This window comes from Hylobates moloch, unplaced genomic scaffold, assembly GCF_009828535.3.
Source record: "Hylobates moloch isolate HMO894 unplaced genomic scaffold, HMol_V3 SCAFFOLD_14, whole genome shotgun sequence".
In the NCBI taxonomy this organism is placed as follows: Eukaryota; Metazoa; Chordata; class Mammalia; order Primates; family Hylobatidae; genus Hylobates; species Hylobates moloch.
Window position 1 is genome coordinate 63,903,471 of NW_026652289.1, and position 64,002 is coordinate 63,967,472.

At 48.4% G+C, this 64,002-nt stretch overlaps 1 protein-coding gene across 7 annotated transcripts; it reads right to left on the bottom strand.

Annotated features, from left to right (window-relative positions):
* Positions 1–1,338: 1,338 nt before the first annotated feature.
* On the bottom strand, positions 1,339–48,817 carry ANKDD1A (ankyrin repeat and death domain containing 1A). Of its 7 annotated transcripts, XM_058427239.1 has the most exons (17): positions 41,844–41,903; positions 39,859–39,979; positions 38,076–38,179; positions 36,488–36,586; positions 32,007–32,105; positions 27,514–27,618; positions 26,685–26,783; positions 22,540–22,638; positions 21,877–21,975; positions 20,255–20,329; positions 19,199–19,297; positions 10,630–10,728; positions 9,607–9,705; positions 8,441–8,536; positions 5,602–5,791; positions 2,653–2,784; positions 1,339–1,679 (listed from the first exon to the last, which is right to left on the bottom strand). In XM_058427239.1, exons 3-17 carry the CDS (start codon positions 38,121–38,123, stop codon positions 1,618–1,620), a joined length of 1,500 nt encoding a protein of 499 aa, XP_058283222.1. In that variant the 5' UTR covers positions 38,124–38,179; positions 39,859–39,979; positions 41,844–41,903; the 3' UTR covers positions 1,339–1,617. The 7 variants fall into 7 exon arrangements, with proteins under 7 accessions (XP_058283222.1, XP_032032064.1, XP_032032066.1 ...); XM_032176173.2 differs by lacking the exons at positions 39,859–39,979; positions 41,844–41,903 and adding an exon at positions 48,437–48,816; XM_032176175.2 differs by lacking the exons at positions 39,859–39,979; positions 41,844–41,903 and adding an exon at positions 42,056–42,180.
* Between the last annotated feature and the right edge of the window lie 15,185 nt (positions 48,818–64,002).

Genomic DNA, 64,002 nt, shown 5'->3' on the forward strand with positions numbered 1-64,002 from the left:
GTATTCTTAGTAGAGATGGGGTTTCACCGTGTTAGCCAGGATGGTCTCGATCTCCTGACCTCGTGATCTGCCTGCCTTGGCCTCCCAAAGTGCTGGGATTACAGGCATGAGCCACCGCGCCTGGCCAAGCTAAACTGTTTCAAAAAAAAAAAAAAAAAAAAAAAAAAAAGGAATCCAAAGAAAAAAATACATCACCTGCAAAAGGTGAAGAGAGAAAGGAAGCTTTTTCTCTAAAAATAGTGCACATATCCTCTGAACCAATTTCCTTCGGTTTAATGTACCTGTATCTTGGGGTTTTTTTCCACTTAAGTTATCCTGGAGCTCTTTCCATAACAACACTTGGAAAGCACCCTCATCCTTTTTTCACTGCTGAACAGAATTCCATTGTGTGGATGAAACATACTCTATTTCACCAGTCCCCTGTAGCCAGTCACTTGGTTTGTTTCCAATCTTTTGCTTTTTCAAAGTAATAACCTTGTATATCTGTCATTTTATATGCATACAGGTTTATATGTAGGAAAAATTCCTAGAAGTAGGATTGCTGGACCAATGGATAAAAGTATATTGTGGACAGACAATGCCAAATTGCCTTTCAGAGACTGTGGCCCTGTGCACCCCATCAGGCATGTGTGACTGCCAAAGCTCCTGTCAGCTGTTTTATTTTATCTCCTTTCCAGTCTCAGGCTTAATGCAGAACTTTGAGGTAAGCTTTTCTAAAATGTAGGCTCCTAAACTGGTCACAGCCAGCTCTGCCACATGAAAGAGAGCTCAAATGAGACAGAAACAGCCTCTGGGCAGGATTTCTATCCTGCACAGATACATTTTCCACATTCTGGGAAACCGTGAAGCTTCCAGAGCCACATTTCCCCAGAAACACATCCCCCTGCTGGTACAGCCAAGCCCCACAACAAGCTGTGCTTGCCTGGCACCTCAAAGCCAAGCACCATGGATGCCACTTGCTATGGGTGCCTGCAATTTCAAATAACGAGAAATAAGAAATTTCAGCTTCTCAGTCCCTCTAGCCAACATTTCAGGTGCACGACAGCCTCGGGTGGCAAGCGGCTACTCTGCCGGACAGGGCAGAAGATGGAATGCCCCATCCCTGGGGAAGATCACGAGGTCAGGTGATTGAGACCATCCTGGCTAACACAGTGAAACCCCATCTCTACTGAAAATACAAAACATTAGCTGGGTGTGGTGGAGGGCACCTGTAGTCCCAGCTACTCAGGAGGCTGAGGCAGGAGAATGGCGTGAACCTGGGAGGTGGAGGTTGCAGTGAGCCGAGATTGCGCCACTGCACTCCAGCCTGGCGACAGAGTGAGAATCTGTACCAAAAAAAAAAAAAGAAGAAGAAAGTGTGCTAAGAGCTCCAAAGGACCATACCTGTGGGACGGGATTACCCATAAAACTTGAAACAGGCCCTTGGACCCATCCTCATGAAAAAGATCACTGTAGAAACATTTGCCTCCTGGGCTCTGCATGACTGTGCATTTCAGTAGAATCAGCTGGAGGTCTGTTAACAGTGATTTTTTTAAAAGCCCTTAAATGATGGTCATCTTCTGTTCAGGTGGCTCCACACGCTGAGGTCCCACGTGCCTGAAGGTCTGGCCCCTCCGGTTACATGGCTGTGCACCTCCTGGGGGCACTCGGGGCTGCGTTTGCTTTCTTCCTGATATTTTCTGTTAAAAACAAGAATCTTACTTCCTCTGTTGCCTAAGCTCTGCCTCACAGGACTGGTTTTATGTTTTAATTGCCTGCCACAGTTTGTGTTAAAAGAAGATGCAACAACTATACTTAAGAACATTTTGGGGAAAGAAAGGTAGCGTCCCTAATCCCTCTACCCTGAAATGACTCTTAGCTTTTCCACCTTGCCTATAGGAGCTATGAGGGGGAGTTCTTTCCTTTTTTCCCTCAATAATATGCTAGAAACATTTCCCTCAGCAATATACTAGAAATATGTCAGTAGTTTTCTTTGTTGCCTCATAACTAATGGAGCCTTCACAACTATCAGTGACTGCCTAGTGCCCCATTCTGTGGTTGCCCCATTATGTACCACGTCAGTGGGTATCACAGCGTTTAAGGCTTTTTCATCATGAGCTGATTTTGTTTTTAATGAGGGTTTAATACTAGAACCTTCTATCCTGCTTGTCTGATGATTCCACAGAACACTCTGAATCCCAAATCAGGCTTTTGAGATTGGCATACTCAAGTAAGTTGTGATGACCTCAGAAGGTTTATTTGACCAGACTTGACTGGTTCAACTCATATTAAGTCAGTTTTGGCTCCTATGTCTTAATGTTTGTGAAAAAAGAAGTCTGAAGGTGGTTCCAGGCTTATTCCAAAATGGAAAAAAATGTCAAGGTATAGAGGGCTGGTAAGGAAGAGATTATGGACAGCATCACTGGCTCTGGGGCTGTGAAGGTCACAGGGTTCAGTTTGGGCCAACACCCTCATTGCACAGATGGGGAAACCAGGGCTAGGAGGCACTGTAGTTTGCCCAAGGGAAAAGAGGGCAGGGCTAGGGGTAGGAATCTGGAAGGCCTAGAGCCAGCATCACAGCATTCTTGTCTGAGCAGCCCTTGGAGAGCCCTGCTGCATTCCAGTGGGGGCCACCCAGCTCCTGAGAAGAAGTCCAGCAGAATACGCTCTTACCAGCCAGGTCCCTCCTGCCAATGGCCACGAGGCCCTCGAACAACGCTTTGCTGGGGTTCTCACCAGCCGTGGCCACGCCATGCAGCCAAATAAGCAGCATTCGGTGGCCGTGCTCCTGATAGCTCCTGGTGCCTGAGAACAGTGAGGGAGGAGAGAGAGAGGGAGAAGGAACCAATGGGGCCACTTGACCAGAGCGCCTGGCTATGCCACCCTGCACCGCCTCCTGAACATGCCCAGGTGGGAAAGAGGCCAAAAGCCTCCAAGGCCCTTCATGCTCCAGCCAAGCTCAGCCTGGAGATAGGTAAGGGGAGTGGAGGAGCAGCCTCTCAGATGGGGTGGGAAGGGTTTGTGTCTTGGTCTCTAGAACCTCCCCAGCCCCAGGCCTTCTCCTGAACACCCACCATGCACTCTGTTGGTGTCACTCTGAATGGAGAAAGAATTGACATTCATCGTTGTGGTACCATGATGCACAAATTGTACACTTCACCTCTCTGGCTGCTCAAAATAATCTGTGTCTTGCATGATAGTGGTCCTAATTTACAGATGAGAACACAGCTTAGTCAGAGACGGAGCTGGCCATGCTCTTTCCCCTGCGCCAGTGGTTCTGAGACTCAGCTGCTCCTTGGAAACACCTAGGGCCCATGTCACCCCCAGAAATTCTCATGTACCTGGGACTGGGTGCAGCCTAGGCATTTAACGGTTTCAAAGTTTCCCAGGTGGTTCCAACATACAACCATGTTTGGAAAATAATTGCCCACACGGCACGGGGTTAACATGTTATTTAGCTGGCTGTGATTCAGCTGGCTCTCCTGTGCTGTGGAAACAGATCGATGCTGGACCACGCCCATCAGGTCCAGGTCACTCCATTCGCCCCTCTGACCTTCCGTGCCCCTCTTGGGGCCCTCAGCAGGCATGTCCTCACGGTGCTGCCCTTGGTGTGGTGGCACTTCCGCTTGACCCAGCGGTCTCAACACCATTTATTAACTATCTCTGCCCCTGCCACTGTAATGTACAAGTGCTTCTTTATCATATATGAAAGTTCTTATCCGTAGCAGCGTTTACTTTTGAACTCTGCTCTATCCCAAATTGATATGCAAATATCAATTTGCATATTTTTGTGTCAGGAATCTTTTTTTTTTCCTTTGGGAGACAGAGTCTCACTCTGTCCCCCAGGCTGGAGTGTAGTGGTGGGATCTCAGCTCACTGCAAACTCTGCCTCCCGGGTTCAAGCGATTTTTTTTTTTTTTTTTTGAGACGGTGTCTTGCTGTCGCCCAGGCTGGAGTGCAGTGGCGCGATCTCGGCTCACTGCACGCTCCGTCCCCCGGGGGATCATACCATTCTCCCGCCTCAGCCTCCCGCGTAGCTGGGACTACAGGCGCCCGCCACCTCGCCCGGCTAATTTTTTGTATTTTTAGTAGAGACGGGGTTTCACCGTGTTAGCCAGGATAGTCTCGATCTCCTGACCTCGTGATCTGCCCGCCTCGGCCATTCTTGCGCCTCAGCCTCTCGAGTAGCTGGGATTACAGGAGCCCACCATCACGCCCGGCTAATTTTTGTATTTTTAGTAGAGACAGGGGCTTCACCATGTTGGCCGGGCTGGTCTCAAACTCCTAACCTCAGGTGATCTGCCCACCTCGGCCTCCCAAAGTGCTGAGATTACAGGTAGGAGCCACCATGCCTGATCCAGGTGTCTCTTTATGTTAATTTTATTTTGGCTTTATAAAAGGCTGAGTCTGGGCCGGGCACGGTGGCTCATGCCTGTAATCCCAGCACTTTGGGAGGCTGAGGCGGGTGGATCACGAGGTCAGGAGACCAAGACCATCTTGGCTAACACGGTGAAACCCCATCTCTACTAAAAAAAAAAAAAATACAAAAAATTAGCCGGGCGCAGTGGCAGGCACCTGTAGTCCCAGCTACTTGGGAGGCTGAGGCAGGAGAATGGCGTCAACCCGGGAGGCGGAGCTTGCAATGAGCCGAGATCGTGCCACTGCAGTCCGGCCTGGGCGAAAGAGGGAGACTCCGTCTCAAAAAAAAAAAAAAGGCTGAGTCTGCTTGGGTTAGATCCCCTTTATTGTTTATCCCAGAATGTTCACTTTTATATCCCTGTTTATTCTTCCAGACAAATTATAGAATACTTCAGTTAAGTTTCAAAAACCTCCTATTTTGATTAAAATTAGGTCAAAGTTTTAATCTAATTGGGGAAAAACATATCTATATGATACTTTTTCTTGCCACAAATACAGAATGTCATTCCGTTTACACAAGTCGTCTTTTATAGTTGAACCATTATTGTTTTATTCATATGTGTCATCTATATTTGTCTTTTAGGTTTTCCAGATGAAACACACACACAATTGTAAATGGAATCTCTTTTAAAAGATTCTCTCTATATATTTTTTGCCCATTTAGCAGTGGTTCATAGGAGTTCTGTGGTGTTAGTATATTTTCTATATTTAGCCATTTCATTGAATTATTTGATTAATTCTAAGATTTCTTTTTAGTTGATTCCTCTGGATGTCCTATGTATGTTAAGTATTCCATCTGAATAATAAGTCTGTCTTCCTTTACAATATTTACACTCCTTATTTCTATTTCCTTTTCACACCTTAGAACCAGGGCCAAAATTTCCATATAGATGTTGAATAATAGTGACAACAGCAGGCCCTCTTCTTTTTACCAAGAATGGTTTTAGTTTAGGTGTAAACGTGGGTATCGGTTTGGGCTGATTGGTGAAGAATGTAAAATTCACAATGAATGGGGAGAGGCAGAGTGTGCACCCTGTGCAGAGGCCTGGAGGAGGGACAGAGCACCAGGTGTGTTGGACGGTGTGGGACCAGGCTGTGGGTTGCACAGGCTCTTTCACCAGAAGCACAGAAAACTGAACACATTTCAGGTGCCCCACCCCTCTGCCCACTGGTTGCTTGCGGCAAGGAGAAGCAAGGTGGTACCTGTCCACTGTTGCTCGATGGCATAGACATGCGCCTCCGTGAACTCCCAGGAATATGCCAGCTTCTTCCACTCACGGGGCTGCAGATACCTGGAGGCCAGCCGCCACAGCACAGAACGGAGCTGCTGTGTTTCGTGCCGATGGTCCTGCTTAAAGGACAAGCTCTTCCCAGAGAGGTCACTGGGGTGGTCCTGTGGGGCAGATCCCAAAAGTGCAGAAGCTCTCCCTCATGATCCCAGACAGGGGCAATGCCGAGCCGAGGCCCCTATGACCCTCCTACGACCTCTGCTGGGGTTCCTGGGAGCTGCAGTTAGCAATGGCCAGGGACTTAATGTCCTCTCTTCTGGTTTCTCGCTCCATGCCTTGCTCTTGACCTCTGGAACCCGTTGCTCCCACTGTTCTTCCACCTGGAATTCCTCTGCTCACCTTCCTGCCCCTCAACCTCATTGTCATAGTCAAAAGACCACCCATGTGCTACTTCCAGGGAGCCTTTCCAGATTCCTGCGGTCACCTGCCTCTCTTTCCTGTGTTCTTATAGCATGGGTGTCAGAAGAAGTACTCCAAAGCTTTGGCCAAACCAGGCAGGGCAAGAATCGGATTTGCTGAATCACAAGGAGTAGTAAAGGGTGGGATTACAAAATCCTTTCTAGCAAAGCAGGCAATGAAATTAGAGGTTACTAAAGAATTCTGTTATAGCATAAATGAAGCCCACAGAAGCCTAAGGCCCTCTAAAGGGAATGGATGCAGAGTTCTGGTTAAGTTCGGGGTGAAAAAAATCATCCTGGTGTCTGCAATTCCAAAGCTTATGTCATGGTCAACAGTCTCTGGCAATCACTGTGAGGTGAAGCTTGGTTCTCACCTGGGGTATTAAAAACTGGTCCCCTGGGGCAGTGTTTTCAGCCCCATCTGCACATTGAGACCATCTGGGAACTTTAAGAACCACCGATGTCTGGCCCCCACCTCAGAGATTCTACCTGAATTGGCCTGGGGGTCCAGGAGGGATTTGTGATTCTGACATGCAGCCACTGCCTTAGTGGTGAGGACCTGTAAAGCCTGAAGTGGCTTAGTACTCAGCACAGAGATGAATCGGTTAGTCCAACCCTCAGTATTAACACTTTGGGATTATATTTAGGAATAATCTGTTGTGTGTAAAAGGGTTGTAATGTTTAAGGGAATCTAGCATATCAGTGGGAGAACATCTTATGATTCCTACTGAAATTTATCTACCAATTGATTCTGAAACAGTGATTTTTATTTGAAAGGGATAAGAAGTTTACTAAGTTTGTAAACCACATTGGAATGTTTAAGATATTTGAGATTATTTATAGGTTTAAGTTAATGGTCTTATTAGGATAATTTAAGAATTTAAGAAGCATTTGAAGTGCTTAAAAAGAAAATCTGTTATATTAAGTTTATTTATTCAGTTTCAATGTTTAAGGTAGTTTAAGTTTAAACATGGGACCCAACATTACTCAAAAGACTTCCTTGAAACTGACTGGAAAAATGTATTAGTTGTATAAATAGAATAATAAGATTTATAAAATGAATTTTAAAGTTTAAGAAAAACTAGGTTTTTAAATTTGTAATTTAGCAGATTCGATACAGATGCCCCTCAACTTATGATGGGGTTATGTCTTGATAAAAATATCATAATTTGGCCAGGCATGGTGGCTCACACCTGTAATCCCAGCACTTTGGGAGGCTGAGGTGGGCGGATCACAAGGTCAGAAGATTGAGACCATCCTGGCCAACATAGTGAAACCCCGTCTCTACTGAAAATACAAAAAATTAGCTGGGCGTGGTGGCACACACCTGTAGTCCCAGCTACTTGGGAGGCTAAGACAGGAGAATCGCTTGAACCCAGTAGGCAGCGGTTGCGGCAAGCCGAGATTGCACCACTACACTCCAGCCTGGGTGACAGAGTGAGACTCCGTCTCAAAAAAAAAAAAAAAAAAATATGTATATATATAAAATAAAAGTTGAAAATGCATTTAATCCCCCTAACCTACAGACCATCATAGTTTAGCTTAGCCTACCTTACATGTGCTTAATACACTTACATTAGTTTATAGTGGAGCAAATCATCTAACACAAAGCCAGTTTTATAATAAAGTGCTGAATATCTCATGTCATTTATTGAATACTATATTGAAGTGAAAAACAGCATGGCTGTACAGGTACTCGAAGTATGGTTTCTACTTAATGTGTATCACTTTTGCGCCATCATAAAGTAAAAAAATCATAAGCTGAACCATTGTAATTGGGGACCATCTGTATTAACTTTGAAAACTGAAGTAAATGCAAAATTATCTTCTGTATATAAAAACAAGCCCCAAGGACACCAAAAAAACTCCCTACCTCCATTTGCTAACTGGAATAGCAAACATTCTGCCACTCTTCTGTCCCAAGTCCACAGGAGACACTACTAATCAATCCTAGCACACTTACTTCTGGCTCAGAAAGTTGCCTGAGCATAGCATCCCAAGCAGCAGTTCAATCACTTGGAGATGGCGTGAGATGGAACCACCTGCCCTCTCTTTTTCACACATGTCTGTATGCATTCATGCATGCATGCATTCATCGGCTGGAAGCTACAGCAGTATCCAGCAGTATCTCCACGCTGGCATGGACCTCAGTCTGCCTTGTTTCAGCCTGTTTGGACACTTGCCCTTCACCAGATCCTCACAAACAACTGTGGTAACATACAAGGTGATGATTATCACCCGCTTGGAGACGGAGGGACCCAGAATTGGTCAGGCCTGGGGTTCAAAGCCAGCTCCATCTGGAGCCAAAATCACTCCCTTTCCAATGAGGAAAGATCAAGTGTGAGGCCTCCGTACCTTCTCCCATCTGTAGAAACGATCAGCTTTTATGATCATGTCCACCAGGCTGACATGGTTGCTGCGGGCGGCCACTGCCAGGGCGGTTTTTCCCTGCTGCAATTAAGAGGCAAGAAGAGAAGCCAGAGTTTCTACAGGAGGGGTACGCAAGGGCTTCTAGCACTGAGGAAAAACCCTCCTGCCCACAGGAAGTGCTTTCCAGCAGTCTACGGTGAGAGCAGAAAGGTTTTCTGGTTTTCTGGGCATGATGGGGATATGGAAAAGTCACAAATAGAATAAAACAATAGCAATACATAATTCTAGTGACCACCTCTTGTGTTTCTTTAGAAATTAGGAAGCTTTAGAGCTTATGAAACTCAGCCCTAATTAACTTTTCAATATCCCCTGTGAAATAGGGGTTCCCACCCACTTTTCAGATGAAGAAACAAGAGCCCAGAGATGGGGGCTTGGGTTTATCATGTCACTTTTGCCTTTTGCCCACCTCCCATCAGGCCTCCTTTTCTCCAGGCCTCCCAGACCGTTAGCTCCACAGACCTGCAGTGAGATGGGAAGCTCCCCTTCACATCTGGCCAGCTGCCCTGGGGCCTAGCTCAAAGCAGGGGGCCCCCTCCTAGGTCCAGCTTCAGGATCTGATCCTGGCCCCCAGCTCTACCCCACACCATCCTAGGCTGGCCTCGCTGAGTCACATGTGCAGGTGCCCCTCCCCTCATACGCCTGTGACCTCCCAGCCTCATACCAAGTCTTCGGCTCTTCTGAGACCACTAGCACCTGCGGATGTAGCTGTCACAATGAGCTGGGAAGCTTCCCCAAACCCTGTCCCACATATGGGGGTTGTTGGGCAGTACTGTGGTATTCGTCTACTGCCCAACCCTACCAGGTGACTCAGGAGGTCACAGTCTGATGGGGGCCATAAAAGAGAAAGCAATCATTTTACAGGCCTATACCAGAGGGGAGTGGGCCAAGGCTGAGGGACCTTAGTAGAGAGAGGGGAAGGTGGTGGAAGGTCAGGAAGGCTTCCTGGAGGAGGTTGCATTTGAGCTGGTATAGAAAGGATGACAGTCCTTGAACACCCTGAGAGGGAGGAGGGAGGGGGCATTCGTAGCAGGGTCTCTGGCAAAGGGGGAGCCATGAAAACCTGAAGTGAGGTGGGTTATAAGCAGAGGTACCTTATCTCTCAGGTTTAAGTCAACCCCAGCAATGAGGAGCATCTCTGCTATGTCCTGCCAGGCGTGCTCTGCAGCCAGGTGAAGGGGCGTCTGCTGCCTCTAGGGGAGAAGCCAAGGGAACAGGTGAGTGAAAAGCACGTAGGGGTGGCCCACTACCCTAAGTCAACCCCCACAATGATCCTAGTATATTTCTTCTAGTCTTTTCTTTAATGCAGAATGTTTTTAGTTTGTTGGTTTTACATACATGAGATCATCCTATATGTACATTTTACATCTTATTTTTTTTACCCCAACATGACACTTTTTGTGTACTATAAACTCTGATAAACGCCATTTTTGATAACTCCATAATAGCCTATTTTTGTCTGTGCCATAATTTACCTAACCACTTCCCTATTATTAAATATTTAGGCCATTTTCAAATTGAAGACTGATAAATAATACTGCAGTAAATATCTCTGTGCATGAGCTTTTAATATGTTTCTCAAGGCTCAGTTCCCAGCAATGCTCATACATATCATTTAAAGGTATATGATATATTCTGCCAAATTGCATTCAACTCCCAGTGGCTCTGTGAGCCATGCCCTTGCTAGTACTGAGAATTATATGGTTGGTGGGTAGATTGTGGGGACAGCATTTAAAAGGGCTCTTTACTATCACAGCTTCAGGACTCAGAGGCCTCTTGTTACACAAGACTGCCTCAGTCACCCCTGCCCTGGGAATGTTCCCTAAGGAAAAAAAGCAATGAAAGGAAAAGGTTGAATGTAAAAAGATGTTCAGTGCAATGTTTATAGACCATGGCCGAAACTTGGGAACACCCAAAATGTTCAAAAGAGGGGAATGATGAACAAAATGATATTCCCTTCAACAACTATTTAAATTACCTTCTAAAAGCTAAAAAAAAAAAAAAAAAAAAAGCAATTCCTCAACTCTGGGCCATGCTAGGAGACACAGCCAAGCCTCCCAGCCTGGGAGGGTTTCCAGAAGCTCCCTGGGGCCCGGAAGGTCTCTGTAGCCACTTACATTGTCCATGGTATTCAAGTCACTGTCAGAGTTGATGAGGAGCCGGACCAAGGCAGGGAAGTTGTGCCTCACAGCGAGGTGCAGAGGAGAGGCACCCTGCTGTGGGAGGAGATACACGGATCAATCGACGAGTCCCTGCCAGGGCTGCCCAGCTGCAGGCTGGTGCTGGGGACAGAAGGAGGGAAGGGTATAGTGCTTCTGGGTTTGGCCCTTTTAGCTTCTTGGATGACATGGGTGGCCTTAGGCAATTATGGTCCCAAAGCTTGAATTCCTGGAGCCCCAAACGGATCTTCTAGATGGGTGAGGGTCTGAAGACCCAAGGGTAAGACCCTGCTATGTCAGGAACTCACTATGTGACCTTGGGCAAGTCATTTCCCTTCTCTGCCACTCTTCATCTGGCAAGTGATATTTACCATGGTCCCTCCTAGCAACAATACCTTAAGATTCTCTGACATCTCATTTAATCTACACAACAACCTAGGAAGTATATAGGGATGGTGTTCTTATTAGTATCTTCACCTTACAAACAGAAACACTGAAGTTCAGAAAACTTAAGTGACTTACCCAAGGATACATAGCTAATAGGAACTATGTCTTATTGGACTTTCTACTCCCACCATGTCCCCACCCCCAGTACCTAGGTACCTAGTACGTGATAACTATTTGTGTAGAAAATGAATGAATGAGAGAGCCAGCTGGGACCAGAAAAGATACCTCACTCCAAGTCCAACTCTCCTTCAACAGTGGAAGACACCATGCCCAATAGTCTCCTGTGGCCCCCTGAGTAAATGACAAGGAGGGGATACTCCCCCTCTCTAGGTGATATGGTGACACACATACTGTGGAATAGTACAAGGCCAATAAAATTGATATTAGAAACTAATACTTATAGTAGAAAACATCCTCATGTATTGAGCTATAAAAGGGTTACAGAACAGAATACACACACACATACAACAAAAATGCCCATTATTGCCATAACTAGTTTAGGCCAGTGGGTATGGAGTGTTATCAATATTAGAAAAGAAGATTTGAACAAAAAATTATTTGTAGACATGTAATTGTATAGTTACACAGAGCTAGCACAGTTGCTCTGTCTTACCATGTGATGCCTCCCGTCATGTCACAACACAGCAGGAAGGCCCTTACAAGATGCTGGTACCATGCTCTAGGACTTCCCAGCCTCTAGAACTATGAGCTAAATAAATCTCTATTCTTTATAAGTCACCCAGTCTATGGTATTCAGTTATAGCAACACAAAATGGACTAGGACACCTCTCCCACAAAAATCCTACTAGAATAAAGTCATATAGAAGACGAAAATACCATTCAGTAGCATTCTTGTATTGAATGCTTACAAGAAATGACACATAATTTTAAAAAAGATATTCTAGTCACAGTGACAGCCAAAAAATATAAACTAACTATGAAGGCTATAATTAGAAATGAATAAGACAAAGGTAAACCAAAGCTATATAACATCACTGAGGGATATAAAAGAAGACAAAGAAATAGCAAGACCAGGTGTGGTAGCTCACACCTGTAATCCCAGTACTTTGGGAGGCTAAGGTGGGAGGACCACTTGAGCCCAGGAGTTCAAGATCAGCCTGGACAACATAGTGGGACCCTGTCTCTACAAAAAATTTAAAACAAAATTAGCTGAGCATAGTGGTGCACACCTGTAGTCCCAGCTACCTGGGAGGCTGAGGCAGGAGGATTGCTTGAGCCCAAGAGGACACGAGGCTGCAGTAAGCCATGATCCTACCACTGCACTCCAACCTGGACGATAGAGTGAGACCTTGTCTCTAAAAAATCTATCTATCTAGGCCAGGCACAGTGGCTCATGCCTGTAATCCCAGCACTTTGGGAGGCCAAGGTGGGCGGATCACGAGGTCAGGAGATGGAGACCATCCTGGCTAACACGGTGAAACCCCGTCTCTGCTAAAAATACAAAAAAAACTAGCTGGGCGTGGTGGCGGGCGCCTGTAGTCCCAGCTACTCAGGAGGCTGAGGCAGGAGAATGGCATGAACCTGGGAGGCGGAGGTTGCAGTGAGCGGAGATCACGCCACTGCACTCCAGCCTAGGCGACAGAGCAAGACTCCATCTCAAAAAAAAAAATCTATCTATCTGTCAATCAATCAATCAATCAATCATCCTATCCCCACCATGGATGGTGGAGAGGATCCTCTTACCTAAAGCTCTCTCTCCCATCTGTCAAATATTTTTGTCATAATTTGTTAATTTTAACCATTCTGAAAAGTAGTATATCATGGTGGTGTTAACTTACACTTCCCTAATAGCTAATGAAGTTAAACATCTTTTCATGTGCTTATTTGCCATCTGTATATCCTCTTCAGTGAAATGTCTATTCTTGTCTTTTGCCCATTTTTTTTTTACTGTTGAGTTTTGAGAGCTCTTTATGTACTCTAGACACTAGCCTTTATAAGATATGTTTTTTGCAAATCTCTTCTCTTGGTCCGTAGCTTGTTTTTTCATCCTCTTAACAGATCCTTTGCAGAGCAGAATTTTTTAATTTTGATGAGGTCCAATTAATCAAATTTTTGCTTCTATGGATCATGTTTTTAGTGTCAAGTCTAAGAACTCTTTGGCCTTACCCTAGATCCAAAAATTTTCCTCCTTATATTTTTTCTAAAAGCTTTATAGTTTTACATTTAAGTCTGTGATCCATTTTGAGTTAATTCTGTATAAGGTGTGAGGTTTTGGTTGAGGCTCATTTTTTTGCCTGTGGATGTACAGTTGCTTCAGTACCATTTGTTGAAAAGGCTATCAAACCTTCCTCCACTGAATTGCTTTTGCATCTTCAATAAAAATCAGCTGGGCATATTTTCATGGTCTTTCCACCCTTCTTTTTGAAGCATATTACACTGTTCTGCAGCTTTATTTTTTTTGCTTTTTATTTTTTAGAGCCAAGGTCTTGATCTGTCATGCAGGTTGGAGCGCAGTGTGTGATCACAGTTGACTGCAACTTCAAACCCTTGGGCTCACATGATCTTCCTGCCTCAGCCTCTGGAGTAGCAGGGACTACAGGCATGTGCCTCCAGCCCAGCTAATTTTAAAGTTTTTTTGTAGAGACAGTCTCGCTTTGTTGCCCAGGCTGGTCTTGAACTCCTAGCCTCAAGCGATCCTCCCATCTCAGCTTCTCAAAGTGCTGGAATTACAAGTGTGAGCCACCATTTCTGGCCTATTCTGCAGTTTTTAATAAACTTTTTCTGTCTTTTTTGTTTGTTTTGAGACAGGATCTTGCTCTGTCATCCAGGATGGAGTGCAGTGGCGAGATCATGGCTCACTGCTGCCTTGACCTCCTGGGCCCAAGCAATCCTTCCACTTCAGCCTCCCAAAGTGCTAGGATTACAGGTGCAAGCTACCATGCCTAGCCTAAACTTTTATCTTAGAACATATTTAGTTTCACGTGAAAGTTGCAAAGATAACAGAGTTCCCACATACCCCACATCCAGTTTCCTCTACTACTAACATCTTAATTAGTATGATGTTTTTGTCATAATTAATGAGACAATGTCAATTGATTATTAGAACTTAAAATCCATACTCTATTCAGAGTCTTCAGTTTCTTTTTTTTTTTTTTCTTTTGAGACGGAGTCTCTCTCTGTTGCCCAGGCTGGAGTGCAGTGGCACGATCTCAGCTCACTGCAACCTCCACCTCCTGAGTTCAAGTGATTCTCCTGCCTCAGCCTCCCAAATAGCTGGGATTACAGGCACCCGCCACCACACCCGGCTAATTTTTAATTTTGAGTAAAGATGGGGTTTCACCATGTTGGCCAGGCTGGTCTCAAACTTCTGACCTCAAGTGATCCACCCAACTCAGCCTCCCAAAGTGCCGGGATTACAGGCGTGAGCCACTGCGCCTGGCCCTTAGTTTCTACCTAATATCCTTTCTGTTCCAGGATCCCATCCAGGATACCACATTATATTTAGTTGCCATGTCTCCGAATGCTCCTCTTGGCTGTGCTGGTTTCTCAGACTTTCATTATTTTTGATGACCTTGACATTTTGAGAATTACTTGTCAAGTATTTCGTAGAATGTCTCTTAACCAGGATTTGTCTGCTGTTGTTCTCGGAATTAGACTGGGGTTAGGAGTTTGGGGGAGGATTACAGAGATAAAGTATCATTTTCATCACACCATTATCAAGGGTAAATACTGCCAACATGACTCATCACTGTTGATGTTGGCCTTGACCGCCTGGCTGAGGTAGTGTTTGTCAGATTTCCCCACAGTAAGGTGACTCTTTTCTCCTTCCCGTACTGCACTTTCTGGCAGGAAGTCACTATGCACAGCCTGTACTTAAGGTGTCGGGAGGTTCTGCTTCACCTCCTTGAGAGCATGGTATCTACCTAAATTATTTGAAATTCTTCTGCATGGGATATTTGTTTATTCTCCTCCATTTACTTATTCAATCATTTATTTATATCAGTATGGACGCACAGTTTTTTTATACTTTGGATTACAATCCAATACTACTTTATTTTATTGCTTAAGTAGTTTCAGAGTTGACCATTGGGAGCTCTCTCTGGTGGCCCCTGTGTCCTTTTGACACAGCCTAATCATCGTTTTTTTAATGGAGTGCTCCTTTACTTTCTGGCACTACAAGATGCTCCAGACTCACCCTATATATTAGTATTTCCTGCCCTAGTCCTAGACTTAGCCATTTTCCCAAAGAATCTTGGTTCCTAGTAGTAGAGAATTTGCACCTGCTTTGTTCACATAACTATATCTTTAAGGTCTTTCCATATAAGTACATTTTTTTGAAAACTGTCCTCATTCTTATTTATTTTTATTTTTATTTATTTTTTTGAGATGGAGTCTCACAGTCCCCCAGGCTGGAGTATAGTGGCACAATCTCGGCTCACTGCAACCTCTGCTTCCTGAGTTCAAGCGATTCTTCTGCCTCAGCCTCCTGAGTAGCTGGGACTACAGGCGTGTGCCACCACACCCGGCTAATTTTTTGTACTTTTAGTAGAGACGGGGTTTCAGTATGTTGGCCAGGCTGGTCTCGAACTCCTGACCTCATGATCCGCCTGCCTCAGCCTCCCAAAGTGCTGGGATTACAGGCCTGAGCCACTGCGCCTGGCCCGGCCGTCCTCATTCTTTTTTATAGTTACATAGTATTCCATTGCATGGATGGGCCATAATTTATTACATTGTCTCCTAGTTAAACATAGGTTTCAATATTTTGCTATTACAAATGATACTGCAGCAAAAACCTTGTACATATTATCATTCCATACATGTGGAAGTATATCTGTAGAATAAATTCCTAGATTTGTTGAGTCAAAGGGCACATGTATTTGTATGTTTTATACATATTGATAAATTACCTTCTGAACAGACTGTACCAACTTCTACTCCTTCCAGTAATATATGAAGGTGCCTATTTCCCTACAGCTTTGTCAACCCACTTGGCAAAACTCTTGGATTTTTGCCAACCTAATGAGTGAAGAATTATATCTCCATGTAGTATTAATTTGCATTTCTCTTAAGAATCCTCTGTGTTTCCTTTTCTACCAAATGTCTCTTCATAACCTTTAGCCATTTTTCTCGTGTTGTTTGTTTTTTAACTTTGAAATGATTTGTGGGAATTTTTTTTATTTTAATTTTTTTTAGAGATAAGGTCTCATTCTGTTACCCAGGCTGGAGTGCAGTTGTGTGATCACAGCTCACTGCAGCCTCAACCTCCTCGGCTCAAGTGATCCTTCAACTTCAGCCTCCAGAGGATCTGGGACTATAGGAAGGTACCCACCACCATACCCAGCTGATTTTTAAATTTTTTGTAGAGGCCGGGCGCGGTGGCTCACGCTTGTAATCCCAGCACTTTGGGAGGCCGAGGCTGGTGGATCACGAGGTCAGGAGATCGAGACCACGGTGAAACCCCGTCTCTACTAAAAATACAAAAAATTAGCCGGGCGTGGTGGCGGGCGCCTGTAGTCCCAGCTACTCGGAGAGGCTGAGGCAGGAGAATGGCGTGAACCTGGGAGGTGGAGCTTGCAGTGAGCCGAGATTGCGCCACTGCACTCCGGCCTGGGCCACAGAGCGAGACTCCATCTCAAAAAAAAAAAAAAAAAAAATTTTTTTTTGTAGACATGGGGGCTCACTATGCTGCCCAGGCTGGTCTCGAACTCCTGGACTCAAGCAATCCTCCCACCTCAGCCTTCCAAAGTGTTGGGATTACAGGTGTGAGCCACTGCACCTGGCAACACCTTCACTTTTTATGAATGTGTCTTTTGACACTGTTACTACCAGCAAGTTACTTTTGGTATTAAAAACAATGCAAATACAACAAATAAAAGTGACACAATTTAAATAAATAAATAAATAAATAGGCAGCAAAAACAGCTAAAATGAATAGGAAAACAACATACTAAATGAGGGTAACAGGAAAACTTCATAGTTTGACCACTGGGCTGGCATCAGGATTCTGGTGTCTTGATTAGCAGAAACATGTAAGCATTTAGCCTGAATTCTTTCTAGCTGGAGGTGATACTATTTACATGGGGAAAAATGGGAGGGCATTAAAAAAAAGTCCTTGCTTTTCTAGGGCTTTGGACTCAAGGATGACTTTCTTCTCTATATTCCAATGAATTGTGTAATGTTGTTTTTATAATAAGTTTAAATACAGTACTTGTTTTAGTTGTAAGAAATGACCCCTTTCTGATTTAAACCATAGATGTTTCCTTGTTTATGTAATGGGAATAATAATAACAGTACTTATAGGTAAGGAAACAGGCCCAAATAGGTCAAAGCAGCTTGCCCAGGGTTATTCAGTTTGTAGTACCAGCATACAAAGCCAGGCCTAACACCAAAGCCTGTTGTTTTCAAATTTTAATTGTTTAATTCAGCTTGATAGTTATTGTCAACTTGCCTTCTAGAAAGATAGTTACCATTTGAAACTCCCACTACTTTTTTTTTTTTTCTTTTTGAGACAGTCTTACTCTGTTGCCCAGGCTGGAGTGCAGTGGAGCGATCTCGGCTCATTGCAACTTCTGCCTCCTGGGTTCAAGTGACTCTCGTGCCTCAGCCTCCCAAGTAGCTGGGATTACAGGGATATACCACCACGCCTGACTAATTTTTTTTTTTTTTTGAGGCGGAGTCTTGCTCTGTCGCCCAGGGTGGAGTGCAGTGGTGCAATCTCGGCTCACTGCAAGCTCTGCCTCCCGGGTTCACGCCATCCTCCTGCCTCAGCCTCCTGAGTAGCTGGGACTACAGGTGCCTGACACCAAGCTGGCTAATTTTTTGTATTTTTAGTAGAGACGGGGTTTCACCATGTTATCCAGGATGGTCTTGATCTCCTGACCTCGTGATCCGCCCGCCTCAGCCTCCCAAAGTGCTGGGATTACAGGTGTGAGCCACTGCACCCGGCCACGCCTGGCTACTTTTCTATATTTTTTGTAGAGATGGGGTTTTGCCATGTTGCCCAGGCTGGTCTCGAACGCCTAGCCTCAAGCAATCTGCTCACCTTGGCCTCCCAAAGTGCTGGGATTACAGGCTCATGCCACAATGCCCAGCCCAATTTTTTTTTTTTTTTTTTTTTTTTGAGACAGAGTCTCGCTCTTGCCCAGGCTGGAGTGCAGTGGTGTGATCATGGCTCACTGTGGCCTCAACCTCCTGGGCTCAAGCAGTCCTTTTGCCTCAGCCTCCCAAGTAGCTAGGACTACATGTGTACACCACCATGACCAGCCAGTTTTTCAAAAAACATTTTGTAGAGATGGATCTCCCTGGGTTACCCAGGCTGGTCTTGAAGTCCTGAGATCAAGCAATACTCCAGCCTCGGCCTCCCATAATGCTGAGATTACAGGTGTGAACCACTGCACTCCCAAAGTCTGTGTTTTAACCAAAAGATTATACACTTCCTGTGTGTGGACCAAATGTATAACAGGAAAAAGATTAACAATTAAGTGGACAGATAGGCAACATAAAAGATTAATAGTAAAACCCAATGCCTAGGCTTGGCACAGTGACTCATGCCTATAATCCCAGCACTTTGGGAGGCTGATGCTGGCAAATCACTTGAGTCAGGAGTTCAAGACCAGCCTGGCCAACATGGTGAAACTCCATGTATTTTTCTACCAAAAATACAAAAAAAAAAAAAAAAAAATTAGCCAGGCGTGGTGGTGTGTGCCTCTAGTTCCAGCTATTCAGGAGGCTGAGGCAGGAGAATCACTTGAACCTGGGAGGCAGAGGCTGTAGTGAGCTGAGATTGCACCACTGCACTCCAGCCTGGGCAACAGAGCAAGACTCCGTCTCAAAAAAAAAAAAAAAAAGAAAGAAAAGAAAAAATAAAGCCCCAATGCATAAATGAGCAGAGAACAGGAGCTGATAATTCAGTTCAGAGGAATTGCAAGCAAACTTGGTTTCTAATCCTATTACAGCTGCAACAGTATTTCACTCTCGTAAGTGCTGCCGGCTCCCCTACTCCTGGTCCACACCCCAACCCCAAGGGTCCGATGTGCCTGTTTCTCCCTGTGCTTCATCAGTGTGCTCATGGAAGGCTTTGCAGCGGAGACCCCCCCTTCAACACTCGCACCATACTTACATGATCAACCACATTGGTGCAGCCTCCTGCGTGGATGAGGACCCGAGACACATCCTCCGAGCCACTGAGGGCTGCATAGTGAAGGCAGCTCAGGTTTTTCTAGAAGGAAACAGGCATCAATGCAATATCACAAGGACCCCTCCTACTGAGGTTTGCAAAGCCCTTTGAGATTCATTTTTCCATTTGAGTGTCACAACACCCCGGGAGTATTATCCCCATTTAACTGAGGCTGGAAAAATCAATGACTTTCCCAGGCCTCGTGACCAGTAAAAGGAACTCACTATGGTCTCAGTCTTTTCCTCACCTCCTATCACAAACTCAAGAATGTAGACCAAAGCCTGCCCAATTCTATGGCTGGTAAAGACATGCAGATGATAGACTCTAAGGAGGTGGTTTTCTTTTTTTTTTCCCGAGACAGAGTCTCACTCTGTCACCCAAGCTGGAGTACAGTGGCACAATCTCAGCTCACTGCAACCTCCACCTCCCAGGTTGAAGTAATTCTCCTGCCCCAGCCTCCCGAGTAGCTGGGATTACAGGTGCCTGCCACTACGCCCAGCTAATTTTTGTATTTTTAGTACAGACGGGGTTTCACCATGTTGGCCAGGCTGGTCTTGAACTCCTGATCTTGTGATCCACCTGTCTCGGCCTCCCAAAGTGCTGGGATTACAGGTGTGAGCCACCGCACCTGGCCAGGAGGTGGTTTTTAAAGAGGAAGACAAATAAGATTTGCCAATACAGAGCAAACTCCACCCAGCATGCACTGCCCAGCACAAGCTGGTCTTGGTGCATCCAAACAGGATCCTGGCAGGGCCAGAATGGAGGCTTGATCTTGGTGGGCCTCAAAGGGCTCTTTCAGTCAGAGCCCAACCTGGCCCAATGATCACCTTGCACAAGGCACACACCAGGCAGGCCCCACTAGGGTGACCCACCACTGTCTCAGTTTGCCCAGGATTGAGGAGTTCTTGAGATATGGGACTTTCCATTTTAAAATCAGGACAGTATGGGGCAAACCAGGACTAGCTAGCCACCCTGCTAAAGTCCCAGCTGAGTGAGTACCTGGGGTGTGTGGGACTCAGTCCATCTCCCGGTGGGAAATGCAGTCACCGTGGGCTTGGCACCTCCTCCAAGACCCTGTGGATGACATTCTGAGAGGGGTGGGAGTGTTGAAATGGAACGTGGCCTCTGCCAGAAACTGCAAGCTGAGGCTGGAGCACAAGGCCTGGTGTGATGAGCAGCTCCAGCCCCCACCCAATGGCCACCCAGCTGGGTGCAACCTTCCCAGTCTCTTTTTTTTTTTTTTTTTTTTTCTTGAGACAGGGTCTCACTCTGTCGCCGAGGCTGGAGTACAGTAGTGCAATCATAGCTCACTGCAGCCTCAAACTCCAGGACTCAAGCAATCTTCCAGGTTTGGCCTCCCAAAGTGCTGTGTTACAGGCATAAGCCACCTTGCCCAGCCTACTTTTCTTTTCAAAGCCAGTCAAATTAAGCAGTGGGGAAATAAATATTTTTTAGCATAACGTTTTAATTCTCTGTTTTTGAACTGCCTGTGTATTTTTGCTATTATTATTTATATTGTATTATTTATTATTAATATTTTTGCTATACTATTGACATTTAGAACAAAGCAAGAATTCCAGAACCTGAAGCCATTCAACCAGCCAGAAAGGTTATTTTTCACTGATTCAAAAATAAAAAGCAAAGCAAAAACACAAACTCACTACCTAAAGAAAGGCCATAACCCCACTTTCCAGGTCATAGAGGAGAATTTTTACTGGCGGAATTGATGAGTACAATGAGGGGAGAGAGAAGAGGTTCATCCAGGGTCACACCCCAAGCCCCAGCTCTGTCAGGGAAAAAGCTTCATCAGTGGGTGGGAGCTCTGGAGTCAGGGGAAAAGGCTTTTGAGACTCAGCTTTGCCTCATACTAGCTTGTGACCCTGAGAAAGTGCCCTCAAAGCTCCAGTTTTCTCATCTGCAAAATGGGTGGAATTTTTCTGAGGTAACAGTTATGAAGGGGCTTTGTGAATGATCAAGAGCTCAACAAATAGAAGACACTAACAGGGCCGGGTGCAATGGCTCCTGCCTATAATCCCAACACTTTGGAAGGCTGAGGCAGGTGGATCACTTGAGGTCAGGAGTTCAAGACCAGCCTGGCCAACATGGTGAAACCCCGTCTCTACCCAAAAAATACAAAAATGATCCGGGGGTGGTGGCACACGCCTGTAGTCCCAGCCATTTGGGAAGCTGAGGCAGGAAAACTGCTTGAATCCAGGAGGCGGAGGTTACAGTGAGCCAAGATCACACCATTGCACTTCAGCCTGGGCAACAGAGTAAGACCCATCTCAAAAAAATAAAACAAACAAAAAAAAAACCACTAACAAGTGTTGAGGTGTTGGGCCCTATTATGTCCTGGGCACTGTGTTAGGTATTTAATCCTCACAACAATGTAAAAAAGTAAATGTCATTGCACTTTATAGTTGGGAAACAAGGCTCAGAGAGGTTAAGTAACTTGCTCCAGGTCACAGGGCTCAGCAGTGGAGAAGCCGAGATCAGAACCTGGCCTGCTGCCTCGAAGCCTCTCTTCACTCAGGGTTCAGGAATCACTGTGGCCGTTACTGCCGACACGGCTATGGCTCAGCAGCCAAGAGCAGACCGCAGTCTTGGGAGGGCCTGGCTACCTGGGTGAGGGCGTTCACGGTGCTCCCAGCCCTGAGGAGCAGCTGCACACAGTCAGGGTGGGACCCTTCAGCAGCCGCATGCAGGGCAGTCAGACCTTCCTGCAACACACAAGGAGAGCAATGAGGATGGTGGGGAGGCCCACTCAAGTGACCCCCAATCCCATGGTGAGAGGATGCCCCTTGTGCCTTGGCCCCAGGGCCCCTTGAGCTCTCCACTGCCCTGCCCCTGGGAACAATGAGCTTTCTTGTTTGTGATCCCATGAGCCCCACCCTTGAAGTCCTCACCTTGTGGAGCACACACATGGCATAGTCACTCCTGGCTCCACATCTCTGCTCATGTTCTGCCCCCGTCAGGCTGTCTCAGCCCCTCCCCTCTATTTCCTCCGCCTCCAGCAAGCCCTCCTTCACCATCCTGTCCATGGTGACATCTCCCTTCTTTGAACACACACTCTCTGTCTCACTTCTTTGGTGATGCATCATGCCAAGTGCCACCATTAAGCCTGGAGTTCAGTGCTGCCGCTTGTCTTTCCCTGGTGGGCTCTCAGTTCGAGATCATGCCCTCAGCCTCCTGGCTTTAGACTTCACCATGGACTGGTGAAGGTTCCTCGAAGGCAGAGAGCAAGCAAGGGTCACGCATCTCGCCATCCCCGGGCGGTGACTCACCGCATTCTGCTCCTCCAGGTCCAGCCCGATGTCCACAAGTCGCTGCAGCACAGCCATATGGCCCCGACCAGCAGCCAGATGAAGAGCCGTGTTCCCCTCCTGCAGGAAAAAGGGCTCCTGAGAGGCCAGCAGACCAGAGAGTCCCAGAATCACAGACCTGTGATGAGCTGCAGCCATGCACACTGGGTCAGTGCCACCCTGCTCCTGACAACTGGGCCAAATACTATAACCAGGGGCAGATTCAAGGGCCAAGCCCTGGTCTTTCTTTCCTTATACTTCAAGGCAGGCACATTGCTTAAAAATTAAACAAATCCAATTCTACTTTCCACGTGCCCATCTGAAGCCAGTCCCTCCTCGGTTCCCCCAGATCTATCTCTTCTCACTGCTCAAGGCCCCAGCAACTCTCCCCCGAGCTCAGGCTGTTCCAGGCAGCTGCTTGGCTCAGTCACCTGCCTCCCTCAAATCTTTGCTTGAGACGTTAGTTTCTCATTGAGTAGCATGGCCTGCCCGGGCCACACTGAAACTACAAACACCACCTCCGTCCTCCCGAGCCTATTTTCGGGCCCTGCTTTTCCTTTCCCCACTGCACGGATCGCCTGCTAACACATTCTGTCACTGGCTGAGTGCTTAGTGTTTATTGTCTGACTCTTTTTTTTTTTTTTTTAATTTTACTTTAAGTTCTGGGATACATGTGCAGAACGTGCAGGTTTGTTACATAGGTAAACGTGTGCACTGGTGCTTTGCTGCACCCATCAACCTGTCACCTAGGTATTAAGCACTGCATGCATTAGCTATTTGTCCTGATGCTCTCCCTCCCTTTGCCCCCCCCCCCCAACAGGCCCTGGTGTGTGTTGTCCCCCTCCCTGTGTCCATGTGGTTCTCATTATTCAGCTCCCACTTATGAGGGAGACCATGCAGTGTTTGTTTTTCTGTTCCTGTGATAGTTTGCTGAGGATGATGGTTCCCAGCTTCAGCCATGTCCCTGCAAAGGACACGATCTCATTCCTTTTTATGGCTGCATAGTATTCCATGGTGTATATGTGCCACATTTTCTTTATCTATCGGTCTATCACTGATGGGCATTTGGGTTGGTTCCATGTGTCTGACCCTTCTTGCTGGAACATAAGCACCACAGGGGCATCTATTTTGTTCTCTGAAGTTTCCTTAAGTGCCTAGAATAGGGCCTGGGGCACATGGCCAACACTCAGTAGATATTTGTTCAATGAGTCAATAATGTAGGAGGGTCTTCAGGTGATCATGTGGAAAGCTTGACATGTGTCCCTGGAACTTGAGGGCCAGAGGACTGGTAGTTGCTTTGCACTTGGAAAGTCTAAAGGTGACAGTGACATAGCCAAGAGAAGCAGCTGCATTGGGCAGGGCAGAGGGCGCAACGTACTTTGTATCAGAAGTGGCCCCTGCTGAGGTCAGCCTGCTTGGGGTTGTCCTTTAAAGGGATCCCCCTGCCGGGCACAGTGCCTCACACCTGTAATCCCAGCACTTTGGGAGGCTGAGGTGGGCAGATAGATAGCTTGAGCCCAGGAATTCCAGCCTGGGCAATATAGTGAGACTCCGTCTCTACAAAAAATACAAAAATTAGCCAGATGCGGTGGTGCGTGCCTGTAGTTCCAGATACTGGAGAGACTGAGGCAGGAGGATTGCTTGAGCATGGGAAGTTGAGGCTGCAATGAGCTGTGATTATGCCACTACACTCCAGCCTGGGCAACAGAGTAAGATTTTGTCTCAAAAAAAAAAATTGAATTCAGCTAAAAATAATAAAATTTTAAAATAATGTTAAAAAGCCCTCAACAGCTTTGTTTTTCTCTCCTTGCCAGCTTCTCTGCAGCCTGTAGCCTGTAGGCTGGCTGCTGCGAGCCAGGACAAGCGGTGGGAAATGCAATCACAGCATGAAATCTCTGTGTTCAGAGACACGCAGGAAGCAGGTGAACCATGAAGGGTCAAAACATGCCCCCAGTTAGCAGGGTGTAGAGACCATGGCGGGGCTTTCTTCTTCCTTCTGGGTTATAAATATCCATGTCCTGCCATTTGAAGCTGCAAGTGGCACACATGGATGCCTGACAGGCACTCGCACTTCCCTGGGCAGGGCAGGGGGCTCAGAGACAGGAGAGCTGGGCAGAAGGCAGCCTTGGCGTGGGCTCGGGGCCCTCTCCCCTCCACCTTGGGGATGTCCAGCATCTCCACTTCTGTGAGGTCTTGACAGAAGCACTTCGCCCTTCCAAGCAGAGTTAATAGCTCTCTCTGGGCTCTCAAAGCCCCCCTAGCATTCTAGAGTACACATGGAGTGACCTGTGTTGTCATTGACTCTAAGAGGCCTATCCCCCTTATCAGGCATTGAAAAACTTACTGTGCCCCCCTCCCCAGATGAAACTGAAAATGAAAACACTCCCATTCTGAAAACACAAAACTTAACAGGGGTATGCAATTTTAAAAGCTTCTTTGCAAAATTTCTGATTGCAAGATTCTGGAGAAGTTCATCAAAGCTGTATTTTGTCTTTCTCTGTTCTTGGTGCTCATGCTCTCCTGGGGCCCTGAGGTGTGATCATTTTGCCTCTTGGGTTAGCCAGTCCTGGCAGGCACTGCCCTCCCCACTCTGTATGCCCAGTTCCTGGCCCAGTGCCTTGCACAGGGCAGGACCTGCTCAGCCCAAAAGGATGAGTATGGATGGACTCAGTGCAGAACCCAAGGTGGTCCAACCCAGGAGGCAGCCTGGCAAGGGGAGAAAGACAGCTTTATGCATTAGGATGCTGCTTCCAAATCCAGCTCTATCTGTGTCTTACTGTGTGACTCTGGGCATCAGTTTCCACAGCTGTAAAACGAGAAGGCTGAATTCAGACGCCTTCAAGTTCCAAGACCCTGCAGTGCATTTGTGTGTGAGCTCTCTATCACTTCATTATACACAGAACTCCCTCTATCCTGGCCAACCACATTAACCAGAAGATTAATAATGGAGTTAATCTCTTTGTTGGAGGCATCATTTAGAATTTGCTGTAACGGGCCGGGCGCGGTGGCTCACACTTGTAATCCCAGCACTTTGGGAGGCCGAGGCGGGCGGATCACGACAGGGTTTAGTAGAAACCCCGTCTCTACTAAAAATACAAAAAAAAAATTAGCCGGACGTGGTGGCGGGCGCCTGTAGTCCCAGCTACTCGGAGAGGCTGAGGCAGGAGAATGGCGTGAACCCAGGAGGCGGAGCGCCACTTCCAGCCTGGGTGACAGACAAACTCTGTCTCAAAAAAAAAAAAAAAAAAAAAAAAAAAAAAAAATTGTGTAACAGGCGGGATGATGGCTTAGATGTAATCCCGATTTTGGAGGCTGAGGCAGGTGGATCATGAGGTCAGAGATCAAACCATCCTGGTAACACAGTGAAACCCTCTCTACTAAAATACAAAAAATTAGCCGGGTGTGGTGGGGGCCTATAGTCCAGTACTCGGAGGCTGAGGCAGGAGAATGGTGTGAACCAGGGGGGAGTTGCAGTGACCGATACAGGCATTGCACTCACCTGGCAAGACGAGATCCGTCTCAAAAAAAAAAAAAAAATATTTTGCCTAATGATTCACAAGGGTCCAATGATAAGAGTCATTTGCAGGGTAGACCCTCCAGTCCCCGTCCCTTACCCCTTCTCAGATTGGTGAAATCTTGCTCATAAGCCCTGAATGATATGCTCCCTCCCCCATGCTCCCAACCTATTCCTGCCATAACCATAGTCGAGCAGATGTGTGGCTACCACCCCCTAACACTTCCCCACATCTGCCAACAACAGACAACCCCAGTAGATCACAGCCCTGCTCAACCCACTCCAGGCAGCACTACCAACCCTCCAGGTCCGCCACCCTGGCCAGCCATGTCAGATCAGAAATCCTTACTATGACTGTGGCACTGAGTTCCTCGAGTAAGAAACGGTGTCTTGGGCATCTTTATGCCACCAACCTGTAGCACAGGGCTGGCCCATAGCACATGCTGGTGAAGGGCCTGCTGGATGAACACTAAATACGCTCTCATCTTTGGGCCACACGGCCTCCAGCACAAAACAATGGGAGTCGGACGTGGACACAGGTGAGGAGCCAGAGCCTGGAAGGTGGCAAGTTTTGCACCCTGGTCAGGATCCCAGAGCCTCACGGACACAGTACCTTGTCTTTGACACTGTGGTCACAGCCAGAGCCCACGAGGAAGTCCAGAGCATCCAGCTGCCCGTGCTCAGCTGCCCTGTGAAACGCCGTCCTCCCCAGCTGGCCAGGAGGAGAAGTGGTGTGAGCCTTCCTCACTCTGTCAGTGGGCATACCTGCCTCTGCCCACCTGGCCTCTGTTCCCCAACCACTCTGGCTTTGCAGTGGCCTCTCCTGCCCCAGACACTGTCCTCTCCCCTTGCCTCCCCACACTCTGCCTGGAAAGCCCAGACCCAACTTCCCAACAAGAGCCACTTGCTGGGGTCCCTCCCTGGCTGAAGCCCTTAGGTGGCTCCTTGCTGCCTAATGAATAAACAGATTCTTGAGGATGGGAGTTGAGATTGCCAGAGGGACCCCCAACCACCCATCAGACCTTCCCTCCTAAGACTCCAGTCCCTCAGAACTCACACGAGAGCCCTTTCCTGTCACTAAAGCTCCCACAAGCCTCACTCTTCCATTTGGTGCCCCCTCCAACCCCTGATTTCCAATCTTACCCACAAATCCAGTTTATTTACAAAATGCCACCTCCTCCAGGAAGCAGAAGCAATGGCTTGCTTTTCTAACCCACCTAGTCCTTGATCTGGGCCTCTCTGCAGCAACTGACTGTGTTCTGCTTGTATTCTGCTCGTTTGTGCCCCAACACCTCTTCCCAACCAGCGGCTCCCCAGGCCAGGTGCAATATGCCCACAGATCATAGGATGCACCCAAGGAATGTGGTAAGCCCAGTGGGCAAGAGTGGCCCCAGGAGCCCTGCGCCCAATGGGAATGATGAGTAGCCCTGAGGCACTCTCACCTTGTCTACGTGGTCCAGGGCCACATCCTCCAGGTCCTCCATTATGAACGCCAGCACAGGCACATGGCCTTTTTGGGCTGCGCAGTGCAGTAAGGTCAGGCCATCCTGGAAACAAGTGCAGGAGGGTCCCTGCAGTCTGTGAAGGGAGGCCCTTTTCACACACTGCCAGTCTCCCAAACAGCGAGTGTTCGGGACCCAGAACACAGCCTCCCCATGGATACAACAACATAAATGATGAATGGACCCCAGGGATAACCCACTCTGCTGCCCACTTAGCCTCAGGGGGGCTGGCAGGAGTCGGGATGCCAAAATTCAAATGCCAACTCCAGCACCCCTCAGCTCCGGAGTCTCGGGCCAGTTACCTCCACCTCTCTGAGCCTCCACTTTCACACAGGACAAACTAGCATCATAATCCCTGACCACTTCAGCGGGTGGTTGAGAGGACTGGACCTACAGGAAAAGTATTTTATCAACTGAAAATTAATTCAAACATGTATGGTGAGGTCGTATAGCACTAGTAGCCTCCAGAACAGTTAAGAAGGTTCTAGATATCTGCCTCCCTTGATACAGCTGCTAATGAAGAAGCAGGTGACCAAGTGACCAGTGTATGTCACTAGGAAGTGACCTCCTCACCTTCTAGGGCAGATTAAGAGCAGATGTCATCTGCAGGGAGTAGAGGGAAGTGGCCTGGGTTGGGGGTGGACAGGAAGAAGGTCTCTGGGGCCTAGAAGCAAAAGGAGGGAGACTTGCAAATACTATGTTTATGCCCCAGAGCTTCTACTCCTGCCTTGTATTAAGGTCAGATTATTTGAAGTCCTGTTTGCAATCCATCAGTGGGTCATAAAAATCAGTAGAACGGTGTTTTACATCTTGACAGTGGTCAAATCTCAGTGAATATAAATTTTCTTTTTTTTTTTTTTTTTTTTTTTTTGAGACGGAGTCTTTCTCTGTCCCCCAGGCTGGAGTGCAGTGGCGCGATCTCGGCTCACTGCAAGCTCCGCCTCCCGGGTTCACGCCATTCTCCTGCCTCAGCCTCCCGAGTAGCTGGGACTACAGGCGCCCGCCAACACGCCCGGCTAATTTTTTGTATTTTTAGTAGAGACGGGGTTTCACCGTGTTAGCCAGGATGGTCTCGATCTCCTGACCTTGTGATCCACCCGCCTCGGCCTCCCAAAGTGCTGGGATTACAGGCTTGAGCCACCGCGCCCGGCGAATATAAATTTTCAATATGTGTATTTCTTTTTTTTTTTTTTTTTTTTGAGTCGGAGTCTCACTCTGTCTCCTAGGCTAGAGTGCAGTGGCACGATCTCGGCTCACTGCAACCTCCACCTCCTGGGTTCAAGCAATTCTCCTGCTTCAGCCTCCCGAGTAGCTGGGATTACAGGCAGCCACCACCACGCCTGGCTAATTTTTTGTATTTTTAGTAGAGACGGGGTTTCGCCATGTTGCCTAGGCTGGTTTCGAACTCCCGAACTCAGGCAATCTGCCTGCCTCGGCCTCCCGAAGTGCTGGGATTACAGGCATGAGCCACCATGCCCGGCCCAATGTGTGTATTTCATGTTGGTATCATGGACCCCTTGATATGAAGGGATGAGAAGGGCACTTCCCTCTTGTGTTCTTCCCAAATTCCATAGCCCTGGACTGATGATTTTCATGAGGAAAACATGAGACAAACCCAAATTGAAGGACATTCCACAAAATACTTGGCTACTAGTCTCCAAAAGGGTTAAGGTCATGGAAAACAAGGAAAAACGAAGAAATCATCACAAGATTGGAAGAGACTAAGGAGACAAAATGACTAAAGCATTATAGAATATTAATGGAAAAACTGCTGAAATCTTATTGTAGTCTATAGTTTAGTAAAACTGTAAATATCACCAATGCCTGGCAAGGTAGAGCTACATAAACAACAGGGAAAGGAGAAAGCTTCAGGGCAGAAGCAGGACTGGGCCTGTGGCATCTACAGGTAGGATGAATCCCTTTGGGGATGACCTTGAACAAGAGGTTGAAAGGAAGAGTGGGGTCTATCATTTGCAAAGCTGGCTGCATCTATTCGTCCTGCCCTTGGAAGCACACCCCAGGATCGTGCTACTCTTCTCACTGAGAATCTACACTGGTCCTGTGATGGGCTTTTGAATGTAATGGAGGTGATACCACGTGGCTTTCCAGCCTTGTCCTCTAGAGCCCTTGCCAATTCTGCTCTGGCTCTTTTGCTGTCCTGAGGCAGACACATGAGGAAGTCTAGGCTGAACTCCCTAAGGATCAGTGGCCACCTGGAGAAACCAGCCGCACCATCCCAGATGTTCCAACCCTTACTGCAGAGGCTCCAGACATGTGAGTGAGACCCTCCAGGGCCAGCCAGCCCCCAGCCCACCCACCTGCTGACTGCAGCCTCGTAGGTGAGCCCAGGCAAGGCCACAGGAACTGCCCGCCAACCACAGAATTGTGGAAAATAATATATCATTACTTTCAGATTCGTTACTTTTAAATTTTAGAGTGATTTGTTGCCAAAAACAGAAATCGAATATAGAGGGGATCTGCTTAACTAGAAGAGTCCATGACTCAGAACCTCACCCTCCATATACACCCAAGACCCCGCCTCCCTCATTCTAGAACATGGAGGCTCATTCACAACTCTATTTATAGTATACTCCATCAAGACAGCACTGGATTCCCCAGGGCCACTGAGCCCTTCCAAGGCCAAGCCAGGCCAGGCTGGCAGGACCAGACAGCAGAACCCTAAGCTTGAACCTAAGTGTATTCACAGGGCACCCTCCTGCTGGCCCCTCCCTCCCACACTCCAGCTCACATCTTGTGACTCACCACATAGGGGCATGGTTCTCTGGGATGGATTTTCCAACCCAAATGCTTTCAGGCACTCCCACTACTGCCAACAGGATCCTAACAACGGCATGAGACAGATCTCTTATGTGCCACAACCCTTTTACATCTGGTGAAGCCTATAGACCTCTTCTCAGAATATTTACTTAAATGCAAAAAAAAAAATTATACAGGAAAAAAATTAATCAAATACACAGGCTTACAATGGAGTGTTAGTTTCCTATTGCTGCTATAACAAATTACCATAAGCTTCACGGCATAAAACAGCACAAATTTACTATTTTACAATACTGGAGGTCAGAAGTCTAAATTGGGTTGGCAATGCTGTGTTTCTTCTGGAAGCTCTTGGGGAAAATCCACTTCCTGGCCTTTTCCAGCTTCTAGAAGCTGCCTGAATTCCTTGGCTAGTGGCTCGCATCACTCCAGCCCTGCCTCCTTCATCACACCTCATACACATCACATCACACTCAACAAATTCCTATTGGCGTGTTAGGTTCTGGGGGGTTCAGAGGTTCTAGGGATTAGGATATGGACATCTTTGGAGTGCCATTATTCTGCCTACCATAAAAGGAAACCAACTATATTGAAATTAAGTTAGCAAAATATTACAAACCAAGTTTTCGATCTAGTAACATATGTGCTTCCTTACTGACCCGTTAAACAACAAGATCTAGTGAAGGATCTAATCACTGCCATAATTTCAATGTAATGATAAGTGTAAGGAGTATTTTAAGATAACTGCAAAAACTTTCATGTGATATGAAAATAGCTACATTTCCTATTAGTGACAAAGTCACAAGTACTAATATTACCTACATTCATGATTGAAAAAATGCTAATTAGCCGGGCGTGGTGGCATGCGCCTATAGTCCCAGCTACGCTGGGGGCTGAGGCAAGAGAATTGCTTGAACCCAGTAGGCGGAGGTTGCAGTGAGCTGAGATCACGCCACTGCACTCCAGCCTGGGTGACACAGCAAGACTCCATCTCGAAAGAAAGAAAGAAAGAGAGAGAGAGAGAGAGAAAGAAAGAAGGAGAAAAAAATGCTAAATTTTCAAGAAGTTAGCCAAAATAAATACGTACTTTTTTCCAATCCAAGTTCATAGGTCCTCTGAATTTTCTCCAAGAACCCATGTGAGAACTCCTGGCTGAGGGATTTGGCCCAGAAATGTTTACATTTTCCTATGGGCCACTGACACCCTAAAAGGTGAGACACCAGTGGAGGAATTCCGGGCACTCTCACTTGCTGGGGCCCTGCTCCCTCAAATCCCAGTGCAGGCTGATAGAGAAACTCGCCCACCATACCACACTTGGTAAATGATGCTTTGCTCCTTTCACCCCACTGCACTGAGCACAAGGGGTACAGGGCCTGGCAGGAGGGTGAAGGAGACCTCACCTCCTTCTCATTTAATTTTCCTAACTACCCTCTGAGGGAGTTACTTTGATCTCTGTCTTGTAAATAAGAAGGCCAGCCAGAGGGCTGGGAACCCTCCCAACTCGCTGAAATGTAAAGGGAGGTGGGGGAGATCAGATGAAAGAGGGACAGGCAGAGGCAGGAGGGGCAAGCAGGGGTGGGGGACAGAGGTCGGGGGAGACCTGTGCATCCAGGGCCGGGGGAGCTGAGGGGACAGGGGTCTACCAGCTGAGGCCTTACCTTGCTCTCACAGTGGATTTTGGCCCCTGAGTTTACCAAGATCTGGAGGATTCGTAAGTGGCCGAACCAGGCAGACAGGAGAAGCGCGTTCATCCCAAACTAGGGGAGAGGACATAGAGGAGGTGAGAAGAATGTGGGAAGGCGTGGCTGTGCCAGCCAGGCCCTGTGCCTTATGACTAAACCATACAACCAGAAGGAACTATAAGTGCCACTTAGTCCAGGGAGCTCCAAGCTTTAGGAATTTAAAGACCAAGATTTTTTTTTTTAAATAGAGGCTGATGTACTGTTGCAAACTTTTTAATTTTATTTTTTGCTAAATGAAACTTAAAAATAAAACAGCTGCCGGCCAGGCTTGGTGGCTCACGCCTGTAATCCCAGCACTTTGGGAGGCTGAGGCAGGAGGATCACAGGAGGTCAGGAGTTCAAGACCAGCCTGGCCAATATGATGAAACCCCGTCTCTACGAAAAATACAAAAATTAGCCAAGCGTGGTGGTGGGCACCTGTAATCCCAGCTACTTGGGAGGTTGAGGCAGGAGAATCACTTGAACCCAGGAGGCGGAGGTTGCAGTGAAGTGAGATCGCGCCACTGCACTCCAGCCTGAGCGACAGAGTGAGACTTCGTCCCAAAACAAACAAAAAAAAAAAACAGCTGCCATTTACTCTCATCATCATTTCATAAAGAAAGACCATTTTAAAAGAAAAAATTTATAAGGAACCAATCTCAGAATATATTCTTGACAAATAAAGCTTCATAACTGGGCGTGGTGGTTCACATCTGTAATCCCAACACTCTGAGATGAGGATCACTTGAGCCCAGGAGTTTGAAACCAGACTGGGCAAAATAGGGGGACTCCCATCTCTACAGACATTTTCTTAAAAATAAGCCAGGCATGGAGGCACACTCCTGTGGTCCCAGCTACTCAGGAGGCTGAGGTGGGAGGATCACTTGAGCCCAGGAGGTAGAGGCTGCAATGAGCTGTGATCGCACCACTGCACTCCAGCCTTGGTGACAGAGTGAAACCCTGTCTCAAAAACAAACAAACAAACAAAGATAAAAAACAAATGTAGCTTCATGAAAAATACATTGTCCCTGTTTTCTGATTTGCTATGACTGGTGAAGACCTTATCCTGGACTGGTGTTTAAGAATGGACTGTTTAAATCTCCCACAGAGGCTGGGCATGGTGGCTCATGCCTGTAATCTCAACACTTTGGGAGGGACCAAGGTGGGAGGATCGCTTGAGCCCAGGAGTTCAAGACCAGCCTGGGCAATATAATGAGACCTGTCTCTATAAAAAAAATAATTAGCTGGGCATGGTGGTACATGTCTGTAGTCCCAGCTACTTGAGAGACTGAAATGAGAGGATCATTTGAACCCAGGAGGCAAAGGTTATGCTGAGCCAAAATTGTACCACTGCACTCCAGCCTGGGCGATGGAGTGAGAGCCTGTCTCAAAAATAAATAAATAAATAAATATCCCATAGAATATCTTCAAGGCAGATAGCTTGTCTTCAGCACCACACCACCTCAAGAGACATCCCTGCGCAGTCAAACACTGGCTTCTGTTAGAAATGCCTCCTCGAGCTCTATTGAAATCTGCACTCCTGCAATTTCCATCCTACCAACTCTCTGGAGCAACTGAAAACATGTCTATGCCTCCACTCAGGGCAGCCCCACGCCTATTTGCAGGGTGCTCTTCCTTCACATCTGCACTGTGCTCCAGGGTCCCGAGTCCCTTCACTGACCTCCACTGCAGTAGGGGTCTGCACTTCCCCCACCTCCCTGGAGTCTTTTCTTCTCTGTGAAGAGCAACCCCAGGCCTCCAAACTCAGCTCCGGGGATACATCTAGAGCCATCCAGATCCTGGGAATGGTTTTTTGCAGTGCCTCCTTGGGTGTGGCTCCACCAGGAGCCTTTGTGAGGGTACGAACAAAAGGGGTCTTAGCGGCTGGCACCAGAATTTCTCTTAGGGAGGGAACTGTGTTTGGGTAAAAGCCTTGAGAAAGGGTTGAGGCAAAAGGTGAAACTCAGAGGGAACTCACTGATTAGCAGGCTCCCGAGCATCCAAAGAGAGTTGCACTGCTTTGCTTTAGAAACAGGCGGGAATCTGGAGGCAGGAGCGGGGTGATGCAAACAAGGACAGCACTGGAGAGAGGAGGGAAGCAGAGGCTGGGGCCAAGGCAAGGAAAGGACCAAGGGCCTTTAAAGAACAGAATGTCAAAGAGGGGTTTTTAGGATTTTTACATTGTTTTCATGTGTAATGTAGGTCTCCTCTATTTCCCAGTTTGGAAAACCACACCACAAGCCTTCTGTGAATGGAGTCCCTGGAAACTGGGGAGAGGTACCATGTTTGGGATGATGCCAGGGTGGAGTCAAAGGACTATTTGCAAAATTTCAAGAGAATGCCAAAAGTTAACCAGAAGCTGGAAGCAAGAGCCAGCAGGGACCACAAGCATTTAAGTTCTTTCTCATGAAATCCTACGGAAGGTGTTGGACCTCGCATAGAGCCTTAAATGAGGGTCTATCATCCAAGATGGGGGCATATTTTTTTAATTAAAAATTATCAAACAAAACAAAAAACAAATGAGGGTCTACAGCTGGCCTTAACTAGAGCCAAAGAGGCCAGCAACTGTGGGCTGGCTGCAGGAGGAAAGAAAAAGAACAAGCACGGGCAGAGTCAAGGGGAAGGAGTCCACAGGCGCTCGGGAATAAAAAGGGTGAAGGCTCAGGACTGGGGGAGGGAGAGCCAGGGGAGCCAGAGCCTCCTGACAGTGGGGACCCTTGGGATGTGTCACAGTCCTATACCAGCTTTCCCCACATACATAGTTCCTAGGAACTGTCCAGGCCAGAGTCCTGTGGCATATCACTAGAGACTTTCCTCCAACAACAGGATTTCCCTTCTCCAGTATTTCCCAAACCGCATTACTACGGCAGGCAAGCCCACCAGGCTGTCTTATTTTTCAAAAGGTTACTTATTGCCATTTGCAAAAGAAACAGAGGATTCTTTTTTTTTTTTTTTTTTTGAGACGGAGTCTCGCTTTGTCACCCAGGTTGGAGTGCAGTGCTGCAATCTTGGCTCACGGCAACCTCCGTCTCCCAGGTTCCAGCAATTCTCCTGCCTCAGCCTCCCCCGTAGCTGGGATCACAGGTGTGCGCCACCACACCCAGCAAATTTTTGTATTTTTAGTAGAGACTGGGTTTCAACATGTTGGCCAGGCTGGTCTCAAACTCCTGACCTCAGATGATCCTCCTGCCTTGGCCTCCCAAAGTGCTGGGATTACTGGTGTGAGCCACCACGCCCGGCCAACACGGAGGATTTCTAAAAGGGTCCCCTCTTACTGTTCTCCCTCATAGCTTCTTTTCTCATTAAAGCCCCGAAGGAAGAAGTAACAGCACAGTGGTGATAGCGGGGGTCTTTGTGGGTATAAAGAGTTGATGCAAAAGGCTCTAGTGTTTTACCGGGGATCTCAGACTAAGGATCCTAGACGTTCTGCTCCTAAAGGCATCCCTAAATGAGGCCTAAGCAGGTACAGGGAGGAGACAGGACTGGGGAATGGGGAGGTACGGGTTGCTGCCTCACCTCAACCCTAACTAGTAATCAAGCCCCCACATAGTGAGGCCTGGGAGCAGAGAGAAGCCGGAACAAAGAAAATTGTTTTCATGGACAACCAAGTCGCTGCACGGAAGTTTATGGTTTTATTTTTTATTTTAAAATTTTTATCTATTTATTTATTTAGACACCAGGTTATGAGACTGGCTAATTTTTGTATTTTTTGGTAGAGACGGAGTTTCGCCATGTTGCCCAGGCTCGTCCCAAACTCCCAGGATCAAGTGATCCACCCACTTGGCCTCCCAAAGTGCTGAGATTACAGGCGTGAGCCATTGTGCCCAGGTGCTTTAATTTAAATGTAGACAAAGCCATAAGTGTATCCCTTTCAAATGTCATTATTAGATTCAGCCTTTTTCCCAAATCTGTAGAGATAATTTTACAGACCCCATTACTCATCAGTGCTCTCTCTCAGCAACACACTGCCTGCCAATTGGTTAACTAAGACTATTATTAGTCTTTATCCAAGACTTTGATTGAAGTGTTAGCCAGGGCAGAGCCCTGTGGCATATCATGAGAGACTTTCCTCCTGGTGCTTTTGCTAATCAGGCCTCTATCAATCCACCCAATTATCTGTTCTACAGCCCTCTCCCTGTTCACATGGTATCATGAGGGACTGAAAAGACTCTCTGAGAACTGAAAGACCCTTGAAAGTGGAGAGCTCTTCATTACTGTTGAGGAGGAAAACGGAATCAGTGCAGTGTCCCTGGCGCCTGAAGCCTTTGACTCCCTGCCACCCTCCACCTGAATGTCTGCATATTAGCAGCAATCTCGTCAACCGGCTCATAGACCCAGAGAGATCTCCAGTGCCCCACCCTGAGACAGACAGATAGACAGACACGTACACACAGACATGCCTCTGTGAGGGCCCCTACCGCATCCTCCTCGTCCACAGCAGCCTCGTGCTCCAGAAGCAGACGCACAGCCTGCTCGTGCCCTGCACCTGCAGCCCAGTGCAGGGCCACCCTGCCCACCTGCCCGGAGGGAGATGACACTTGTCAGGTGCCGCTGCCACCTGGCTGCCTGGACCACCTCCCACACCCTCCCCCAGGACAGCTGGTCTGCAGGCTGGAAGGGTCTTTGCTGGCTCTGGTCCCCAGCTGGCAGGGGACCCAGCCCCATTCTGCCACATGCTCCTCTCCTACATGGCAGCCAACGCCAACATAGTAAAATGACTGGACACATCTGTCCCCATCTAAAACTCTTCACAGTTTCTCATGGCTCTCAGGATAAACTCCTAACCTTGGGGATGATGAGGCGCTGCATAGTCTGGCACTGCCCACCACTGCTTCTCAGAAATGCCAAGCAGCTTCCCACCTCTAGGCCTTTTCCTGCTGTTCCCCCTGCTGGAAAGCCCCATGTGGCCAAGGATTGTCCTCCAAGTCCCTGAGAGGCACTGGAGTGCCTGGGTTCTGTCCCCTTCCTTCTCTCAGAATGGGGCTGAAGGGGCCTGACCCACCACCTCATTCTCAGACCACCTTGGCAGTTCATAATGTTATCCAAGTAGGCCTGGGGGAAGCTGGCCTGTGGCCCCTGTGCCCACTTCTCCCTTCTGTAGTTTTCAGCTTATGAGGTGACAATGAAAGGAAGCACTAGTTTTCTCTGTGGTCTCAGGCAAGTCACATCCCCTCTCTGGAGCCCAGCTGCTCCTTCCTTCCTCAGGGCTTCTGCCCATACTGTTCCCTCTGCCTGGAATACTGTCCTTCTCCTGGCTCCCCAAAAATGCCACTTCCGGCAGGGTGAGGTGGCCCATGCCTGTAATCCCAGCACTTTGGGAGGCTGAGGTGGGAGGATAGCTTGAGTCCAGGAGTTTGAGACCAGCCTGGGCAACATAGCAAGACCCCTATCTCTAGGAAAAAATACAAAAATTAGCCTGGCATGGTGGTGCACGCCTGTAGTCTCAGCTACTCAGGAGGTTGAGATGGGAGGATCAACAGGGCCCAGGAAGGTCAAGGCTACAGTGAGCTGTGATTGCTCCACTGCGCTCCAGCCTGAGTGATATGAGGTCCTGTCTCAAAAAAAAAAAAAGAAAGAAAAAAAGCCGACCCTCCTGCACACGCTTGTTATGACAACTTATCACAGAGGGAATGAATTGTTTGTGGGATGCTTTGTATAATGTCTGTCCTCCTCTTTTGCCCATCTGCCAGCTTCTGGCTGCTGACCTTTGACCCTGGCCCTCCTGGCTCTAACCTCTCAGATGGGTCCCAGAAGTTAAGAGTTTGACCTCTGGAATTGCCCAAGCCTGGCTTGGCATCCTGACCCTTACCTTGGGTGGGGGCCCAACCACTCTAAGCCTCAGATTCCTCGAGACAATGCAGGCCGTGAGGACAGAGCCTGAGCCTCCTTCCAAGTTTACACACGCAAGTGCACCTGCCTGTAGCTCAGATAAACTGTTCCGCCTGTGTGCTGGCATTATCACGACACTATCCCAGGTGCCCCGATTCAGAGAAGCCCATTACGCACGTGGTTTCTGGCCCTGGTGTTAACCCTCCTCCCAATCAGCTCCTGCATCCTGCCGACGTTGTTCTGGCGGGCGGCCTCGTGGAGCTGCCTCTCCAGAGGAAGCACTGAGGGGAGAAAATGGGGTGCAGGATGAGGGGGAGGATCCCCCACACTGCAGACAGGAGAGGTAAACAACCCATTCCCACTCCTGAACATTTCTGGGGCAGGGGTCTTTCAGCTAGGAATGGGGGCAGAGTGGCACAGCCCTCCTCCCTCTCAAGGTCAGGGTCCTCCCCAGACAGGCTGCTCTTCCTCATTAACTCACCCCACAGCCACGCAACCAGGATGTGGTGAAACCCCGAAGATGGAAGAGCAGGGCGAAGCCATTTGCAGCAACCTAAATGTGTGCCCCATTATCCAAGTTTCATGTACCCTCCCAAGAGCTGCTCTTGGGGAAGGAAATGAAATTAACTCCCTCTGGAGTCAGTAACCACCTTTTCCACGGCTCAGTCTAGTGTAGAAAACAGCCAGGATTTACTGAGCCACCTACTGCGTGCCAGCGCCGGGTGAGGCCAGAGGCATGTTTACCCCACTCCTGTACCTTCCATCTCCTTGCTCCTCAACCCCTTCTTCCAACCCCTCTGTTGCCCAGGCTGGAGTGCAGTGGCATGATCTTGTCTCACTGCAACCTCCGCCTCCCTCCCAGGTTCAAGCAATTCTCCCACCTCAGCCTCCTCAGTAGCTGGGATTACAAGCATGTGTCACCACACCTGGTTAATTTTTGTATATTTGGTAGAGACAGGGTTTCACCAGGTTGGCCAGGCTGGTCCTCAACTCCTGACCCCAAGTGATCCACCTGCCTCGGCCTCCCAAAGTGCTGGGATTATGGGCGTGAGCCACAGCGCCCAGCCTCTTCCAACCCCTCTTGCCCAAATCCTAACCAGCTTCCACCTGCCCACACTGAGGCCACCCTGATTTTCCTTCTCGGTGGTCTCTCTCTTCTCTGTGCTCCTCTCATCCTCATTGCTGCACCTTTAGCACAGTCTCAGATTAAAGAGAACCTCAGAGCTCCCCCTGCCAACCCCGGTCACACACACCAGTGGGCTCAGGGTCAGACTGCAGGTTAGTGTCTGAGCCAGGAGGACCCAGGGCCAGATGATCCCCACCAGAGCCCCGTGCTGCCGTCATCCTGACAGCTCTTGATTGTGAGGATGTCTAGTCTCCATGGCTAGACTCCAAGCATTTTGGAGGCCCTGGCCACACTTGACTCTTCCTGATCCACCCCCAGCTCACAGCAGACCCAAAGGTGGGCACAGGAGGAACCCACAAAACTGCTTTTGAGCCAGGCATGGTGGCTCATGCGTGCAATCCCAGCACTTTGGGAGGCAAAAGCAGGAGGATGGCTTGAAGCCAGGAGTTCGAGACCAGCCTGGGCTAAAAAGCAAAACTTCCATCTCTACAAAAAGGTTTTAAAAAAAAATTAGCCAGGTGTGGTGGCACATGCCTGTAGTCCCGGCTACTCAGGAGGCTAAGGCAAGAGGATTGCTTGAGCCCAGGAGTTTGAGGCTGCCAATGAGCTATAATTGCACCTCTGCACTCCAGCCTGGGCAACAGAGTGAGACCCTGTCTCTAAAAAGAAAACAAAAACAGGCTGGGCGCAGTGGCTCACACTTATAATCCCAGCTCTTTGGGAGGCCGAGGTGGATGGATCACGAGGTCAGGAGATCAAGACCATCCTCGACAACATGGTGAAACCCTGTCTCTACTAAAAATACAAAAATTAGTTGGGCATGGTGGCACACACCTGTAGTCCCAGCTACTCGGGAGGCTGAGGCAGGAGAATTGCTTCAACCTGGGAGGTGGAGGTTGCAGTGAGCCGAGATCGCGCCACTGCACTCCAGCCTGGTGACAGAGCGAGACTCCATCTTAAAAAAAAAAAAAAAGAAAACAGAAACAAAAAAATCTCTGCTTGTATGAGTGACACCAACAATCCCCAGACGAATAGATGCCTGTCCCCTCTCCCAAAGTGCTCACACATACTAGCACAGAGACAAATATTTGCTGGCCCTTTGCATAGTCACTGCAGGGCAAGTGACCCCACAGCCTGCATGTTTGGTCCAGTATGAATGTCTGAACCCAGCCCCTTTGTGTACCCAGGGATAGATGACGAGTGTCTTTGTAGGGAAGGCTAAGATGCACTGAGGTGACAGACAGGCCTGCCATGCAGTTTGTTTTTCTAGATAAATTCCACACAGTCTTCTCCAGATGAGAAAGAGGATCTTGAGCTTTTTGGGGCCTCATGGATACAACTTGTGGATCTCAGAGTTGCTACCCCGGGGGGGCAATCACACAGTCCTGGGTTCAACTCTGGCTGAACCACTTCCTAGCTGTGTTAGGTAGTTTCCTCATCTGCAAAATGGGAGTGTGAGCTTCCCTACAAGGTTAATACCATGATTAGAAATGAGATATGAAAACCCCCTGGCACAGTGTCTGGCACATAATGACCACACCACCACCACCACCACCACCACCACCACCACCATCACCATCATCATCACTATTATTCCTCCAAGGCAAAGGGTCAAATTCTGGTAGCCAAAGAGAGCTGCCACTTCAGATGTGAGCTTACAGAGGCCTGGGTTCTAGTACCTGCCCTGCCACTTCCCAGCAGCAGGATCCTGGGCTAGTCACATCGCCCTTGTAGGTCTGTTTCTTCCATTGTAAAACTGGGGGAGGGTGAAGAAAGAGATCTGTATAGGTCCCTTCCTGTCTGGCACCCTCTATCTTATGTGCAGCTTAGGGGGATTGGCCTGGTTTGTATTGGCAAACAGCCAGGAGTCCCAATGGGAAGCCAGCAGACACTGCATAGGGCCAGGCCAGAGAAGGTTAAGTTAGAATGAAATCAAGTCCAGTCTCATCTCTTCCATCCACCTCCCACCCGGCACCCTCTTTCTGGCCACATACAATACCCACTGAGCTGTCTGAGCCTTTGCCCATGCTGGGTCCTCTGAATTCTCCCACAATTCTCTGCCACACAGTCCAATGCTCCATTGCTACACATTCTTCGCAGGCCCACTCAAGTGATCCTCTGCCCCAGGCAGAACCATGTACCTAATCTTGATTGAGCATTCCCACCCCCAACACATCCCTCAGCTGAGTAGATGCAGTGTGCCAGCATTTTTGACACTATAGGTCTCAAAGGAATCCAGTGAGCTGCACTATGCGCATTTGAGGGAGAGCCCCGGGATTCAGCTGTCAGGATTCAGCCAGGGCTGCAGGATCAAGGACTCACAGTGCAGACACGGACACAATCCTTCTCTCTCCTCTCCCAGACAGTGCAGCCAAAGCTGCCCCAGGCCAGCTGATGCCCACACAGACGCTGCTGCCCGGCCTAGAGGCCCTGGCACTGGGCGCACTCCTTGAGGGAGGCTCGGAGGTGCCCTCATCCCACCTGTGGCCAGTCAGGCTCCTCTCCTCTGAGCGCGTGCCCCATCCAATGCGGTCTCCACTCGCTATCCAGCCCCAGCATTCCGGGTGAGCTGGGGCCTTCAGCACTTCTACCACTCAATGGCTGTATGACCTTGAACAACTCATTTGAACACCCTGTGCCTCAGTTTCTCATCTGCGAAATGAAGACAACATAATGTCCTACCCATATGGCCTCAGCGAAGATCAAATGACGTGCCTCTCCTGGGTCAAGGCCTGGCACACAAAGTACAGCACGCAGTCAAGGATCGCTATTACCTTTATTATTTGTAGCTGACCTCTCAGCCGCTGCTCCCCGCTCACCTGGCGGGTGGCGTCCCCGAGTCCCAGACGCACTGGCAAGGTCCCCTCGGCCCGGTGCGCGGACCGGTAACCATTCCGCTCGGAGCCACACAGACGCCCAACTCGGAGGTGGCCGGTCGGAGGGCGCCAACCTCACACCTGGCACTCCCCAAACGGATGCGGGGGTCCTCTAGGCCTCGGCCCGCCCCCCTCCCTCCTCCAGGCAGACTCACGGCCGTCGGTCGCCCACGCCAGCTCCTCCTGCATCCTGCCGCTCCGCAGCCCCTGCGCGCGCTGGTGCCCGGGCGCGAGGCGCGCGTCCGCCGGGGCGGGGCCCGGGGAGCCGAGAGGAGGGGGCGGTCGCTCCTCCAGACCCCACGCCCCGCCTGCTAGGAGCGCAGCTGCAGCGGCCACCCCAGTCCCGGACCAGGATGCAGGTCCCTCCTCCTGCTCTCTTAATCTGCCCACGCCTCCGCGCCCGAGGCCGGCGGGTCGGGGCCACGCCGAGTTCCGCAGGTGCCCCTGACTCAGTCTCCTCCCCGGGAGTTCGCCCAGCCTCCCCAGCCCTGGAGATAGATGCGCACAAGGCATCTGGCAGGCTCACCCTCCTCGCCCCTCTCGGGACTTGGGGCGGAGGGCTGAGTCTTGGGCCCGCCGCCTCTGGCGCAGAAAGTCAAACCCCGAAGATGTGAGCTGGCGTTTAAGGAACCACAACCTCAGCAGGTCTGCAAGCATATGAAGAGATGGTCGGATTTATTAGTGTTCAGAAAGATAACAATGAGATATCACTTACACCCATTAAGACTGGCAAAAATTAGAAAGCTGAATAAGCCAAATGTCAGCGGAGAATATGGAGCTGTCGAGCTGGCGTGAGTAGCCTGTGGCTGTCAGTCTGGAAAACATTCTGGCAGCAATGAGGGAAATTACGGGAGAACACTAAAATCCAGCTCCTTGATATAGATCTCTGAAATTCTCTTGCAGGCCCATAAAGGGACATGTAGGAGTATGCTGGTTGCTGTGTTGCTGTGGTTGCTGGGAGTTGGAGACAACCTAAGCGCCCTTTCTTGTAAGAGCAGATGGATAAACTGTGCAGCACTCAAAGTAAGGGACCCGCTGTATTCGTGGCAATATGGATTTAAACACCTAGTGTTAGGCAGAAAAAATAAATAACCAAACCAAATAAAACCTAGGAGACAATATCAATAAAAATATTACAAATGCATTTACATCAAATAACACAGACTTGCAAAGACACATAGAAACAAAAAGATACACATTAAATACACCAGAATGGGTTGCACTTCAGACCCTTGGGGGATGTCCATGTCCTTTTTGCCTTAAAGGCATTTACAGCTTCTTTGAATTTAGGGATAATGGGATCTCAGGCATCTCTATCCCAAGGCAAGAAGCCAGCAAAGCCATGATAGGTGTAGTTACTACTTTGGGGATCAAAGGAGGAAGAGCATCTTTCAGTCATTAGTCCTTAGGATATAGTTCAAGAAGGCTTCCTGAAGAAGGAGGTATTTGGAATGGCCTCTGAAAAATAACATAATGATAACAGCTAACAATTAATGAGCCCTGAGCCAACCCCTCAAAACGGTCTCAAAATAACAATTTCAACATAATAATCAACGATATGATTCCTTTTTTTTTTTTTCTGAGGCAGAGTCTCACTCTTTCGCCCAGCTGGAGTACAGTGGTATGATCTGGGCTCACTGCAACCTCTGCCTCCCTGGAGTGCAGTAGCATAATCTCAGCTCACTGCAACCTCTGCCTCCCAGGTTCAAGCGATTCTCATGCCTCAGCCTCCCAAGTAGCTGGGACTACAGGTGTGTGTCACCACACGTGGCTCATTTTTGTATTTTTAGTAGAGATGGGGGTTTCACCATGTTGGCCAGGCTGTCCTCGAACTCCTGACCTCAGGGGAATCTACCCACCTAGGTCTCCCAAAGTGCTTGGATTACGGCCATGAGCCACCACGTCTAGCCAAAGATATTATTCCTGAAAACAGTTTAAATGTTTTTTGTAAAGCTTTTGTCAGGTGTACATCCCACTAGGGGCATAGTGTCACGTTACTGTTTTAGTCACTTGGAATAGTCTTCTATGTGGTTATGCCACCAACTCAACATGCATGGTTTATTTATTTTGTTTTGCTTTTGGTTTTTAGATATTTAAAAATGTTAATTTTGCTTTATAATTATGTAAAGTATTCACATGTTTCAAAGTTAAGTCTCTGAAGGTTGTCATAGTCAGCTGTGGTGATGGATGAAGAGGGCACCACTGGCTTCCAGCCTGCTCTCACTCTCCTTCACTCCACATTCAGCTTTTCTTCCCAGCTGCTGAGCCTGCTGACCAACAGTGGCCCCAGGCCATCACAGACTTGGCTGCAGACCCAGGGCATTAGTACCACCCATAGACCTCCCCAGGAGCTTTCCTTTGTGGTTCCATTTCAGCAGCTGGACATACTTGGTTTCTCAGATGACTGACTAAGGACTCCTCTGATCCCCAACTCCCCTTCTGGTCCTTCCGCAACTGTGTAAGGCAAATTACTATCACAGATCCCTAATCCCAGGGGTCCCCAACCCCCAGGCTTCAGACTAGTACTGGTCCATGCCTGTTAGGAACTGGGCCACACAGCAGGAGGTGAGCAGCAGGAGAGCGAGCATTATCACCTGAGCTCCGCATCCTGAAAGATCAGTGGTGGCATTAGATTCTCATAGAAGGGGAAACCCTATTGTGAACTGTGCATGTGAGGAATCTAGGTTGCACACTTTTTTTTTTTTTGAGATGGAGTTTTGCTCTTGTTGCCCAGGCTGGAGTGCAATGGCTCACTGCAATCTCTGCCTCCCGGGTTCAAGCAATTCTCTTGCCTCAGCCTCCCATGTAGCTGGGATTATAGGTTTGCGCCACCATGCCCGGCTAATTTTGTATTTTTTTAGTAGAGATGGGGTTTCACCATGTTGGTAAGGCTGGTCTCAAACTCCTGACCTCAAGTGATCCACCCGCCTCGGCCTCCCAAAGTACTGGGATTACAGGCGTGAGCCACCACGCCCGACCTAGGTTGCACACTTCTTATGAGAATTTAACTAATGCCTGATCATCCGAGGGGGAACAGTTTTATCCCAAAACCATCCCCCCAAAAACCAAGTCCTGTAAAAAAATTGTCTGCCACAAAACTGGACCCTAGTGCCAAAAGGTTGGGGACCAATGCCCTAACCCATAACCTCAACATGATTCTGCTTCCCTCACTGCATCCTGACTGACAAAATAACATTTGTGTTGTTGATGCTTACCCCTATATTGTTTAATTTAATCATATATTCTCCCTTTACTGCAGTAGCATACTATATACCATCTTCTCACTTTGCCCTCCCCCTTAAAATTCACCCATTTAAGTGTATAATTCAATGGTTTTTAGTACAGTATTGTTCAGAGTTGTATAACCATCACCACTAAATTTTAATATTTTCATCACCCCAGAAAAGAAAGCCCATATGCTTTAGCTATCACCCCCCCTTGCAGTTTACCCTCCCCAACCCTCCACACACAGCCCTAGGCAACCACAAATCTACTTTCCTTCTCCATAGATTTGCCTGTTCTGAACATTCTTCTGGCTTTATTCTGGGAACAATCTACTACAGAGATCTCTCCGCAGTAGTCTGTCAAGATCTTCCTGCATCCTTTGTACAGCCTCAGAGTCCTCCATTGGGTGGCTTATTCAACCACTCCCTGTTGATGGACATTGGCGCTGTTTCCAGACTTTTATTATTACAATAGAGTTACAATGACCAACCTTATGCATGCATCAATTGGTATTTTTACCAGTACATCTATGGGATCTATTCTTATAAATGGGATTGCTTGGTCAAAGGGTAAATGCACATATAACTTTGCTAGCTATTGCCAAATTCTCCTCCATAAGGTCCAGAAATATTTTGCATTTCCATTACCAATGTATGAGGGTGCCTGTTTCCAAGGAGAACATTCTGTAAAACTTGGATTTTTCCCAATCTGATAAGTAAGAAATAGTAATTCATTATAATCTTAGTTTGCATTTCTATCATTACAAGCAAAGTTGGTTATCTATCTGTTTCTATGTTTAAGAGCCGTTTTCTTTTCTTTTTTATTCCTGAGAACAATCTGTTCTTATCCCACTCATTTTTTAAATGATTGTTGGCCTTTTGCTTAAGAGAAATTTTAAAACAGCTTTTTATTTCTTGTCTTATTAATGTTTGTTCATTACTAAAGAAATTTTAAAATACAAAGAAGGGGCCGGGTGCGGTGGCTCATGTCTGTAATCCCAGCACTTTGGGAGGCCGAGGTGGGCGGATCACGAGGTCAGGAGATCGAGACCATCCTGGCTAACACGGTGAAACCCCATCTCTACTAAAAATATATGTATAAAAAATTAGCCGGGCATGGTGGCGGGCGCCTGTAGTCCCAGCTACTCAGGAGGCTGAGGCAGGAGAATGGCGTGAACCCGGAAGGTGGAGCTTGCAGTGAGCCGAGATTGGGCCACTGCATTCCAGCCTGGGCGACAGAGTGAGACTCTGCCTCAAACAAACAAACAAACAAAAAAACAAATAAGGAACAAAATACAATCAATCTACCAGAAGACGCCACCATGAATCACTTGTTATATATTGTGCTAGCCCTTTTCTAACAAAAGAAAAAAATATACACACACACACCACACACACACACACAAAAGAGTGGTAAATATTTGCTGGTCTTGTACCAGCACTTGGGAGCCAGAATGGCACTGGTTTCCTCTCTGCTTAGAGCAATCAGCTGCTTGAGAGGAGGGAGGGAGTGGCAGAAGGTCCCAGCCAAGTGGGGTCAGGGGTAGCCAGTGGGCAGCTCCTGGACAGGTGCTCCAAGTGGGCAGTTTGATTGTGGGTAGGAGTGGCAGCCCCCTGCAGAATTGCTCACCCAGTGGGGGAAGGAGCAGCAGGAGCACAGGACTAAGAGACCTGAGCTCCAATCCAGATCTGCGCTGCCCAGTGTGGAACTGGACAAGTCCCTTCCCTCTCTCCATAAGGAAATAGGCCTGGATGGTCTTTTAGGTCCCTGGCCCCTCGAGCATTGGATTGAGAGGTGATGAATAATCCATTAGAGGAAGAAAGCATTAACCAAAGGGAGGCAAGGCCAGGTTATTTTTCAGGCGCCTAGGTACCCTCTAAATCAGCGGTTTCCAATTTTTTTACCACCAGGGACTGGTTTCCTGGAAAACAATTTTTCTATGGGTTGTGGTGGGGCCATTGGAATGGTTTCAGGATGAGACTGTTCCACCTCAGATCATCAGGCATTAGATTCTCATAAGGAGTGCAGCAACCTGTCGCATGTGGGGACAATAGGGTTCACGCTCCTATGAGAATCTAATGCCTCTGCTGTTCTGACAAGAGGCAGAGCTCAGACAGTAATGCCTGCTGCTCACCTCCTGCTGTGCAGCCCCGTTCCTAACAGTCCACAAACCCATACTGGTCCCACCCGGGGGGTTGGGGACACCTGCTGTAAACTCATAGACCTCAGACTCCACCCACATCTCCCAGCACTTGTGTATCCATGTCTTTCTGAATTCAGTCCTAGCTCTGCTGTGTGACCCCATGCAATCACTAAATCTCTCTGACCTTCAATTTATTTATCTGTGGATGATCCTTTTCTAATAGGGTTATTTCAAAATGCCTAGGCCCAGGCACACAATGAGTGCCCTAGTGTGGTGGCGGTGATTATCCTCCAGCTCTCCACCTGCAACCTATACTATCCCATGTAATCATATTGACAACTCTGTAAGGCAAATGCTAGAATATGGAAGCTCCACTGTACAGAGGAGTCACGTGAGGTTCAGAGAGGTTAATACTTCACTCAGGGACATACAGCAAGCTGTGGAGAGTTGAGAATGGCCTCCAAGTGTGACTCGCTCCAAAGGAGAAACAGGTGATTCCTATGGTGTTGAGCCATGTGCTGGGGCCCCAGCCAGGCCACAGCTGAAGGTGAGGTTGGAGGACATCCTTCAATCCAACCACCCAGCCAGTCCGCTGGGACACCCCAATTCTAGGGGGTGACTTTCTCGCCAGGAAAGAAAGCAATTTGGCGGAAAGCCTCAGAAAACAGCGCAAACAGGCTGGGCGTGGTGGCTCACACCTGTAGTCCCAGCACTTTGGGAGGCTAAGGCAGGTGGATCGCTTGAGCCCAGGAGTTCGAGACCGGCCTGGGCAAAATGGTGAGACCTACCCTCTCACCCCCCGCCCGACACACACACACACTCACCGTCTCTACAGAAAAAATTTAAAGAAACAAAAGGAAAAATAGCGCACGCATGTAACCTGACGCAGAGGATCCAGGTGAGAGGGACTAGGAGCATATGCGCGCCCGGTTTCCCTGAGCCTGGCTTCTCACGCTTAGCGTCCTCCCGGAACTCCGAGGGGAGTGGGCAGAGGCCTCTGGGCCTCGCTGCAGTTTCGGTTGTCGACACGCGGGGGAGCAAGAGTCGGCGAAGAGCAGCTGTAAATACCGTAATTCCCTCCCATCTGTCCCCACGACCGGCACGATAGTGATGGAGGCCAGAGGGGCGCAACGAGGGAGAGGCTAGGGGTTACAGACTGTAGTCTAACCTGAGATGGGCTGGATCTGCCGATGACAGAGGAGGCTCCGCGCAGAGAAGAAGAGTGCCCACATGCTGAGTCTCCCAACTGGCTCCTCCACGCTGGGCTTTCTGCTGTACTATTTTCTGAGGCTTCTCCCAAGATTGTCAGTGAGGGTACGTGAATGCCAGGCTAAAGACTTGGGCCATGGGGGCGGGGTGAGAGAGGAATAGACGCGGTGGTAAAGATGTAAGTAAATGTGGGGTTGAGTGGCAGTTTAATTCCCAGACATACTCGGGCCTTTCTAATGAGGGAAAAGATGCAGTAACTTTCGCAAAGAAAGTAGGGAATTACTACGGATTCCCGTTAGAGGAATGCGCGTTTTAAAAAGCTGCAGGAAGGGGGCAATATTTAACCCAAATGAACTTCTAAAGGTCTTTTTTTTTTTTTTTTTAGACGGAGTCTCGCTCTGTCGTCCAGGCTGGAGTGCAGTGGCGCGATTTCGGCTCACTGCAAGCTCCGCCTCCCGGGTTCACGCCATTCCCCTGCCTCAACCTCCCGAGTAGCTGGGACTACGGCGCCCGCCACCATGCCCAGCTAATTTCTTTTTGTATTTTCAGTAGAGACGGGGTTTCACCGTGTTAGCCAGGATGGTCTCGATCTCCTGACCTCGTTATCCGCCTGCCTCGGCCTCCAAAAATGCTGGGATTACAGGCGTGAGCCACCGCGCCCGGCCTTCTTTTTTTTTTTTTTTTTAACTTTTGTTTTAGGTTCAGGGCTATATGTGCAGGTTTGTTACATAGGTAAACTTGTGTCATGGGGGTTTGTTGTACAGATTATTTCATCACCAGGTACTAAGCCAAGTACCCAGTAGTGATATTTCCTGATTCTCTCCCTCCTCCCATCCTCCACCTCTAGTAGGCCCCAGTGTCTGTTGTTCCCTTCTTTGTGTCCATAAGTTATCATCATTTAGCTTCCACTTATAAGTGAGAACATGAGGTATTTGGTTTTCTGTTCCCGTGATTTTTTTAGGTTAACAGGCAGAAGGGAGAGAGGTGTTTGCCTGGAGAAAGGATGAGATGACCTGGCGTTGTTGGGTTGAGGGGTGAGGCAGCTTCTGTGATCTGGGTCCCAGAGCAGGGACAGGGTGCAGCCTGTTGTGAAAGCCCAATGCACCGGATGTGTGTCCTCTGTAAGAAGGTAGCACAGCCATGTGCAGTGTCCTTGAGCATGCCCTCTGCCCAGGGCTCTGCCAGCCTAGCCAGTGAGGCTCAAGTTAGGGGACAGGAAGTTGGGGGTCAGGGAGAGATGCTTGGGAAGCAAGGAAAAGAGAAAAGAAAAAGGTTCCTAAGAGCTGGGAGGCTGGAGTCGGGCAAGACCTTCATCCTCCAGACTTGTTTCCTCATCTGGAAGGTGGAGATAATAACACTACCTAAATGCAAAGGGCTATTGTGAGAATTCAATAAGTTGTTGTTCTAGAAAGTGTCCTGTAACCACTACAAAGGCTAGGCATGAAACCTCCTCTGTAGAGGGCTCCCAGATTGCTCCAAACTCAAAATGCCCCTTTCCTGAGGGTTCCCAGAACCCATGGTCAAGCCTTCCGTGGCATCCCTGGCCTAGATGCAAGTAACTGTTTTTCAGCTGTCACCTCCTCCTCCAGCTCCCACTAAAGCACCCTCCCGACCTCAATCCCTGCCATACTGTGAACTTTTTTAAAAATTATTTTTGAGACAAGGTCTCACTGTGTCACCCAGGCTATAATGCAATACAGTGTCAAGATCATGGCTTATCACAGCCTTATCTCCAGGGCTCAAGTGATCCTCCCACCTCAAGCTCCCAGGTAGCTGGGACCACAGGCATGTGCCAACACGTATAGCTAATTTTTTTTTTTTTTTTTTTTTTGCAGAAATGAGGTTTCCCATTGCTGCCCAGGCTGGTCTTGAACTCCTGGGCTCAAACAATCCTCTCACCTCAGCCTCCCAAAGTGTTGGGGTTACAGGCGTGAGCCACAGCACCTAGCCAACTGAACTTTTCAAGCAGATGTGGTAGCTAATTCATCCCTGTACTCATTCAAAACTACAGCCTGATAAGACTTGGCAAAATGATACTAAAGTTTGTCTTAAAACAACAACAATAAAAACAGACAGCAATGTTATGAAAACAAAGAGCAGTGGAGGGAAAGATGGGACCAGATACTGAAACAATTTGACAATGGCTATCAGAATTTTTTAAATGTACATACCTTTCATGCCAACAACTCCATTTCTAAGAATCTACACCATAGAAATAATTGCAGTAATTACATAAAGATGCAAGGATGTCTACTGTGATCTGTTCCGTAACTATAGCAAACAACTGGAAACAACCCAAGGGCCCATCAATAGGGGATGACAAAATAAATTGTGATGCATGATTATAAAATCATACAATGCAATGCTGAGCCGGTGTTAAAAAGAAATTAGTGGGTCTGTATTTGCTGAGGTAGGAAGAAACTCTAAGAGACAGCAAGAGTCAGAACAGGAAGTACAGTATGAGTCCATTTCTTTAAAAACATTCTCCTGCCACTGTCGTCACTTTTTTTTTTTTTTTTTTTTTTTTTTTTTTGGGGTTTTTTTTTTTTTTTTTTTTTTTTTTTTTGAGATGGAGTTTTGCTCTTGCTGCCCAGGCTGGAGTGCAATGGCATGATCTCGGCTCACTGCAACCTCCACTTCCCAGGTTCAAGCGATTCTCCTGCCTCAGCCTCCCAAGTACCTGGGATTATAACATGTGCCACCACACCCAGCTAATTTTGTATTTTTAGTAGAGATGGGGTTTCTCCACTTTGGTCAGGCTAGTCTCAAACTCCCGACCTCAAGTGATCCGCCTGCCTCAGCCTCCCAAAGAGCTGGGATTACAGGCATGAGCCACCGTATGTGGCCTATCTTCACATCTTTATCAGTCAAATTTCCCTTCCTGTCCCCAGATGACAATCTGGCAGATACTGTGCTTTGCACTCATTTTAGGGTATTAAAAGTCTGGTCCAACTCAATTTAAAATTCCAGGCCCTTCAAATCTACAAAATACGGCCAGACACGGTGGCTCACACCTGTAATCCCAGCACTTTGGGAGGCCAAGATGGGTGGATCACAAGGTCAGGAGTTCGAGACCAGCCTGGCCAACATAGTGAAACTCCATCTCTAATAAAAACACAAAAATTAGCTGGGTGTGGTGGTGTGTGCCTGTTATCTCAGCTACTGGGGAGGCCGAGGCAGGAGAATGGCTTGAACCCAGGAGGAAGAGGTTGCAGTGAGCCGAGATCACGCCACTGCACTCCAGCCTGGGTGACAGAGCAAGTCTCCATTAAAAAAAAAAAAAAAAATCTTCAAAATACATATAGCACAGATATATACCATATTGTCATATTAACTTGTTTATTTTTCACCACAGCCCTCTGAAGTAGGTACTATGATTATCCTCCACATCTTACAGATGAGGAAATTGTGGTATAGACAGGTGATTTTCCCAAAGTCACACAGATAGTAAATGGCAAAGCCAGGTTCTCTGCCCTTAACCACTGTGTTATATCACCCTAGGCTCACAGGACCTCAAATGGGACTTTTCCTTGTCTCAGAATTTCAGCTGGCATACTGTATATCATTAGCTAGATATACTAGAATTCATTTAGCCATCACCCTAATGATAGACATAGAAATTATTTCCAGTCTTGTGCTATTATAAACAGTGCTGCAATGAACTTGGCATGTGTGTTTTTGTGCACCTGTACAACTATTTCGGTAGCTTAGATTCATAAAAGTGCAACTGCTGGATTAATGGATAAATTTAAATTTGAATAGGTGTTCCAGATATCTATTGCTATATAACTAACTATCTCCAAATTTAGTGCTCAAAAACCACCATTTTGGCCAGGCGTGGTGGCTCATGCCTGTAATCCTAGCACTTTGGGAGGCTGAGGCGGGCAGAACACAAGGTCAGGAGATCAAAACCATCCTGGCCAACATGGTGAAACCCTTTCTCTACTAAAAATACAAAAATTAGCTGGGCGTGGTGGTGTGCACCTGTAATCTCAGCTACTTGGGAGGCTGAGGCAGGAGAATCGCTTGAACCAGGGAGCCGGAGGTTGCAGTGAGCATAGATCACACCACTGCACTCTAGCCTGGGCAACAGAGTGAGTCTCAGTCTCAAAAAAAAAAAAAAAAAATTTTAAATTGTTCATGATTTTGTGGGTCAGGATTGGAAGGGTCACCGGATGGTCCACTGTTCCTTCCTGGTCTTTAAGTGCTCCTTGACTGCTCTTTAAACATGTGGTGTCATATCCTGTAGGGATTCCCCACATGGTTTGGGCTTTTCACAGCATGTGAACATCAGATAATGCAGGTCAGGTAACCAGGTAGTTGGCTTCCAAGAGGGAGGATATGGAACCTGATGGACAATCTAAGAGATACACTTGCAACTGGGACAGTATCACTTGCTGTATTTTATTGACCAGGGAATTCACGGTCCAACCCAAATTCAAGAAAAGGGGACATAGACCCCACTTCTCCATGGAAGGCACATCAGAGAACTTGTGACCACTTTTACTCTACCATAATAGTTATTTCCAAATTGCCCTCCAAAATATTGGTCAATTTACATTTCTACCAGTGATGCACTAGATTGTCCTTCCCCACACCCTCACCAACACTATACATTGTAAAACACTTCAATTCATGCTGATCTAGCAGCTGAAAATGGTACTGTATTTCATTGTTATTTTTCATGCATTTCTTTAATTATGGGTGAAGGTAAGTATCTTTTCATGTATTCACTGTTCATTAAATTTTATTTTTTCTTGTGAATTGTCTGTCTATATATTTTATCCATTTTAAAATTTGATTGGACTTTTTTATATTGATTTATAAAATGTATATATTTTAAAAAGTAGCCTTTTTTTTTTTTTTTTTTTTGAGATAGGGTCTTGCTCTGTTGCCAGGCTAGAGTGCAGTGGCACAATCTCAGCTCACTGCAACCTCTGCCTCCCGGGTTCAAGCAATTCCCCTGCCTCAGCCTCCTGAGTAGCTTTTATCTGATACTATGTTACAAATAGTTTTCCACAGTGTGTGTGGACTTTTGACTTTGTTTTTTGACAATTATCTCAATTTAGGTTTTAAATTTTTACAGATTCAAATTATCAACGTTTTACTTTAAGATTTCTAGATTTTGGCCAGGCACAGTGGCTCATGCCTGTAATCGCAGCACTTTGGGAGGCCAAGGCGGGTGGATCACAAGGTAAGGAGATCGAGACCATCCTGGCCAACATGGTGAAACCCCATCTCTACTAAAAATACAAAATTTAGGTGTGTATGGTGGTGTGTGCCTGTAATCCCAGCTACTTGGGAGGCCGAGGCACAAGAATCGCTTAAACCCAGGAGGTGGAGGTTGCAGTGAGTGGAGATCGCGCCACTGCACTCCAGCCTGGCGACAGAGTGAGACTCTGGATTTTTTTTTTTTTTTTTTTTTTGAGACAGAGTCTCGCTCTGTCGCCCAGGCTGGAGTGCAGTGGAGTGATCTCCGCTCACTGCAAGCTCCGCCTCCTGGGTTCACGCCATTCTCCTGCCTCAGCCTCCCAAGTAGCTGGGACTACAGGCACCCGCCACCACGCCTGGCTAATTTTTTGTATTTTTAGTAGAGATGGGGTTTCACTGTGTTAGCCAGGATGGTCTCGATCTCCTGACGTCGTGATCTGCCCGCCTCGGCCTCCCAAAGTGCTCAGATTACAGGCGTGAGCCACCGCGCCCGGCCAAGACTCTGGATTTTATGTAGTGTGTTCCTGTTGTTTTTCAGAATTTTCCTGCTAGTCTCAAATGTTTATTTTTCCAGATTAAAATTAATATTATTTTCCAAGGCACCCTCCTCAAATCCTATTGTTTTGATTTAAATCACTTTCAGTTTATAGATCCATTAAAAAAAATGCACAACCTTACAACTGGAGTACAAGGCTGGGCCTTGCATTGTTTTGAGTCTTCACTCCCATAGGACATCAAGTCTTAGTGAGGGGATGATGGTGCCATCTCAGGAAGTCCCCAGCATTCCTGGGCACCTTTGAGGGAAGGAGCCCAAGAGTGAACCAAGGGCAGCCCTGGGGTCAGACAAGCCCCACAATGCCCTGTACCTGGGAACCCAAGGCCTTGTCAGGGAGGCTCAGAACACAGCCCCCAAGCCTACAACTCCTGGACTTTCCATTGCAGGGTGAGTCCAGGACTCCTTGAAGAAAACATTCCTTAGAGGCCCAGGAAAGGCACCAGATGTGCCTTCAAAGAGCTAATTCCTGAGGTAGGAGATTTCACATAGTGGTGCCTTGTTGGAGAGATCGAGCAGAGTGATGCATTTGCCAAGGAAAATCCTACCAGTCTCAAAGTCACAGCCTTGGAGAGCAGCAGGGATCTGCTGTGGGAGACACAGGAATGGGAGGCTGCTGTGGGCACAGCCCTGCAGGCTCTCCTTCCTTCCCAGGTGGGGCTCTGCTGGCTTCTCTCCAATCCTGGAACCCCAGTCTGCAGCATCAGCCCACTTCTTCCCCAGGCAGGGGCCCAGTTGGGCATCAAAGGCTTTCCCTAAAGTGCCCAGAGAGATTGAGTAGGCATTTGTTTATTCAACAATTATCGACTGTCAACAATGTGCCAGTCAGTGTTCTAGATGCTTGGGGTACAACAAAAAATAAGACAGACTGAAATTCTTACCCTCCTGGAGCTAACAGACAATAAAAATAATCATAATATGTAAATATGTTAGAAGAAAAGTGCCATGGGGAAAAAATAGGGCAAGGTAAGAGGACTTGGGAGTTGGGGGTGAGGAGCAGTCACACTTCCCAAGAAAGCAACTGTGCTAGGGAACTTCCATTTGCCCTCCAGATCCTCAGGAAAGGCTGACCTGAAGGACTGCAACCTGGCTGTGGCTGGATTCAGCCAATGAGCCTTGCAGGAGAGCTGAGACAGGCGGGAGAGGTTTTTATCCCCCTGGCTCCCTCCTTGCGGGTCACAGCTCTGGTCAGGTGGCCCTCTCCCACAGTTCTGTCCTTCCTTCCACCAGCCATGTCTTTCCCTCCTCCTCGCCCTTCTGCCGGGCCTGGGGATAGCAAAGATGCCCCATGCTACTGGACCTGGGCACTGGACTCTACCTTAGGGCTTCCTTACAGCCTGTCCACACCTTTGAAAATAGTCCTGAAGTAATGCTAATTTGAGTGCTGAGAAATACAGTGATATTTGAGCAGGCTGGCAGGCAGTAAGGTGGTATGCCATGCCGATGTCTAAGAAAAGAGTGTTCAGGGCAGAGGGAACTGCCAGTACAAAGGCCTGGGGGTGGGAGGGTGTGCCTGGGCTATTTGAAGAAAAGCAAGACAGCCAGAGTGGCTGTTGCAGAGTGAGGAATGGGAAGAGGAGTAGGAAATAGTATCTAAGAGATATGTTTTGGGAGATGGGGGCTTGGCATTTGCTCTTGGTGAAGTTGGGGTGGATGAGGGCACACTGGAAGGCTTTGAACCCAGAAGTGATGTGATCTTTAACACTATCACTCTGGCTGCAGTGTTGAGAACAGACTATGGGTCAAGGGTAGAAGCAGGGAGGCTGGTAAGGGAGAGGCTCAAAAGACAGTGGGAAAGGAACCAGAATAGGCTGGTACTGTGGAGCTGGAGCCAATAGGGTTGACTGAGGACTTGGGGTGTAGGGGAGAAGAGCAAGGGTGGCTTCAAGGCTTCCCTGCATCTGCCCAGCCTGGCCCTCACATCCTGTCCCTCTGGGTGCTGTGTGTACACGTGTCCAGTCCCTGGGGCTGTGCACTGCAGGCCCATCTCCTCTGGCTGGCCTAGAGGTCTGCCAGCTTCTGCCAAGAGGAGTCCTTGACCAAATCACAGCTTTCTCTACTTGGGGCCATCTGCCTGAGGTCACTGGTAGGGATGGGGAAGTGGATTCACCCCCTGGGGTGCAGGGAAGGGACGCTACGCCTAATCCCCAGAGGCAGTCCAGTAAATCTCCCATATCAGTGAGATATTTTCTGGGGCACTCCCAGACATATGTCCTTCAGCCCGGATCCCGTGAGTCAGCCAGAACTGAATGTGACCAGCTTCCTCCTCCACCGCTCACTTGGCTGGCTTCCTCTCAGGCTCCAGCCTTCTGTAGGGGCAGCTGAGGCCACGAGTGAAGGGCCTGCTCATGGGTAGCCCACGCCCCTTCCTCAGGGCCCTCAGCAGCCCTTGCCCCTCCTATTGGGTGTGTTCTTTTCAGAATCCCAGTTTGAAGGGCCTCCTCCCATGGCATCCTGTGTGGGGCTGGACTCTCGCTGCTCCACAACCTGAATTCAGGCTTCTAGCTCCTTCCAGGACAGCTGGGCTTGGCCTCCACTGAGAACAGAGGAGTCTCCCCCACCTGACTCCATGCTGAGCTCTCCACTGGCCTGTCCTCTCAGGTCTGCTGGGGCCGTCCAATACAGAGGGCTCGTTATAAGAGTGGGCTCTGGGGTACAAGTTCTGCCACTCCTTCACCTGCGTGTGACCTTGGCCAGTCACCTATCTTCTTCAAGCCTCTCCTTCTGACACTGTGGTGTTCCTTACACATTGGAGGCCCTCATAAATGCTTTCTGAATAAGTCTGCATGCAATATGCTTAACGCAGTGCCTGACCCAGAGAACAAGCTCAGTAAAAGTCAACTATTTAAATCATCCCCATTTACTGATGAAGAAACCGAGACTCAGAAATGTAACTTGTCTAAGGCCTCAGGGCTGGGAAACGGTAGAGCCAGGTTTCCCTGTGCCCTGATCCATCAGGCCACCTCCCCCTGCATGTTCCCCATTCTTCTCTGCCTCTGTGAAGCCAGCACAGATATGTCAGCCTCAGAGAGATGAATGGAGAAGCCAGAAACTTACACTCTGAGAACCCCTGAGGAGACAGGAGGTTCCTATCATCATGGGAGATACAAAGATGAATTAAACAGTTTCAGCCACTCAAAGGGCTGCCAGTCTGGAACTGGGAGCCACGGCGCCCGGAACAGAGTCTATCCCTACACAGAGGACCCAGCAAGCCTCAAGGGAGGGGCAGCATCTGGGTTCCCAGTACACAATTGGCTCCTTGAATCACAAAGTTCACAAGAAATAGTGGCCACACAATCTGAATTTTAAGACAAATCCAGGTTGCAAACATTTTGTCCTATTGTTATAATAGAGTATGAAGTGCCCCCAAAGAATCCATTATTGTGGCACCAAATGACCTCTCACAGCCAGGTGGATCACAAAAATCTATGTTATACCACACGTCCTAAGCTTGACTTGGGGAAAGAGGATCCCCATTATGCTAGACACACAGATGCCAGCTGCCCCCAGCCTCAGCCTCATGGGTGTATGCACGTCCATGCAGACTAATGCCAGACAAGACAAAGGGTCACCCACTCTTGGGCTATTAGATGACATGGTGACTTGAGTTAGTGCCCCCTCCCCTTTCCAGCAATGATCCTAACACCAGTGCTGGGCACTGTAAGGTCTGGAGGGGCCTTTGGTATCCCCAGAGAAAACAGACTCTGCCTTTGCATGCTTCTTGTCAGCATGAGAGGCAAGGCCTGGTCTAAGTGACACCGAGGTTGCAGCCAGGGTGTCTCTGACAGGGCTGCTGTCCTCAGATGTGAAGGCCTTGCTCCTCAGCCTCTTGCTACAGACCTCCCTCTCACATTAACTCCTGCCAGGACTTTTGGTTTCGGTTTCTGAGAGCAGAAATAAGTTCTACCCTTTCCCTCTGTTGTCCTCCACACTCCCCCTCCTCCTACCCTACTTCCTTCACCCTTCTTTCTCCCACCCTGGTAGGAAATCCCCCCCACCCCCACCCCCAGTCCCAGTCTGAGAGGGACAAAGAAGAAGAGAGGAATAGAGAAGGGATGGAGAAAGGGAGTTGCCGGAGACCTCACTGCATCTTCGGGGCTGGGTGATCACTCACAAATCTGCAAATTGTGCGCTGTACAACTCTAAAGGACACCAGTCCCCTCAAGTCACCAAAATTTGCATATTTATTAGCACACTTTTCAGACAGATGGCAGTAAAGTGTCTTGAGAAGGAACAGTCTGAAGCTCTGGAGTGGGGTTAAAGGGCCAAGTGCCTTTTGACTCTGATCTCCTAGAAGCCCCAAGGCACCCCCAGTCCTTGAGCTGTAACCCACTTAACCCTCTTTGCTCAACTTCCCAGCTGGGCTAGAACCCCAGTGAGACTGGCTCAAAAGAGGCTCACCAATCACCTCTAAGTCCATTTGTGGGGCCCCAAGCAAGTCTCTTCCTTACTAGGCCTCAGTTTCCCCATTTGTAATATGTAAAGAGAACAAAAGGATCTCTAAGCGGCCATCTATATTTAACAGCTGAGTCTGTGCAGAGGGTGCCTGGAGGCAGATGATTACAGTTGGGTTGCAGCCTCAGGGTCCCTATTTCTCTGAAGGAAGGAGTTTGTTGGTTGTTCCCTCGACTGAAAGCAGGGGTCAGAGAGAATTCTTTTGTTGAAGAATATCAAGAGGGGCTGTGTGACCTTGAGCGGCTCCTCTAACCTCTCTAAACCTGTTAACTCCCCTATGAAATAGAGGTGGTAATATTCACCTTGCAGGTGGCTGTGACGACTGAAGGGAGTACTGTATGCATAAGTGCTGGCGTGGAGGAGGCGGCAGAAGAGGGTGGCGGCGGGGCACGGCAGCCACTGCCTGAGCTCAGGCTCCAGGGCAGGAAACCCACCTGACAGGCCACTCCTTCCGCTCGCCTCCCCCAGTGGGCTCCCTCCCCTCTCTCTGCAGGGCCACACCTCTGGGAGGATGCCCAGGGCTTGCACTGCGCTGAGGGAACCCCAAGGAGCCCACACCCCTTAGCCTGTCATGCCAGGCCCTCCCCTACCTACGCCCCGCGGCCACGTCCCACCCAGCTCCCCCGACCTGCTCGACACCCCCAAACAAGCCATGCACACCTCCCTGCCTTTGCCCAGGCTGTATCCTTTCCGGGTCACATGCCCTTCCCTCTCCCCCTCCTCAAGACAGCTAAATCCTGCTCACTGTTTAGGGCCCAGCTCAAATGTCACCTTCTGAGAGAAACCTTTCCCTGCCCTTCCAGTAAAGAAAATACTCATTCTTCCTGTTGCCTCCCTCAGCCCCGCACTCAGTCCCGTCAGGAGTGCAGCTAGGCTCCAGGTCCTCCACATCCCCTCGCGGAGCCCCCAGTGCCTTATCTAGAAAATGGAGGTAAATCGTCCCTACTTGGGGGGCAGGACGAATTCAATAAAATGGGACACGTCGGGCGTCTAAACACAGCGTGGGGCGCACAGTAGAGCCCGGCGAGTTCAACCAGTCACCCTCGCACTGAGAGGGAAGCGCGCGCCAGGTCCCGTTTCCAGCCTCCTCTAGTTCCTCCCGGAAGACCAGTTCACAGCTCATTGGAAGATCAACCAGGATTGACAGGTTCCCAGCCCAATGGCTGGCCGAGCCCGAGAATGGCTCGGGAGCAGGTGGTCGGCCCCTTCCCCTCTCTGGGGCCTCTACCTGCGGAAGGCAGGGCCGGGGCCTGGTTTCCACATGCTGCCTGTGTCAGCCTATGGGGCCGACCGCCCCACTGATGACTCAGGTCTCCTCCCCACCCGTCCCCTTCAGGAAGAGGCCCTGTCATAATCGCAGTTGTACTACATAAAAATAGCTTCGTTTCACAGCGACATGAGCACAGCCCTTTCCACTGAGGAAAGAGGAAGGCAGTTTCCCCCTACGCGTCCCCCGGGTCCCTCTTCAAAAGCGGATCCTCTGGGGTGGGGGCTTCACACTTCTCAGCAATAGCTTCGTCAGCGGCTTCCTCCCCGGCTTCGGCGCTGAAGGCTTTTTTTACTGCTTTGCGACCAGCTTCTCACCTTTTCTCATTTGGCCCTCACGTCAGAGATGCCAGGCAGCTGAGGTTGCTGTTCCCATTGTGCAAGTGTGGAAACCCAGGCCAGAAGAGGGGAGGTGACTGGCCTGAGGTCACACAGCAAGCTCGCGAGAGCCGAGGTGGGGGCCCTGACTCCTTCACCGAGTTCCTTCCGCGCCAACATAGGCCTCCTCCTAGGAAAGTACTGTGGCCACAGCCAGGGCACCAAGAAAAAGGAGAGGCGAGGAAGGCTGGACGGAGCACAGATGTGAGGGGCAAGACATTCATGCAACAAACATTTATCTGGCCGGGTGAGGTGGCTAACGGCTGTAATCCCAGCACTTTGGGAGACCAAGGTGGGCAGATCGCCTGAGGTCAGGAGTTCGAGACCAGCCTGACGAACATGGTGAAACCCCATCTCTACTGAAAATACAAAACAAATTAGCCAGGCGTGGTGGCGCACGCCTGTAATCCCAGCTGTTCAGGATTGGAACCCAATGACAAATTGGTGGTTTCCCTGTCAGTCAGGCCTGTTGGACTGAGAGCAGCCCCTCTAGGCCCGAGACCGATGAGTCTCAGCCATGAGGCCCAGCCTAGGGTGTGGGGGGGCCTTTGCTGCCCATTGAATCCCTGCAGTGCAGCCACTGAGGAGACACCTGCCTGGTCTGTGGTCTATGTTCTTCCCCCTCAAATCCACCCTCTACTATCAAAATGTAAGGCAGGTCAGAGGGCACAAGCTGGAAGCCTATAAATGGGTATCTCATGGCACTAGAAAGAAAGGCACACTGTGTTCCCAGCTGGGTGCCTGAATGCGTAGGAGTATGGGCAAGTGACTGTGTGTGTGCACATGGTTATGTACAAACTTGGGGTGTGTGTGTCTTAGTCTCTTTTCTGTTATTTGTAACAGAGTACCTGAAACTGGGCAATTTATAAAGAAAAGAAATACTTTCTTACAGTGCTGGAGACTGAGAAGTCCAAGGTTGTGAGGTCCTTCTTGGTGGTGGGGACTCTGCAGAGTCCTGAGGCCCTGAAGGGCATCACATGGTGAGGGGGTTGAGCATGTTAGCTCAGATCTCTCTTCCTCTTATTATAAAGCCAACAGTCCCATTCCCGTGATAACCCATTAATCCATGAACCCATTAATCCACTAATCCATGAATGAATGAAGCTATTCATGAGGGCAGAGTCCTCATGGCCCAGTCACCTCTTGAAGGTCCCACTTTTCACTACTGCCACATTGGGGATTAAGTTTCAACATGAGTTTCAGAGGAGACAGATATTTAAACCTTAACCGTATGTCTGTGTTTGTGTGTGTGTGTGTGTGTGTGTGTGTGTGTAGCTGCTGTGGTTGTCAACTCAAAGTGAAAAAACCCTCACTTCCTGTTAAGAATCAATTAGAGCATTTTTTATAGAAGCTCTAGCTCTCCCTGTGAGGATCACAGGAGCCTGGGAGGAGAGGTGGGAAGGCAGAGCAGGAAGAACGTCTTCCCTGAGCAGTGCTGGGAGCAAGGTCAGGACTGCACATCCAAGACTCCAAGTTCATGTCCCACTGTGCTGTCAAGTCACTGCATGACATAAACAAGTCACTATACCTCTCTGGTTCCCTTTCTGTAAAAGCAGGAGGGAAGGCGAGACCAAATGACCCCTAACCCTTTCTCCTTTTTGGATACTCAGATTAGTATCTAGAGTGCACTCTCCAGAGGGAGACACCAGGCATGTCGCCCACTCCACATTGGTCTAGCCCTTCCCAGACCACTGTGGAAACACCTAGACCCTTTCCTGAGGTTGTCTGGGGGAGGGGACAGGGAAGGAGTTTCCAGTAGGGAAGGGCTTAGCGGCAGCCAGCCTCCCACTCTCATCAGCAACTTCTTCTCCTCCACCATCCCACACGGCCCTGCTCCCTCCCAGTTCCCACATCCTTGAGCAGAGGAGAAACACAAATTAGTTGCTCAGTAGGAAAAGGCAGGAGCCCCTGCTCCTTCTACCCATCCCATCTGCAATGGGAGAGGGGAAGTGGGGAAGAGGGCTGGGTTCACAGTCAAAACTGGCCTCCTCATTTTACAGATGAGCAAACCCACACCCAGAGAGAGGCACTGAGTACTCACTCAAGGGCATACAGCAAGACAGTGGCAGTGCCGGGACTGAACCCAGCGTCCTATAAGCCTTTCCACATCATCAGGCTGCCCCTCTGAGGAGGGTCTCTAATTCCCACATCCACTGAGAACAGAACACAAGAGCAGGAGCTGTCTTTGCAGCAAGGGGACTTAGGCTGGACACCAGGAGGCACTCCCCCCTGGGCTTGGTCAACTCCAGGACAGGTAACAAAGGAGTGCTCACCTCCTCCCAGCACGCCTTTAGAGTAAGATACCCTGAAATGCAATAGCTCCCTGTGGTTAGGAAGACAGCTAGGGAGACCAGGCTTCCAGGCAAAGTTACTCTGCTGGGATGGAGGGAGGATCCAGGAGAAAGAAGAAAGCTACTATGGCCAGGGCCATCCTCAGTACTCACGCCCATTTCCCACCACAGCTGTGAGAGGATCCCATTTTACAGAAGAGAAAACTGAAGCCCAGAGAGGTAAATTACTTTCCCAAGGTAACATGTCTAGAAAGTAGTGAGACCTATATGGTATAACCCCCAAAATCTTTGTTCTCTCCACTGAGTAGTTTCCCAAAACATGGACCACAAGATGAATTTGAAAACCTAGAGCCAGACTACAGTGGCCCAGCTACTTGGGAGGCTAAAGCAGAATTGCTGGAGCCCAAGAGATCAAGGCCAGCCTGAGGAACATAGAGAGACCCCTCTAAAAAATTTAAAAATAAGGCCGGGCACGGTGGCTTATGCCTGTAATCCCAGCACTTTGGGAGGCCAAGGTGAGCAGATTACCTGATGTCAGGAGTTCAAGACCAGCCTGGCCTACATAGTGAAACCCCGTCTCTACTAAAAATACAAAAATTAGCCGGGCATGGGGCACACACCTGTAATCCTAGCTACTCAGGAGGCTGAGGCAGGAGAATTGCTCGAACGCAGGAGGCAGAGGTTTCAGTGAGCTGAGATCATGCCACTGCACTCCAGCCTGGGCGACAGAGTGAGACTCCATCTCAAAAAGAATAAATACATAAATAAAATAAATAAATAACCACAAATTTTTAATTAAAAAATACACAGTCCACAATGTGAGTTTAGGCGATATGTGGGGTTGAATTGGTTTTAAGATTATTATTACAGCTGGGCATGGTGACTCACACCTGTAATCCCAACATTTTGGGGAAGCCAAGGCAGAAGGATTGCTTGAGGTCAGGACCCTGTCTCTACAAAAGTATCTTAAAAATTAGCCAGGTGTGTTGGGGCATGCCTGTAGTTCCAGCTACTTGGGAGGCTGAGGTGAGAGGATTGCTTGAGCTCAGGAGTTCAAGGCTACAGTGAGCTATGATTACGCCACTGCACACCAGCTCGGGCAACAGTGAGATCCCGTCTCTAAAATAAATAAATATATAACATTTTAAAAATAAAATTATTATCATTACTTCAACAATATATTGATCCAAATATAAGTCAGGACAAAATTAATAAACTCATCAAATTCATGATTTCACAGAAATTATGCCCTGTGACTAGGCTAAGTTTTTTGTTTTTTATTTATATTATTTTTATTTTTTGAGACAGAGACTTGCTCTGTCACCCAGGCTGAAGTGCAGTGGCATGATCTCGGCTCACTGCAACCTCCGG

Bases quoted from the DNA above. Each gene is read 5' to 3' on its own strand.
- ANKDD1A (XM_032176173.2), bottom strand. From the start codon at position 48,500: ATGTGGGCACTCTTCTTCTCTGCGCGGAGCCTCCTCTGTCATCGGCAG. The intron at 21,976-22,539 runs GTGAGTCACCGC...TGTGTGTTGCAG, and splicing joins ACCTGGAGGAGCAGAATGCG to GAAGGTCTGACTGCCCTGCA. The intron at 2,785-5,601 runs GTACCACCTTGC...CACTGTTCTCAG, and splicing joins CATCGAGCAACAGTGGACAG to GCACCAGGAGCTATCAGGAG.